The sequence below is a fragment of the Trachurus japonicus genome, chromosome 5 (assembly GCF_045865225.1).
Source record: "Trachurus japonicus isolate A0001 chromosome 5, Traja_1.0".
NCBI classification, from domain to species: Eukaryota; Metazoa; Chordata; class Actinopteri; order Carangiformes; family Carangidae; genus Trachurus; species Trachurus japonicus.
Genome location: NC_140911.1, coordinates 25,244,910 through 25,316,998, shown reverse-complemented (window position 1 = coordinate 25,316,998; position 72,089 = coordinate 25,244,910). Strand labels below are relative to the sequence as shown.

Genomic DNA, 72,089 nt, shown 5'->3' with positions numbered 1-72,089 from the left:
AGCAGAAGTAAGTGATATATTTGTGTTAATATAAGTCTTAAATAGTTATATCTTCCGACAGCAATCACTTACATAGAGTGTTTGGACCGAAACACGGGTCTGTCAGTCACTCTGCTCTGCTCTGAGCCGAAGAGAAAACATTTATCGTATCCTACAGTTTTTATCCAATGAGGAGAGAGAACGGCATGCAGGGCTGTGTGTGCAGCCAAGGAACGCCGTGAATGTGGTGACGTAGGGACGAGGACTGTTATGGTGCGTTCAAGGAAACTCGTATTTTTCCGACCGTGAAGTGGTACCAGTTTGATCTGGTACGAGTTCACCGGTCGGGTGACTTTCACCGGTAAAACAGGTCGGAAAAACACGAGTGGGTTGCCTGAAACGCTACAAAGTCGTAAGTTGTGACTTGAAGCTGTAATTTACGATTTCAAAAGCCTGCCTGGAACGCAGCATTAGCGAAAACGACCGGACCACTTACTTCTGCTTTAAGTTAAGTTACGTCCATAGACTGTAGCTGTAGACTACACAGCGGTGTGTCTTGGTACAGGTAGAGCGGTCGGGTTATGACATCATCGTTTCAGAAAAGATCCGTTTTGGGTGTTTTCGGACCACAGATGTGCACTGCTTCATAAAAGAAAAGTCCAGGGGCCTCATTTATCATTGTGGATACACGCTTTTTTACACGCTCTTTCCCCCATTTTGTGCGTACGCACTTTTCTCCGCCTAATTTGGGATCTATCAAACCAAAACCTGTCGGGAGTAAGAGCAAAAATTTACGACCAGTCCGACCATGGCGTACCGGCATTTACACGCTTTTTGAAGAACAGGAGGAATTGGCGACACCGCTGCAGAGTCAGAGAACTGCAGTATGCGAGGGAGAGAGGAGCGCGGACACTGTTTGAAGTGGTGGTGATGATGACCACCACCCCCCCCCCCCCCACCACCACCGCACACGTGTTGACGTCGGCACTTTACATGAAAAGCACAGCGACTCAGATTTTTCCCCTGTGCATTTACACTAGTTTGCTCCTAAATACTGGCTTTATAAAACGAATTTCGTTTTCTTTTGATATCATATTGATATTTTTCCCCTGCATGTAGGCTACAACTCTTCCACAACCCGTCTGTCCAGTCTGGAAAATAATTTCTGCGACGTGCGTGTGTTACGTAGCCAGACTGGACACACACAAGCAAGCAGCAAGCACAATAATGTCGGCGCAAATCAAAGCAAATGAGAAAACATGATTTTAAATATATAGCTATGCACAAAAATATATAGCTATGCACAAATGAAAATCAAAGTCTTCCAGTGAACGGAAGTTGGGGGTTAGTGGAAAGGGGTGCAAAGTACTGACTGGCAGTGGAAACCCTGCTTTAAATTATTATGACATAATCTAAAATAAGGGGCAGAATAAATATGATTCTTCTTCTTTCTGTTCTGTTTCATTTAGATTTGGGAGTTTTTTGTATTTATTGAAGCCTTTCAATGCAAGATGATGTTTCTGACTGATATTGCCGTGTTACCGTGTATCTCGCTTTCAGAGAAATTCCGCTTCTTCCTCCGCTCTCCGTCCGTCTGTTGTCTTCACCGTCTTCCACTGACGTCATTCCACACGTTTCCAGAGTGCACATGGCTACTTAATATGCACGTAACTGATTTGCATTGACCACATATGGTTGCGTGGGGCCGTTTAGGGGGCTGGGTATGAGGCGTGTTCTCATCCACGCTTTTCTCAGGTCCGGTGTGATCTATCAAGGGAAATACCGTGCAGCCGTGTGTACGCGGAGTTTGATAGATCTGAAAAGAGTGTATATTTTTTGGTCGTACGCACATTTTGCCTTTCCGTCGTACTGAAAATTTAAGAGGACTTTTACACGCTCTTTGATAAATGAGGCCCCAGGTGCTTCAGCTGGCCTTTGAGAGAGACTGGACCCGAAAATGTCCAACCCAGTGGAAAGACGCTGTTCTTTAATGGCCACACCGCCGCATACAACTCTTCCAAAGGTAACGCTGAGCCTCTTTTAATGTGTTTTGCCCGCCGTGGCATTGTTTATAACACTTAAAGCTGAGTGGGGTTTAGTCCTGTCTGAATGTATGCTGCATCTGGCAGTGTGGTCTATAGCTTCAGTTGTTTCAGTGATGCGCAATGGCTGCGTGCGTGCGTAAAGAGATGGCACACTGTGTGTGTGTGTGTGTGTGTGTGTGTGAGAGAGAGAGAGAGAAGGGGGGGGGGGTTTGTCTCCCAACAAAAATCCCGCCCCCCCTCTCAGAAAATAGTTCCGACGTCCATGGTTCGTACCCTCCACGACCCGCCTCGTCCCTACCCCCCTCCGCTTAGAAACTACAAGTAGTTGTAACCACTCTCGCTCTGAGCTGCTGAGACACATGAACCCACCAATTCAGCGCCTGCTGGACCCCCTACCCCGGTCGGTCTGCCGAAAAAAAGCCCCACTAGGATTCAGAGAAGCACAGTACAGAAGCACAGAATGTGTTGCTGCCCTTAATACCGGTACCGGTGCCGCGTCGAGTCTCCCTGATCCTCTCCCTGACACACAGCCGCTTCCAGCCGCTGCCGCAGCCTGACCGGGGTGCTCTGCACCAATTAGAACGTCTCTGTCTGCACAGGGGCGGCAGTGGCTCAGGCGGTAGAGCGGGTCGTCCAATAATCAGAGGGTTGGCGGTTCGAATCCCGCTCTCTCCCAGTCTCTGTCGTAGTGTCCTTGGGCAAGACACCTTACCCAACTTGCCTCGTGTGAATGCGTATGAATGATCATGGTGGTGGTCGGAGGGGCCGTTTGGCGCGAAATGGCAGCCACGCTTCCGTCAGTCTGCTACACACGTAGTTTACCACCACCGGTGTGAATGTGTATGAATGAATAATGGTTACTGTACGTGCTTTGGGTATCGGGTAACGGTAGAAAAGCGCTATATAAATGTAATCCATTATTATTCCAGCCATACTTGCCAACATTGGGTTGTGAAAAATAGGGAGATTTTTTTTTTTCATCGGTGTATTGGCCCCGGTGTAATTATTTGTCATTTCTTGCCTTGTATTTTAAACCTGATGAAGGAATCTTGTTCTGAAAATGTTGTTTCTTTGACATTCAATAAATGATTTTTAAGGACAATGAAAAATAAAATAGCGGTTTTAATTGTTCAAATGAGTACCAGAAGGCTAAATAATAAGGCACTGCAATGCATTTAGTAAGCAGTATTGCACATCAAATTAAAAAATTGTGTACCACTGACTGCTGGAAACATGGCACCAACACTTCTGCTGAATTCGTCACTGAATGCCACAGGCAAATTATTCTTTGCTATCAGCATCGCCATCTTGCACTCTGCTCTTGTCACTAGATCGGCCGTCGGTCCTCTAATGAGGAACGACTCCATCCTCGGCATCCCCCTCAGTCCTTCTATGCTGGCTTTATGTTTTGCAGTGCCGGCATGTTTAACCAGATAATTTTTTCCGCCGCACTGAACACAAACATCAACATTACACGCCTTACAAAAGGCATGGTGGGCACCACACCGGCTGGCTTTAACCCAGGGAAACGTCTCGGTCCAACATGTGTTGAACTTCGTAGCATATTTTCTTTTTACTTCACTTTTTCTTTTCTTTTTCGGTGTCTCAGGTGTCACTTCATCCATCTCTATCCTGTGTAGTCCGAACGGCAAACGCTGAACCGGAAGCCAGAAAGCGCCAACGACTTCTTGTGTTTTGGCAGACTGTACGTAGCGTAAGGGTTGCCAGATAATGTGACAAATATCCCCCACAAGCTTACTTGTTTCCTTCACCGTAAAATCGGGAGATTAGCGGGATAAATTACTTAAATAAATGATTAATGATAAATGAGGTTAAAAATCGGGAGTCTCCCGCGTGATTCGGGAGAGTTGGCATGTCTGTTCCAGCACCAATTAGAACGTCTCTGTCTGCACCCTGCACACCGCGGCCCTGCTGACCTCCCCTGGTCTTTCTCCTCTCCCCGACACACAGCTGCTTCCAGCCGCAGCCTGAGCGGGTCTCTCTGCACTGCGGCGCCGCGGAGCTCCAGGCCCCGGTCTTTCTGCTCATCTCCCCCAGACACAGCACCCTGTGGCCGGTCACCCAGCGCGAGGAGTCTCCCTGTAGCATGAGGCTGTGCTAACGGCTGCTAATGGCGGCGCTGCTCGTACCAGCGGTCGCCCGGGACTGGCGCCGCCGCTATTAGCAGGCTAGCGCCGAGCACAGCCGAGCTACAGGGAGACTCTTCGCGCTGGGTGACCCAGGACAGGGTCCTGTGTGTGGGGAAGAGGAGCAGGAAGAGTCGGGGCCTGGAGCTCCGCGGCGCAGACCCGCTCAGGCTGCTGCAGTGGTGCTGAGTTTATGTTGAACAGGTAATCTTTGGTTTTATTGTGGAAGTTGTGACTGTGAATATGACATTTTACTCCGCATTCAAAGCCTTGTTTGGTTTCTGCAGGCTTGTTGCTTGCTCCGCTCTGCTCTGCTCTGTGAGGGGGGGGGGGGCGTGTCGCGAGGAGGCCCCGAGGGGCGGGCCATACGAGCTCGGAGGGGAGGGGTGTGAGAGGTGCTTTTTCCAAAATTTTCTCATCTTCTTTCAAATCGTAGGCCATAGCTTTAAATCTAATTTCCACTTAACAATGCAAAATAAGTCAGTAAAGGTCCAGTGTGTAATAATTGGCAAGGTTTATTGGCAAATATTTGTCAAAGTGTATAATCGCTATAAAATAAAATTTGTTCGGTTTTTGTAGCCTTATAGTTATTCTTTTAAATAATTACATATCGCAAGGGTCTTGCTTTAGAGAGTGTCGCCATCTTGCGCAGCCATGTTTGTAGAGCAGCCCGAACTGAAAATCCAGCCAGTCAGAGCGCACGTTTTCTGTTCATAAATAAACCAATGAAGAAGGCGAAAGGGAGGAAGGAGGAGGAAACAGCAGACATATCTTAAAATGGTTTAGATCTTCACCTCATCGCTCCATGCTCCTGAAATACTCGTCCCAGTCGTACTAAACAAGTTTTTTTGTCCTCGGAGGCCACCGTGGCTTTGTCAACGGGAGGGGTGAGTGTGAGCGAGCGAGTGCTGCAAACTAGAATCTGAACCATAGACTGTAAAAAAAAATGGACGTAGACTTCCGGTCTGAAAAGTGAAGCCAACGCGGAAGTGACTTTACGTGCAATCCCAGCCGCATCCTGTAGGGGGTGGCTGCAGAAAGCCCTGGTTCCAATCCACTTCCATTCATTTTCAATCATGAAATACTCGCTCAATAATTTTTTTTCTCAACTGATAACGGTCTAAACAGCTAAAGTTCATCATCCTTAAATATGACCTGGTGGTCCTTCTGAAAAGACACAGTGGATCAGACACCGAGGATTAACACCGGAGGGGACCTCCCGTCATTTGCGTATTGTGTTCAGTCAGTTTTAATTTAATTTCTGATATTTTGTCGATATGTGTGGATGATAGACAGCACAGGTGCAGTGCTGGCAGTTAATTAATTTCAGCCAGTTTTCGTTTCACCTTGTCCGACGGTGCTAACAGACCCGGAGGGAGCTGATATCACGGTTCGGTGAGTATTTTTTTTCTTTTTCTGAACGCATAAAAATTATATTTAGGCTAATTTGTTGTATATTCCAGAAGACCACTGATTACTTTCCCGTGTGTTCTCCGGTGTGTTCTGACCGGAGAACATGAGACTGTCACCGTCCAAGACAAGTTAATTTATAGTTAAAGGTGTACAGAAATGGCCGTTTGTCCCGTTTGTCGCGCCGAGTTGTCACGAGCTGCAACACGAGTTTACCCGAGTAAGGAAAATGAATTTGATTGGTCGTTATCGAGCGGGCGGGATATTCAAAGTTTGGGGCGAGCCCGAGCTCCGTGTGTGTGTGCGTGTCTCAGACGTTTGAATGACGGATTACGGATCCAATATCAGTGGCTAGTGAATCGTGTACAGGCTGACGTATAATCCGTGCGCCTGCATTATCCAATACGAAAAAAAAAAACTACACTAAAATACACACTTTCATCACGGATTTACTCAAAAATAGAATTTTGCACAAAGTTTGGCCTACATCGTCTGATAGATGAGTTATTACACTAATTTTATGACCCAGAGTGGGCTCAAATTCATTTTTCTTTTCTGTACACCTTTAATGTGAATAATCGAGTCACGCGGCTAACGTTAGCTGGCCGTTAGTTCCGTGTTAGCCATGCTAACCGTTAGCTCGTCTCCGACTTTTACCGTACCGGGATAAATACGGTTTAACATTTAACGACCACGGCGTCATGTTGGCAGAACAGTGATCGGTAGGATCGGTCTACAAGCTGCAAAGCCCCCAGGTTTATCCATCAACTTGCTATCTTGCTGGTGTCATACTGTACTGATAAATACAACATATAGAGGTGGGGGTTTGTCATTTACTGCTGTAAATTCACACACAAAAGTCTTTAATTGAAGCAGACAGTCATGCACCTGCCATGTTTTAATTTAAGTTCTTGTGTTTTACTGTGATTCTAAAGGAGCCACTGTGAGAGCTGAGTGACCGGTGCCAACAGAAGGAGGACATCATGTGAAGTTATGGAGCTGTGATGATGAGGAAACCAGAAAACCTCTGATGAGAGAACAGACCAACTGTTAGTTTATTATTCCATGTCCACATTTGACCTCACACTTTTTAGGGTGAACTTAAAATTGACAGTGAAGAATTTGAAGCAGCTATTTTCATAGTCCAGTTAATACAAATGCTTTATTCAGTCGATGATTGTTACCATTGAAAATGTAATAATAAAGAAAGTTACTGTGATTAAATTGTAGTATTTCTTTTACATATTTACCATAACCTCATGGTCAATGTAATGTGACACTTTGGTGAATTATTGTTTTCAGTATCATAGATTTGTTGAAAAGAAACATCAGGAAAGCACAAGCTCTGATATTCATCTCTGGATGCTTTATTATTTCAAGGAACAAGATTAAACATTTGTATTTTTCTTGTGTGTAGTGAAAGCATACATAGAAACAGTCCTGGAAAGTTCTTCCTGAATTTATCATTGATTACAGCAGTGTGTCGTGGTGTTAATGTTACTGTAAAGATCTGGCCCATTAAAAATCAGTAAAGCAAATCTTAGTAAATAAATTAATTTCATGTTTAAACTGCACTAGTAATTTTAGCATTTTACAGCATTGAAAACGTTTTATAAGCTGTGGATGATGTAAAGGTGAGCCATACTGTCAAAAGACAAGCTTGTATTGTATTAGCTGAATTTTCAGTACATCATCATGTTGGTAACCTGCAAAAAATATGTGCATATATATAATAGGAATGTAAAATAATAGCTAATAGCTGGGTGAATGCTGTAACGTGGTCGACAGGTCGGAGCTCCAGCAGCCGATCATCGGTGATGCAGGTGAGGTAACATCAAGTCCAGCAGCCGTAACCCACCAGTCTCAGTCCATGACAGTTTATGTGTTGCAGCTTCACAGTTTGAGACAGAAACTATAGTCTCTGGGCTCTGTAAAACAATTTAAAATACGTTTCACAGCTTTACATTGTAACGCGCAGCCTTTTTCTGGACTGGACATTAACTCTCCAAGGGGTTCATGGAAAAATAGATTTCATATAAAACAACCATTAAACAAACGAAACGCCACCGTGGTGCTGTTAAACGTAAAGATCCACGTCTCTTTTAATTTAGACGGACTTTCCCAGCTTGGCCACTCTGAGCGCAAAATTAATCACCAAAATAAATTAATTACATACAAGCCACGCAAAAAAACCCAACCTTTACACTTTATAAATTAAGTAAATAACCCCCCCCAAACGAAATATCACTTATTGAACCGAATGGTTCACGATAAATATGTCTACAAGTCATAAACTTTCCGATACTCGGGAACAATACAACGCTGAGCGGCTCATGCGCCGGAGGAGAAAACAAACAAACAAAAGGAGTCACTAGCTGCGTTTCCATTACAGATTTTCGCAAAATAAAAGCGATATTTCTGAAACTTCGAAAAAGTGCAATTGCTATTTGCGGGTGTTTCCATTGAAAGGTATTTTGCGAATGAGCCGCAATGCGTCTTGCGTTTCTATGGTGACGGCACAGCGATAACAAAGACAAAAACAGTGCTTGATTGCTGAAAGGCAAAGCAGCGGCCACAAATAAGGGGGAACTGCCCATTGGTCCGACCTCCCATTGGTTCGACCTCCCGTTACTCCGACAAAATACCCACTGGTCCGACCTCCCATTGGTTCGACCTCCCGTTACTCCGACAAAATCAACCACAAGTCGGACCAATAGGAGGTCGAACCAATGGGTGGTCCCGTTAGTTCGAACTGTCATCGCTACTTTGTGACAAGCTCTTCCATTGATAGGAGCATGCAGCTTTCTCTCTCTCTCTCTCTCTACGCACATCACACACATACACGCGCAGCCCAGAATATCACCATATTCAGTCAGAGAGCCAGCCAGATCATGTCAGATCGCGCACAACCATCATAAATGCTGATCAAGATGTGTAAACTGATAATCAAAGCCCCCCCTCTCAGAGTACAGAGTAAAAGAAACACACTTTTTTTTCTCTCCCCCCCTCCGCTCGAGCACGGCTGAATCTGGCCGGCTTGAGCTCACTTCACGGGCGCGAGCCTGCTGCAGCCGCCGCTGCTGCTGACAGCAGACTGAGAGAGAGAGAGAAAAAAAAGTAAATTTCGCTTTGGTTAGGTTCAGGCAATGAAGAAAGGAGTTGGTTAAGTTTACTAAAAACACCAGGTAGAGGCTAGACAGGCTGGAAGCATAATGAGCCTTATATGTTATTAATATGAAGTGCTTGTTTTGCAGTTAATTATGCACATGATCCGTTTGATCCCAGAAAGGAAAAAAGGATCAATGCGCAGCCTCTGTTTCCTTTCTGATTGCGTCCGTCTGTCTGTTCGGAGTGGGAGAAAGAGACAGAGAACCCAATCCACCTGTCTGTAATGTAAGTTTGATTTGATATGAGTGTCAAGGTTTAATTACGGACACTAATGAGCGCGCAGCAGTGCGTAAAAGTCGTGCATAATGACAGCTCCTCGTTGGTGAAACACAATAAACTGCACCTCTTCACGTGTGTCTTATTGACAGGTGGAGCCTATATGAATAATTATATAACTAGTCCAGTTCGATCTAATGAGGACCTCCCATTAGTTCGAACTCTCATTACTCCGATTGTGGGACCAATGGGAGGTCGAACTAATGGGAGGTCGGACTAATGGGAGGTCGGACCAATGGGAGGTCGGACCAGTGCCATGGACCCCAAATAAGGACGCACTCACACGAGGGCCAGTTGTTCTGTACCGTGCTGAAGCCCGAATGTCCCCTCCCCTGTCCCCGCTAGCTCGCACTCACACCACCTCCAACCCAAGCTGCTCAAGCATGGTTGCCTCCGTTGATATAAAGGGATTATTTGTTTACCAACACGGCGGATGTGCGCTTTACTGCAGAAAGAACGGAGCCTTTTAACACCAGCGGTGATGAGGCGCTGACAATATAGGTGGTTGTGTCCACACACCCGTACTGGTTTATGTGACTTAAGGTGACATTTCGGCGCAGGAGGGAGTGGGAGTGTGGAATGCGAGCCAATCTCCTTCAACCATGCACGGAAAAGGGGAATGATAGAAAAGGTTTTTCTAATTTAATGAGAAACATGCCCAGTTCAGCAATGCATGACAATAAACATGTGGTTCATTTGTCCCCTCAAGTTACATAAACCAACACAGCGTGGACACACACAACTCCGGTGACGCCGGTGACGTGTAGAAAAGCGAAAAAAGTGTTTCCATTACACTTTTGCGATACACGTTTGTATCGATACGTCTCAAAAACCACCTCATGAGAGCGTAAAAACTTTTTTGCGATATTTGAGAGTTTTTTCGAAATGTAGGTGTTTCCATTACCAGTTTTTAATTTTGATATTTAGGTTTTGCGCATTTCAAGGGGTAATGGAAACGCACCTAGTCTCACCCCGTTTACCCGCGGTCCTTTGTGTCAGTCCACCGGGAACAGAGTCAACCAGGAGGGAAACTCGACTGGCTTCCGCCAGACCAGGAGGGAAACTCGACTGGACTCCGCCGGACCAGGAGGGAAACTCAACTGGCGGCTCCGTTTGCTTAGTCCGTGTGTCGGCTCCGTCCGATACAACGCAGTCTAAGTTACACCGCTCTCCCTCGTCTACCGCCAGCCGTCCACCATCTCCTCCGACCCTCACCAGGTGTCCTCCTTTTTCCCCCCGGCCCACGTCACATCCTCCCTTTATCCCCTCGGCCCATCAATTTTGCTATTATTATTTCTAATAATTTCAAGGCACCCACACTACCCATTTAGTTTACAGACTACATCACACATCCGGCAACCAAGTGCACTTTTCTTTTAAACTTTTGTTTGCACACTGTACATTTTATTTCATGTCAAGGTGACGCTGTCACAACATTAGCTCATTAATGCTAACATCGGCTACAATAACGTGACACATTACTCCTCATGGGATCTATGTAGGCTAGTTCAAACATGGACATGTATTTAATAAGCTTCTGAGATTACTTAAACCGTTAAATATAAAGTTTACCTCGAGTTGTAGATGCTAACGGTGCTAGCAGCGTAGCCGCACGGCAGTTAGCCGGTGTTGCTGGGTAAATTAGCAGCCTCGGAGACACGGGTCCGACCCGCCCCTCGACCCTCCTTAGCTCCGCCCCCTCGTCCAAATATGGTTTCTTCTGGCTCAAAAAATCAAAAATGGCGGCGCCCTGAAAGCCAATCTCCGGGCTTCACAAACGGCCCTTCACAAACCAATGGGTGACGTCACGGAGGGTTGCCACTTGATCTGAACGTTGGATACGGTTTTCTCCCCATTTTACACACTTGACCTTTAAGGCAGTTCTGGTTAAAATGTAAAAGATTTAAATTCAGTTTCTAGTGACATCTACAAACATTCTTACATGTGAATTTGAACAATGAATCACACATGGTGACCACAGCTTTAAAATATCAAAATATAAGGAACCATGAACTGAAGTGCTCAGGGAAAGTAGAAGTAGTCATATTCCCTTCTCTGGCTCGTTGTTAGAGCTGCATGTAGCTAGACAGACATGTAATTTAAATTTAAAAAAATGAAGTTTTGATATAAAAAAATGAATGATAAATGTTTGAAGTGTCAAAATGTTTTAGATGAGAAAAAAAAGTATTTTAGCATCAAGACAAAAGAATAAAAACCTTAACGATGTAAATGTAAAAAAAAACAAAACAACCAAAAAACATAAACTCTTATTTTAATGTCCGTGTGTGAGTCTGAGTGTAAGTGTCCGTGGTTTTATTGCTCTCCTGTGCAGCCATCAAATGCAACTTCAGGCAATACCCTACACACTAACATACACACACACTCACACTCACTCTCACACACGCTCACCCATCGCTGACTGAAAAAAACAAAACAAACAAACACACACTCCCTCCTTCGCCATCCGGCTGCTTTCTGCCGTAACGAGGTGCAATCAACACGCAACGCTGACCAACACACACACACACACACACACACACACACACATACTCTGAAAGGCTGGTTGAAGGATGAAGTCAGCCTCTGATTGCAGAAGTGTTACAGGGTGTTGACTTTTTCGTGTGTGTGTGTGTCTGTGTGCATGCACCAAGTGTGTTGACCTCATACTGCCATGATGTCATATCTATTACAGTTACATTAACAGCAGCAGCCTTCATGTCCACATACATTTAACTTTTTTACATCTATGTGAAAAGGAAAAGGAACAATTAAATATTCCCATATGTATTTCTTATTTTTTTATTTTGACTATTTTATTTCGTTACATCGAGGATAAAATCAGAAATACTTCTTCACACTGCTAAATATATATTCCCAGATATACATACACTGGGTCATGTCCGCTGTGTCCTTTTTCTTTTCTTTTTTTTCAGAAGTCAAACAAAAGTTTTATAAGGTAGTTCCTAAATATGCTCAAAGGGGTAGTCCAGCTTTTTTGAAGTGGGGTTGTATGAGGTACAAATGTAGCCTGGTCGCGCCCACACTAGTGACGTCACGCCTCGCAAAAGCGCTGCTCACTGCTAGTCTGGCCAACCGTGCTATTAACTGGATTTCTGTCTCCCGAATTTTCGGGAACTCCACCCTCTTTTTCGAGAGCCAATCAACGTCGAGCCTCTCCAACGGCTCTGGGTAGAGGCATGTTCAAGTAATTTTCATTCTCTCGCGTCAGTGTTCAGTTTTCGTCGCATCACATACGTCAGAGGAAAGAGCAGTGTGATTGGTTTAAGCTTCGACACCGCCTATTCTGGCTTCGACCAATAGCAGACTGAGGCATTTGAGGGGGGCGGGTAAACCAGGTTTGAAGGATGCGCTTTGAGAAATGGATTCTCTTAACGTCTTGGCCAGAGTATCAACATTGGAAAGTCGTGCCAACCAGGCTAGTACAAATGGCCATGGCCATTGTACAATCATGGTGAATTTGAGCCTTTGGTTATATAAATAAAATGTTTTATAGATGTTCCCAGGGCTTGAAATTAGCGGTCGCCACTCGCCATTTGCGACCCAGATTTCTCTGTGGCGAGACAGATTTTTAACCGTCTCGCCACTTGGCGAGCTGGAAAAAATGAGACTCCCAATCTGTTTCCAGGGTTTCCCCCAGTGTATTATAAACTTATAGTCACCTGACAACGTCACAACTTAATCGCGCATAACGGGACACGTCACGGACATCATGCTCATCAGACCGCTGCTGCTTCACAGCTGACCGAGAGGAACGCACCGAGCCCAGTTAACGCGAGCCCAGCCGCGGCTCCAAAAGGCTCAGTCAGCTGCTGTAGCACAGCTGTTAGCTGTTAGCTGGTAGCTGTTAGCTGTTAGCTGGTAGCTGTTAGCACGCCGGAGTCGGTGGTCGGACTATCCGACGGACGGGGGGGTGGGGGGTGGTATTTGAACACTGTACAATCAGCGCGATATAGCGCATTTACGAGCGGCAAAGTGCCAACTGTCCATGCGCCCGTGTCTGTGTGTGTATGTGCACGCCCGTGTCTGTGTGTGTATGTGCACGCACGCGTGTGTGTGCGTGCGTGCGAGAGAGACGGCAGGTGGACTGACTGTCAGAGATGAGAGTTGGTGAAGCGCTGTTTAAAAATTATTATTATACTGTTCTTCTTTGAGTGGGGTGGGATTGTGGGAGGGATAAAAAACTGGGGAAAAAACGGAAGAATGGAAGTCTCTATGTCACGTTGTACTGTCATGTTGCTACCTGTGAAATTGCTTCCATTAAAGAAAGTCATCAAATAAATAAATAAATAAAAAAAAATAATATATATATATATATATATATATATATATATATATATATATATATATATATTATTTTTCTTTTTTTTTCTTTTCTGTGAGAGCCTGTGGCAGGCCGCCACACAAACTACTGTTATTCCAGAAAAGTTGAAAGGTCATCGTCTACAGAGCACAATTGATTGAGAAGAACAGGATGACTGTTATATGGTACTACTATGACTGCTATATAACTTGACGTCGAAATACAATAGTGAAGCAACTTGTTGGTTTTGGCTACTAAAAAATCTGTCTGGCGAGTAACTTTTTTGACTTACTAGCCACTTGGCTAGTAGGTCAAAAAGTTAATTTCAAACCCTGGATGTTCCTAATGACTAATGAAGTACATGAATAAAATAAACATTTCTTTCTTTTCACAGTTTATGCATTAATCTAATGGCGCTTTTCCACTGGCACGGCGCGGCACGGCACGGCACGGCCCGCTTTTTTTGCTTTTCCACTAGCCCTAGTACCTGGTACCAGGTACTATTTTGGTACTTCCTCGGCCCTAGTTCCAAGTGAGCTGAAGCGATACTATAACGTGACGTCAGCCGACTGCCTTCCACTGATTGGGCAGAGCGTCCTCGCTGGAAGTCACTGGAAGAGTCGCGAGCGTGACGTCCGACATGAGAATCAAACCGATAAATTTCAAAAACAGAGCGGCAACTGTGCCAGCTGATCTGTATCAAAACTGTTGTTATTCCTTCACCTGAGTCAAATGTTGCTGTGTGTAAAACCACACTGTGGTCTGTTAACGAGGTGCAGACGAGTGAGTTTGGAGCTGACAAGCAGATCGAAAAAAGAGACACGGACAATGCGGCCCCGCGATCGCCTCTGCGATCACCCCCGTGCCGCCCCCGCCCCCGCTGAGAAGGTACTAGAGAACTCAGCTGTAGTGGAAAAGCACCTTTACCGAGCCGAGCCGTTCCGTGCTGTGAAAGTGTAGTGGAAAAGCGCCATTAATCAGTGGCTTCCAAACTTTTTAGGCCTGTGCCCCCTTCTACTTTCCGACTTAGCTGACGCGCCCCCAGTGCCTGACACACATAGTGTATATATAAAAAAATTTGCATTTTGGGTACACTTATTTTTTTTAAATCAAAATGATTTATTAAAACGTTTTTAATTCTGGTCAACAAATTATTTTCTTAAAACTTTCTATTTACATTGTGAAAACCTCATTTAATATAATGTCTGAGTTATTTAATTATTGATAAAAACATAACACCATAGCGTCACCATTAACCTTTTCGGGGACAGCTCTCCATTCCGACACCCCTCCACTTCGACACCCCGCTGTTCCGAAATACCCCCACTTCGAAACACCGCTGTTCCGACACAGTCCCCCCCCGCAGCTGTCCAATGTCCAAGGTGCTGAACCGCGTGACGTTGTTTATACTCTGTGTTGCGGCTTGTCTGTGAAACGTGCGCTGCTCAGGGACTGGGCAGATCTGTCCCACTTGCTTTCTCCCCGACTCCGTTGTTAGAGACCTCCACACAGTAATAAAAATACACCCCCCCCCGCGCCGCTCGAGCGCGGCTGAACCCTACTTGAGCTCACAGGGGCGCGAGGCTGTTGCAGCCGCCGCTCGTGCTGACAGCTGACTGAGGGAGATGCTTTGGTTGGGCTTAGGCAATGAAGAAAGGAGTTGGTTAAAGGGATAGTTCAACATTTTGGCAAACTGGCCCATTGCCATAATCGCTATAGTCATAGCAGTAGGTTCGTTACCTTTATTTGTTGGTGTAAGCTATTTTTAGAACGGAGGAGCGGAGCGGCAGGCTGCTCAGAGCTACACTATGGAGGCTAAAGGAATTTCTTGGTTTCCCTCATCAAACTCATCAAATACAAAATCCCCAAACTCCAAAACGCTGTCGTCGACAAGTTGTGAGCTGCACAATCACCACGCTATGACATAATAATAGAACGTTACGAAACAAAGCCGTTTTAGAGGTAAATACAGGGTAAATACAGAGTCTGCTTGCTGAAAAACTGTCCCTGAACGCAACGCGCATCAGCGGTTTTGCATGAATTTACCTCTAAAACAACTCTGTCTGGTAACGTTCTGTTATTATCTCATAGCGTGGTGATTGTGCAGCTCACAACTTGTCCACGACAGCCTTTTGGAGTTGTTGGATTGTGTATTTGATGAGTTTGATGAGGAAAACCAAGAAATTCCCTCAGCCTCCATAGCATAGCCCTGAGCAGCCTGCCGCTCCGCTCCTCCGTTCTAAAAATAGCTTACACCGACAATTAAAGGTAACGAACCTACTGCTATGACTATAGCGATTATGGCAATGGGCCAATTTGCCAAAATGTTGAACTATCCCTTTAAGTTTAGTAAAAAGACCAGGTAGAGGCTAGACAGGCTAGAAGCATAATGAACGTTATATGTCATTAATATGAAGTATTTGCTTGTTTTGCAGTTAATTATGCACATGATCCGTTTGACCCCAAAAAGGAAAAAAGGATCAATGTGCACTGCGCACTGGGGGTTTCCCCCAGTAGCCTTTTCGGAATAGCGGGGTCTTTAGAAAAAATAGAAAACCCCGCTATTACGATGAATGGAAGTCTATTGTCGGAAAGGCAGGGTGTAACCACCCTTTTCATGTCACGCATCCCCTAGCAGCAATTTGTGCACCACAGACTAGTCCATGCACCACAGTTTGGGAACCCCTGATTTAAATCATAGCTGCACGTAGAGAGATTTTTATAGCAGGAAGATGATATTATTTAACACTTGTAACATCCACAGGAAACATCTTGAAAATATCTTGGGTATCTTGAAACCAGATCCATGTGTAAAACAACCACTCTCTCTAACATAAAATCTTATTAACTTTTAAATCAACATTAATCTGACAACATATAAAAGATTAAAGTCTGTTCTCCTTACAGTAATAGCAGCAGACATGTCAAATAAACATTTACATGTATTTTGTACACTCACATTTCTTTACATAACAAATGTAGGGCCATGAGAAAGTACAATTTTGACAGGAAGCTGCATAAAAACATTTCCAATTAATATAGTGCACTGATCAGGCACCACATTAAACTGGTTAGTGGCTGACTGGTGCAGTTATAAATTATATAGTCTCATACAGTACTTTGATGTTAATTTAAAATGAAGTTGCATGTGGTGAAATAAACAGGAGATTGCGTTGCATGAAAACATTTCAGCTGCATTTGTTGAAGGTTTCAGGAGTCAGGAAGTTTGAGCACTGAATTATTGATGAATAGCTGTTAATTAAAGCTAGGGTCTGTAATCCTGGAAAACTAGCAAGAGAGCGAGCAAGATTTGAAAAAAGCACCTCCTAAAGTTCCTCCCCCCTGCTCCCCCTCCCGTCAGTGAGTCCGTCCAAGCCACGCCCCCACACACTAGCACGCGCACAGAAGCAGCACGGAGGAGAGGACAGCTACGAGCTAAGGGCTACGAGCTACGAGCTAACGAGCTAGGAGTAGTTTTGGACGACAACAAACAGTCATGTCTCACTCACCGTACCTATAAGTAAACTATATTATTGGTTACTTTGTTACGCGTGCGTGCATTGTTACGCGCAGGTTGTATTTAACGCGTGACAAAAGCTGAGTACGTATGAAGCAGCGTGTGCACGTCTGTCAGTCACTGTTTGGCAAATTATGTTACACGTTCACACGTACGTGCGGTCGCAGATGTTGTTGCTGCGCAGCTATGGCGAGTGGATAGTGCCACGGTTACCCAGCCAAAGGAGACTGTAGTGACTTGTTCTTAAAATAAAACAACAAAACGAACCTAAGCCACTGAGGGGCTGCTGACTGGAACTTAGTAATTGACGCGCCCGTCGTCTTCCGGGTCCAATGAATCCAACACGTTTTTGCTTTGCAATCATCATCAACATTTATTCAGCCTTGCGCTCTTGACATGATACGCGCCCTTACCGCACTGTGCATACGAATAACACGAAGGCTCACATATTTGCCACAACACAAAACAAAAAAGGCGACAAAAGACGACGACGGTGGTGGTCGAAAAACTGTGTGCTCTTCCCGTCAACAGCACACCTGCTGAGTGATTACCTGTGGCCTGTATTTCACACTTTCCACACACGCAGTACAGAGCGCCACCTACTGTGGACTGCAGGCAATTAACAAAAAACAAACAAAACACAAATAACCCCAAAATGGCTCTAACACGCCGGCCCCTAATTGTAAATGGCGGCTGACATTACAATTACCTTCAAAATTAAATTAAAGAGCCATTACACCAAAAATACATAGAACTTGTATCAAACAATACCCAATATTTGTAGTACCAATACCCAATATTTTGTACGAACAATACCCAATATTTTGTACCAGCAATACCCAATATTTGTACTAATGACCTGGGTTCACTCAGAGGTCACCATAAAGTCAACCCTAACAACTTGCAGCTTCTTGTAATAGACATAGCTTTGTGACAGGTCTTTCCAAGATGTTTGTCTTCGTCTGGAGACGCACAGAGCGTACCAAACCTTTCTTGTCGGGGAAAGTTTGCCAAGATTCCCATGGAGCAGCGGAATCCATCCCAACAACAATGTCTCCAGTAACAACGTTTCTCCTTTCTTGATTCCATTTATCTGAATGCATAGAAGACACTTGTCCTCTTCGGCTGATGAACCTTCGTAACGCAGTAATACATGATGTGTCAGTATCCAAGGATGGCGGTACTTCCAAATGAACAACTCTGCTTGCAAAACAGGTAAAGACAACACCATAAGGCTTGCACAAACTTCGAACTCTCTTCACCATCACTTTGAACTTGAATGCATCCGACTCCACACACCACTGTACTCCAAGGGCTCTCTTAACTGGAAGCTCATCTTTATCCAAATCCAATTCTTTCCAGTCTTTAGTTCTGTGCTCCTCTTCAATTGTTTGCAGCACTGTCAGGTTCGGGCCTTGAAGAAGCTGGTTGCTGAGTGAGGCTCCTTTAAACTCAGCTGAACAGTCAAACACAACACACAAAGCAGCTTTTCTGGGCTGATGCACACGATGATGGGGAATACACCAAACCTTTCCATTTTCTCCATCCAATTGATGTTGAGGCACTTTCTCTTCATAGCCTTTCCTTGTAACATCATTGAAGAAATGGGTGTATTCTTGGTGGGACAGCTCATCCCTTTTGAACTTCCCCTTTAATCCCAGGAGCCTTTGCTTGACCATTGTTGACCACTGTTCTTTCCTGAACGGCATTTTCATGCTGTAATGGCCGTCCTGAAGCTGTGCCATCTCATCCATAGTCTTTAGGAATCCGATGTCTTCTCTTGCCATCCCTTCTTCCTCTGTACTTCTTTTATTTAAGTCATGCTTGTACTGATTGTTTGACACCTCCAGCTTACACACAGAAATCCTATTGACAGCAGCCACTGAGATCCCCTTGTTAGGTTTGCTGTCCTCTTCGCCTCGAAGGAGACCATTAACAACCCAACCAAGTACAGTTCTTACTGCATATGGGCCATTCCCCTTGGCTGTTGACAACTTCCCAGGGTTCCAATACCTTAGGGACGTTGGTACCAATCAACATGTCAACACTGCCATTAATGCAGGGGATCCGGACGTCAGAGAGGTACGGCCACTTTGTCAGCTCTTCCTGTGTGATGATGTTGTTAGGAGTCACAGGCATTTTTCTTTGTGTGAGGACTTTTGGAAGCTTGTAAAAGTGATTACTTTCGAGACCAGCCACCTCCAAACCATTCAAAACATGAGTGTAAACAACCTTTTCTTGTCCCATGGTGCGTAACAGGAAATTGGTTCTTCTACCATCAATGTTCAATCTTTTCATCAGGTGCTCTGAACAGAACGTAGCCGTACTGCCGGGATCCAGGAATGCGTAGGTTTGTATTATTTTGTCTCCTTTGACAGATTTAACCTGGATTGGCAGAATGGACAAAATGCCATCGTCCTTTCCGGCCCCTGTATGACCACATGTTTCTGAAGAAGATGGTCTGACATGTTCTGTTTCCTCAGAGTGTTCACCTTCAATGCTGGTTCTTGGCCTTTCAGGAATATGAAGCACTGTAGGATGGTTCTGACCACATTCCTTACAAGTTAGGCGCCTGTCGCAATCCCTGCTCATGTGTCCACTACACAAGCAGCCAAAACACATCCTCTTTTCCTTTAGAAAGATGATTTTGTCCTGATATTTCTTTCTTTTCAGCTTTGGACATTCCTCCAATGTGTGGGACTGGGAGCAACAGACACATGCCCTTTTTGGCTTTTCCATTGAGTCCTGTGTCTCGGCGATTGAGCATGCCCTTTCGGTTGAGTCGACAACAGTAGCAAAGCTGTCTCCTCTGACTCTGCTGAACTTGGACTGAGAATTGAACTTGTTAACACTCTTAAAAGCAGGTGAACCTGATGTGTCTTGGATGTCCCCAAAGAGTGGGTCTGAAATGATCTTGACTTGGCGTTCAATGAATGAAACAAGATCTTTGAAACAAGTTCTGCGATTGTGTCTCTCCAAGACTTTGTGTGCCTTTGTCCTCCATTTCTCTCTGTATTTAAATGGCAGCTTTGTCATGATTGCTCTCATGTTGGTTGGCATGTCTAGTTCTTGCATATAGTGAAGCTCCTCCATCACGTTGCAACAACCACGCAAAAACAGAGAAAAGGCTTGTAGTGATGTCACATCTTCTGATTTCACTGCAGGCCAAGCCAGGGCCTTCTCTATGTAAGCTGCAGCAATTCTGTATTCATTTCCAAAGTGTTCATGCAAAAGTTCTTTAGCCAGTTGATAGCCTCTGTCCGGCATCATGTGCTGACAGCTCCTCACCAATTCTCTGGGTTGACCTTTTGTAAACTGTTCCAGAAAATAAAGACAGTCGACTTTATTGGCCTTTGATTCCACTCCATGCTCAAAGGCTCTGATGAAGTTTCTGTACTGGAGAGGATCACCGTCGAATACGGGAATCTCTCGAGATGGTAAAGACAGTAGGCGTTGTTGTTGAACAAGAGCTGCTGTTATTTCATTCTGTTTATGCATTATGGTGCATAGATCTCCTTGCATTTGTGCAGAATGTAGATGTGGTTGCTTGATTGATGCAGGCTGCTCATTACTTACTGGCAAATAAAGTGTTTGATGTTGTGTATCTCCATATTTTGTTGTTCCATATGGCTCTGTTGTTTTCCTGTGTGTGTCCTGTCTTGATTCCAGGAGGTGCTGTTGCCCCTTTTCCACAGTGTGTGTGTTCTGTGCACTTGAGTCCTTATGACATACTGGGAAATTGGTTTGTGGCACTGCACTCCATGTCCAGGGTTCATATGACTTTGCTGCTGGGTTGAGTCCATTGGAAGTTGTTTTTTGTTCTTTTGACCTTTGTAGATATGAATTCATTCCATTGAATGCTTGGGATTTACATGAACATTCTGAAGCAGTTTGCAGCACTGCTAATTTTGCTGTGGACGCAGCAATTTCAGCATCAAGCTCAAGTTGCTCTCTTTGTCTCCTTAGTTCTGCTTCTTGCTTCTCCAGAGCATGTTTTCCCTTTAACGCTGCAGATCGAGCAAGAAGGGCAGCCTTTTCTGCCTCAACTTTAATGCGAGCAGATGTTGTTGTTTGACCACTTTTATTGCTGCTTTTACCACTGCATATGCTTTTTTGGTGAGAACGTTTGCTGGCAACATTTGATATACTATCATCAGGATGAACATCATCAACCACATCACCACCATTTTCATTATTTCTCAACCATTGTTTAACATCATCAATGAAACCATTTTCAACCAACATTTTTGCAGCAAACCATGTATTTTGTTTCCCACTTTCTTCAGCGGACATTAAAGGCACCAAAGAATCATGAGCGTTTTTTGCTTCTTCACACAACACAATAATTTTTTGCAGTGCACCTTTTACTTCTGCAACACTGATGTCATGCATACTCTTCAGTTACCTTTCTTAGATTTTTAACTTGTTTAGTTTATCTTTTCTTACATTTTGTAACCATTCACATTTTTCAACAAACGCCTTGTGTGTCAATATAACAGTTCTTTTACCTCTACCCAAGTGTGTTCATTTGCATTTCCCACTTCACTGAAGGCAGTGGCAGCGGTCTTTTCCGCGACCAGATTATCAGAATTACCGTCCATAATGTCCTCTTTTTGTTACAATGTTCCACAATGAAATCCAATATGCACTCGATGAGAAAAGTTTTTGTTCTTATGACGCGATCATCATTGTCATTTTAGCGACCAATGCATTGGGATTACGCTCGCAAGATAGTGTGCACACTTTTAGTTTATTTTATTATGGCCATGAAGCTGTAGCGCTACTGCTCATACCTGCATGCAAGCGGTGGGCGCCGTGAGATGGTCCGGTGGTACCACTACCTCGTTGGATGAATCAGCTGGTGATCGGTGTGACTCCGTGTAGCACGGCTGATGTGTCGATCTCCTCCCTGCGGCTCGGCAGAGCTGGGACACCCGTGGCTCGCTCCCGCATTGGCACCGGCTCCGGCGACGGCTCCAGCGTTGAGTCTGCCTCCGTGCGGTGGCCTCCAGTGGCCCCGAGGCTGTGGCTGACTCCGCCGACGGCTGCAGCGTTGCTCCGGCTGGCTGGCTGGCTGACTCCGGCTGGCTGGCTGGCTGGCTGCAGCAGCGTTGCTCCGGTGTCGCTCTTCCTCCGTGCGGTTGCCTTTCCGCGACTTACTAAGACTAATTGAAGCGAAGTTTTTCGACTAAATGTAGTGACTTGTTCTTAAAATAAAACAACAAAACGAACCTAAGCCACTGAGGGGCTGCTGACCGGAACTTAGTAATTGACGCGCCCGTCGTCTTCTGGGTCCAATGAATCCAACACGTTTTTGCTTTGCAATCATCAACATTTATTCAGCCTTGCGCTCTTGACATGATACGCGCCCTTACCGCACTGTGCATACGAATAACACGAAGGCTCACATATTTGCCACAACACAAAACAAAAAAGGCGACAAAAGACGACGACGGTGACGGTCGAAAAACTGTGTGCTCTTCCCGTCAACAGCACACCTGCTGAGTGATTACCTGTGGCCTGTATTTCACACTTTCCACACACACACAGTACAGAGCGCCACCTACTGTGGACTGCAGGCAATTAACAAAAAACAAACAAAACACAAATAACCCCAAAATGGCTCTAACAGAGACTGTCGTGTGGAATTGACGTCTGAACTACGTCGCCTCACCTACAGTTAAGGTCAAAATTATTAGCCCCCTCATGAAATAAAATAAAATCCTCATCCTTACAATGACATGGGCCATAACCTTAAGTATTTATAGTTTGTGTGCGTCCACAAGAACAAAGACAACATCTGTATAAGGTCAAATGAACATTTTTATTGGTTTGCTGAACCAAAACAAGAAAAAAACAAAAAAATGCCATGGTCAAAATTATTAGCCCCCTGACAACTAATAGTCAATAGTGTAACCTTTCTGATCCAAAACTGACAACAACCTCTTCTGGTAGTTTGTAACCAAGTTGGCACATGTCTCCTGAGGGATTTTAGCCCATTCTTCCTTGGCAAATTGTTCAAGATCCTGCAAATTACTTGGTCTCCGAGCATGGACCCGAACCTTGAGCACCCTCCACAGATTCTCAATAGGATTGAGATCAGGGCTCTGAGAGGGCCACTCCAGAACCTTGATTTTGGTGTTTTTCAAAAAGTCCTTGACTAATTTTGATGTATGCTTCGGGTCATTGTCTTGTTGGAAGACCCAGCGCCGACCTAACCCTAGACTGGCAGCACATGTCTTGATGTTGTTCTTCAAAATATCCACATAATCCTCTTTTTTCATGGTCCCATGCACCCGGACAAGGTTTCCTGTGCCTGAAGCAGCAAAACAGCCCCACAGCATTATGCTTCCACCACCATGCTTCACTGTGGGGACAGTATTTTTAGGGTTGAAGGCCTCGCCCTTCCTTCGCCAAACGAAAGCAGCATCCATATGCCCAAACAGCTCAAGTTTGGTTTCATCAGACCAAAGTACGGACTTCCAAAACTGACCCTCATGTTTCAAATTGTCTCTGGCAAAGTTCAGTCGGGCTTTGACGTGCCGCCGTGAGAGCAAAGGGGTCTTTCTTGGTCGATGACCTTTAAGACCACCACGATGAAGGGCCCTCACAACAGTCTTGCGTGAAACATCAAGTCCAGACGGAGCCAGTTCAGCAACAATCGTCTTTGCAGAGGTCCGGGGATTCTTGTTGACATCTCTGATTATTTTGCGCTCCAAAGTTTTGGAAATCTTGCGTTTTCGGCCACGGCCAGGTTTGTTTTTAACAGACTTTGTTTCTTTGTATTTTGCAATGATGCAACGGACAGCTGTTCTAGACACCATGAAACGCTTGGAAATGGCAGTATATCCTTCCCCCTGATGATGAAGATCCACTATCTTCTGTCTGAGGTCCAGGCTGATTTCTTTGCTTTTTGGCATGGTGATATTGCTTCTTACAAAGATGTCAGAGTATCCCTTTCATTCAAGTGGTCAAGTGATACTAACTCTGCTTCTTGGAGTCACTTAAATAAGGTTCAGTGCTAATTGATTGCTCAGGTGTGTTTTCAGACCTAATTGACTGCTCAGGTATGGTTTTAACTGAGTGCATTTGTTTTGAAATCAAAAAATCCCATGGGGGCTAATAATTTTGACCATCTCAATTTTGACCAGATTTGTCATAAAGAAATCTTGAATATTTATTTTACATTCCAAAGTGTACCAAAAAGGGGTCATGTCATTGATGAATGATTTACTGAATTAAATTGTATGAATATTGCAAACATTGGGCATTATTTTAGAGAATTATCAAAAAGTTCCAAGGGGGTATGTGTTGATAAGTACGTCGCCTAACCTACGTGTTGATAAGTACGTCGCCTCACCTACGTCGCCTCACCTACGTGTTGATAAGTACGTCGCCTCACCTACGCCGCCGCCGCCCCCACCCCCCATCCCTCCTCCCATCAATTCAATTCAATTCAATTTATTTTTAAAATGGGACAATGCGAGTTCATGAACGAAACAATCGTAAGCACGCCGGATTGTAGCCACAGGCTAATTTACATCCGCTGTCCCATACATAGATGTTCCCTGGTACACACAAATTACAATAAATAAAAACAAAGGCATGTTATAAAAATAGCAGCAGTACAATAGATAAATAATACAGATTCAGACAGTACAAAAGTGCAACCGTGTCATGATAAAGTGCTTACAGTCATCAAAAGTGCGTAGAAGGTCCTAGGAATAATATCTAGTTGAGCTGTGTTATAAGGTAGGTCTAAGGATATAATTCAATCACTTTCACTGCTATGAATAACTAAAGGTTTATATAATAATGTAAGTAATAATACTATTAAATATATATGCATACACGCTCACACATATACACACACACGCATATATATATATACACATGCATACATATATACATACATATATATGTACACATACATCCATACACACATATACATATCGACCTATAACTAGTGATGGCATTATTCATATTGCTATTTTGTCTATGTTAGTTATTATAATAATAGTAATGATAATAATAATAGTACTGGTAGTAGTAGTAATGGTAGCAACACAGCAAAATTACAGTAATGGCAACATCAACACAGTCATATAACAGTAATACAACAGTCAGAAATAGGTATACACTTCTAATAGTGGGTGCAGGTCTGGGTTGATAGCAACCAGTTTTTTAAATGCTTTTTGAAAGTAATATGTGTGGTGCATTCTCTGACTGTGAGCGGCAGGCTATTCCATGTCCTGCAACCCATGACGGATAGAGCAGCCTGACCGAAGGTGGTACGTCTGTAGGGGATAGTGCAGTCCCCTCTAGCTACTGATCTTGTGACCTTTGCAGATGGTTGGCTATCAGTGCGTTTTATAAAATCTTTCAAGGGTGGGGGGGCCAGGTTGTGCAGGGTTTTGTGTACCAGGCAGGCTCGTTTAAAATCAACTAAGTTGTTGAAACTCAGTAATTCGTGTCTGTTAAGGACGTTGCAAATGTGGTGTCTTGTTTGTTTTTTATCGAATACCTTTAGAGCTTTATTGTAAAGTGACTCAGCTGACTTGAGGTTGGTTACACCTGTAAGGGACCAGCTTGTAAGACAGTATTCGATACGGGAAAGAATTACAGAAAATAAAAACATTCGGGCTGCTGTATCCGTCAGGTTGTGTCTGATCTGCTTGAAGTTCTGCAGGTGAAATTTGGTGGTTTTAGATAGTATACTGACATGTTTTTTGAATGTTAGGGTCGAATCTAGGGTAACACCCAGGTATTTAAAATGCTCGACCATGTCAAGTTCCACACCATTTACAAACACGTTAGAGTTGGTTATTTTCGTTTGTCGTTTGCTGAACATCATACAAGCAGATTTCTTGGTGTTAAGCAAGAGACAAGATGCAGTAAGCCATTTCTCGATACATGATAAAGCTGATGTGAGAGAGGATGAGGCCTCTGTGATGGATTTTGCTTCCTTGAAGATCACTACATCGTCTGCATACATTATAGTGTGGACATTCTGATCAAGGCTAGGCAGGTTGTTAATGAATAGTGAGAACAGAATTGGTCCAAGGACCGATCCCTGAGGGACCCCGATACTGCACTCGAGACTGGCTGAGTTAACCCCATTTACCACCACATGTTGTTTTCTCCCCGAGAGGTAGGAGGCAAACCATTTTAAGGACTGTTCTGAGAGGTTAAAATGGGTCAGTCTGGACAGCAGTACGTGATGGTTCACAGAGTCGAAGGCTTTTTTTAAGTCAAGGAAGGTCGCCCCCACAATTGCATTTCTGTCCAGCAGGCCTTTGACCTTTTCTAAAAACACACACATGGCAGTCTCAGTGGAATGGTGGGTGCGGAAGCCAAATTGCATGGGGTGTAGTGGCGTGTGACCAAGGTTAAGGTGCTCCATTAATTGTCTGTTGATCCATTTCTCAGCTATTTTTGATATTACTGGTAAAATACTTATTGGTCGGTAATTGGATGGTTCAGTCTTTTTACCAGATTTGAAGATGGGTGTTATAGCTGCCACTTTCCAGACTGGTGGTACATGTGCGTGTTTAATAGAAAGGTTAATAAGGTGGGTGATAGGGCGAACCAGAGCATCTTTCTGTTGTTTCAGAAAGGTGCTGCTGAGGCCAAAAGCGTCCTTTGCACTGCTGCTTTTAAGACCCGAGATTAGGCTGGCTACATCATAGTCAGTTATCTCAATGATTGAGAAGATGGGTTTGTTATTGTCCAGAGTGCTGGCTGTGCATTTGGGAGAGGGGAATAGTTTGGCAATCTGAGCTACAGACTCTGAGAAAAAGTTGTTAAGACAATTTGCTAGGTTGATAGGTTCTATGACTAGGTTATTATTTATAATAAGTTCTAAGTTATTATTATTGTTTTCTGGCTTGTAATGTTGGCCTGTCAATTTGTTAATACTTTGCCAGATTAGTTTACCGTTGCCATGACTGTGCATTTGCAATAATTTTCATGAAGAAATCTGCTTTTAACTTCCTCAGGGTTTGGGTTACCTTGTTTCGCATGGAAGTAAATCTCAGGCGGTCCGTAGCTAGACCAGTTTTTAATGATTGCTTCCACAGTTCATCCCTCGTGCACATCAGTCTTCTGCAGTCCTCGTTTAACCATGGTAAAAAATGCTTTCTTTTTTTCTTGCCCCTCCCTCTAGAGGTGAAAAGGCCCGTGACCTCCTTGACTGACCTGTTAAAGAGATCACATGCATGAGTGACATCTTCACAGGATATAACATCAGACCAGTTGTTGTTGTGGAGGGCTACAGTTAAATTTTGCTGTTGACTCCTGGGTATAAAGTCATAGAGGGAGGTGGAGTTTACAGGTTTAACATGGAAACAGTGCCGTTTCTTTGTGAGTTTTCTGGTAGAGGATGGCATTATGGTCAGAGAGCCCGGTAAGGAGGTTGTAGGTTTTTACAACTCTGTCAGGGCATGTAGTAAATAGCAAGTCAATTCTTGTTCTAGAGTGCTGTGTTAGTCTGGTGGGCTGTTCAATCAACTGGGAGAAATTATGGTGATCCATAATTTCTTTCTTTCATGTTTTACATCCCAGTTGATGTTCAGATCCCCTACCAGGATAACTTCATTATTTGAGCTGAAATGGTCTAATAAAAGTTTGAGCTGGTCGTAGAAATCTGTCTTGGCAGATGGTGGTCGGTACACACATATCATTACAAAGGACATTTCAGGAGATAGTGATACTTTAACACTGACATATTCAATTTTCATCTCACTGGGTGCAGTTAGCCGAATGCACTTAAGTGAGTTTTTAATGTATAATAGGACCCCTCCACCTCTGCCATTTCTGTCTTGCCTAAATACTGAATAACCTGGCTGAAATACAGCAGCTTCTGGCGAGGAACTGGAGAGCCATGTTTCAGACATGCCTAGTATGTCAATGTTTGAGTCACACAGTAAATGTTCGATTTGTTCTCGTTTGGGAGTTAGGCTCCTGATGTTTATGTGACCACAGAGTAGCCCTTTGGGTTTGAGATGGTGGTCCCAGACTAACCTGGCATGATTGAGTGTCCTGAAGATTTTGATGGACCGGTGCTTCTTGAGGATGGGGTTCCTGGTCCTCTTTGCTGCTGGGTTAGCGGTGGCCGCTGGTGGTGGGGGAAGCCTCGGTTTAGCTGGGCTAGCCTTAGCCGATGGTCTGGCCCCGGTGATAGCCGCCGATGGTGAAGGCGGCCTCACAGCTGCTAGGCTATTGCTAGCCGTCGGCGCGACCCCGCTCAGTGTTTCCCCCAGAAAATTTGTTAGTTAAGGTGGTGTCTGACCTGTCGACGGGGGGGGGGGGGGGGGTGGTAGCGCGGAGATCTGTTGACGGGGGGGGGGGGGGTAGCGCGGAGATCTGTTGACTAACTTCACTGCAGTGTCAGACTGCAGTGAAGTTAGTTTTAAGTTGGATATTTGACAGACATTCGCTCCTTCTCAATACATTAAAAATTCATAGAAAATATAAGATGTGTTCAAATACAATAAAAACAGGTGGGTGTCATAGAGGAGGCTTAGCTCTACCATCCTGTGTTGATTTTGAGTCAACAGGTCATATGACCTGGGAGTTATTGAGCTATAATGCTCATATTTACAGTATAAAATAAATCAAAAATCCATATAAAATATTAAATGTGTTTAAATACAATAAAAACAGATGTGTCTCATAGAGGAGGCTTAGCTCTACCATCCTGTGTCGATTTTGAGTCAACAGGTCACATGACCTAGGAGTTATTGAGCTCTAATGCTCATATTTACAGTATAAAATAAATCAAAAATCCATATAAAATATTACATTTGTTTAAATACAATAAAAACAGGTGTGTGTCATAGAGGAGGCTTAGCACTACCATCCTGTGTTGATTTTGAGTCAACAACAGGTCACATTATTCATTATACAGTAAATATGAGCATTATAGCTCAATAACTCCCAGGTCATGTGACCTGTTGGCTCAAAATCAACACAGGATGGTAGAGCTAAGCCTCCTCTATGACACACACCTGTTTTTATTGCATTTAAACAAATGTAATATTTTATATGGATTTTTGATTTATTTTATACTGTAAATATGAGCATTAGAGCTCAATAACTCCCAGGTCATGTGACCTGTTGTTGACTCAAAATCAACACAGGATGGTAGAGCTAAGCCTCCTCTATGACACACACCTGTTTTTATTGCATCTGATATTTTATATGGATTTTTAATGTATTGAGAAGCGAGTGAGTGAGCGAATGTCTGTCAAATATCCAACTTCAAACTAACTTCACTCCAGTCGTCGTCAGTAGGAATTATAGGACAATATTATAGGGCCTGGACTTGATTTAATCTAATTAATTAGAGGCTTTGTAATTAGGCTAATTAATCGAAATTAAGCATATTTGACCTGAGAACAGTGAGAATAGAAATGGTTTTTCGTGCCAGTAGCCTACACTATTATGATGATTAACCTAGGCTACTGTATTTAAAGCAGAAGTAAGGGATCCGGTCGTTTTGGCTAATGCTGCGTTCCAGGTAGGCTTTTGAAACCGTAAATTACAGCTTCAAGTCACAACTTACGACTTTGTAGCGTTTCAGGCAACCCACTCGTGTTTTTCCGACCTGTTTTACCTGTGAAAGTCACTATAACGGCCACTCGTAACTTCCGACCCGTGAACTCGTACCAGATTGAACTGGTATGACTTCACAGGTCGGAAAAACACGAGTTACGAGTTTCCTTGAACACACCATAACAGTCCTCGTCCCTACGTCACCACATTCACGGCGTCCCTTGGCTGCACACACAGCCCTGCATGCCGTTCTCTCTCCTCATTGGATAAAAACTGTAGGATAATTAATTAATTAATTCCGATGTGTCGTCTGTTATATTTCAGTGTTGCCCAAACTCAAATCTTGAATAAGTTTCCGCTGTTTTCACATTTAAAAAGGTCTTTGTTTATGAGATTTGCTTGTACCTAGCTGCAGCAGCACCTAAAAAAAAACTCACTGTAACCTATCCAGCCTCGCTTCCAATAAAACACACACTCGTGTTATAATTGCGATCAGTGAAATATTTAACAATATAAAACACAATTTAAAATGACAGTTGATGTTGCTCCTAGTTTAAATGGATAAAGCTTCATATTTAAAAGTAGCGCAAGAGCTGTCAGAAAAATTAAAAGCAGCCTCCTCTCGTCGTATTTGCAGCAACACTGTTGCTTCAGGCTGCGATCGTGCTTTTTTTTTTATATCGCTCATACTCTCTCCATTAAAGGACAATTCCAGGCGAATTCAACTCAGGGGTGTATTTTCATATCATTTTAGGTCTAAAAGAATGAATCTGAAGATTTTCAGTTTAATTGCTCCTGTTTTGCGGTAGTTGCGTCTGTCCGTGCATCGCCACGGCAGCAATGAATGGGAGTGGATGTAAGTTCCGCTGTTTAGGCTGTTTCCAGCCCTCAAAGCCGCAATTTTTTTCCACAGACAGCATCAGATGGCTACTCAAACATGCACCGAGAAGTTTATTTACTTCAAGCAAGCCGACATGTTTGTAAAAGTCGATCTAATTCAAAGTCTCCCGGAGTCTCGCGCGAGCCCGAAGTTGCAGTGCTGGTGTGTTCAGGTGCAGTGGGAGCTACCGCTTGTGTCATAAACACAGGAATATCAACTCTTTACTTGCTTGAAGTGTACATTTTTTTCCACAGACAGCGTCAGGTGGCTACTCAAAGATGCGCCGAGAAGTTTTTTTTACTTGAAGCAAGTAAAGAGTTGATATTCCTGTGTTTATGACACAAACGGTAGCTTTTCCCACTGCACCTGAACACACCGAGCACGGCAACTGGGTCTCGCGCGAGACTCCGGGAGACTTTGAATTAGATCTAGTTTTACAAACATGTCGGCTTGCTTGAAGTAAATAAACTTCTCGGTGCATGTTTGAGTAGCCATCTGACGCTGTCTGTGGAAAACAATTGCGGCTTTGAGGGCTGGAAACAGCCTAAACAGCGGAACTTACATCCACTCCCATTCATTGCTGCCGTGGCGATGCGTGGACAGACGCAACTACCGCAAAACAGGAGCGATTAAACTGAAAATCTTCAGATTCATTCTTTTAGACCTAAAATTATATGAAAATACACCCCTGAGTTGAATTCGCCTGGAATTGTCCTTTAAAACAATTGCACTCCTCTGGGCTGAAATCATAGAACTTAAACATCATAACAAGAACATTATTGATTACAAGCTCTGTCACCAAGAAATGTATTTTTTTTTATTGTTAATTCTATTGTTCTCTCTTTAGTTAACTCTTATGCTGTCATGTGTAAATCTAGCTATTGTACTGACACGTGAGCTGGAATGTCTGAATTGTCTGTTGTTCAATAAAGTTGGAAGAAAAAAAAGTAGGCTACGTCGATCCCCTCATCGTCACTTTCCCCAATTTACAGTAATTGAGTGAATTCCAGTCTTTCAATATTGGATTCACTTTTTGTTTTTCTTAGGCCTAAGCTGTGTTTTATATGCACTGACGGTGCTTTGTGCAGCTTAGGCAGTAGTAGCTACTTTTTACAAACTGCAGGTGTGTGTGTGTGTGGTGGGGAGGAGGGGAGGAGGGGAGGAGGGATGGGAGGAGGGATGGGGGGTGGGGGTGGGGGTGGGGGCGGCGGCGTAGGTGAGGCAAAGATATTCAATAAATGGAAAGATACTCCATGAGCGGCTGCTCCAATGATATGAAATGGTTTCACTTCCTGTCTCTCTAAATGGGCGTGGCCAACCGTCACCCCACCTCGTCTGTGATCGTGTGTGTGGATTTATACAATTTTTAGGTAGATGAAAGTGAGATATTTATATTTTCTTATGATAACATTAAATATTTACACTACTAACAGTAATATTTAGCATGCCAAAAATAATTTAAATCATTTTCACGGGAGTTCGCGGCCGTTTGTTTGACGTTGCCTAGGAGATCGGTGCCAAATCTCACGAGAGTGTGTCGTAGAGACAGAGACAGGTCTGGAACAAAGTGGATTTTCTCCGGATCTCTCCGTCTGAAAATTACCATTTTGGTGTCAAACTGTTCAGAAGAGATGTGGCTTGTGAAAAATGAGTCCAAAATTTGCTTCAGTGACCGTGGAGAGAAAGACCCGACAATAATCGGTGTTCACATTAAATTGTCCCATAGGAATCAATACACTCCAAGCTGCCTCTGGTCTCTCTAAAGGGGCGTGGCCGTGCAGAAGCCCACGTGACATGCATACAGGAAGCTGACTCGTCATGAAAGGTCTTGGTTTATAAACCGTCTTTGGGTGAGGCGACGTACTTATCAACACGTAGGTGAGGCGACGTAGGTGAGGCGACGTACTTATCAACACGTAGGTTAGGCGACGTACTTATCAACACATAGGTGAGGCGACGTAGTTCAGACGTCAATTCCACACGACAGTCTCCTTTGGCTGGGTAACCGTGGCACTATCCACTCGCCATATAGTGTGATTACAGGCGTGCAGCAGCCATCACGCGTGAACGTGCGCGTGAACAGGGGGCCATTATAAGTCAATGAGGAAACTACATTACACGTCAGGCGCTGTCTGCTACTGAAGTCAAGCCAGCCCACACTTTGAAATCCTTGGTCAAGCCAGCCCACACGTTGTTTTAAGGTGCGTGCATATACGGCACATTACGGCAAGAGCGAGAAAGTGCCCGTAAAATGAAAGCAACGCCCCCGAAAAGTCTGATGTTGCATTTCAAAATAAAAGCCAGCCTTTCAAAATAAAGGCCTTTAACACTGCATTTGTGTACATTTACAGTATTATTTTAAGAAAAACTGCTAGTTATTACTGTACCATTCCACTTCAGACTGATAGTACTCGACCTGAAGGTGACACCCAGAAAAAATCAGACCAATCTGATGTGGAATTTCAGAATAAAAGCCCTCTGAACTTTGATATTTTTGTGTACATTTACAGTATCATTAAAAAAAAACAAAAAAACTGCTAGTTATTACTGTACCATTCCACTTCAGACTGATAGTACTCGACCTGAAGATGACACCCAGAAAAAATCTGACCAATCTGATGTGGAATTTCAGAATAAAAGCCCTCTGAACTTGCATATTTTGAAGTATTTGTGTACATTTACAGTATCATTTTTTAAAAACTACTAGTTATTACTGTACCATTCCACTTCAGACTGATAGTACACGACCTGAAGATGATACCCAGAAAAAATCAGACCAATCTGATGTGGAATTTCAGAATAAAAGCCCTCTGAACTTTAATATTTTGAAGTATTTTGTTTATATTTACAGTATAAATTAAAAAAAAACGCGGGTGTGGCACGTCCAGTTGATAGGTGCGCACGTAATATGAAACGATTGTACCGGCATAGTGTGTGTGTGTGTGTGTGTGTGTGTGTGTGTGCGTGTGCGCGTGTGTGTGTGTGTCACCCTGTGTCTCGACTCTGTGTTTTACAAGCCTTTCCCAAGCATTAAGTGAGTACCGGTAGGTTATATTCTGGCTGTATTTTTACCCTTGTTGACCTTGTTGACCGATAGTTGGCACCATCTGGCTGAGTTTAACCCTGTTTGTTCCTACCCAGTTTGATTAAGCCCAGCTCTGCACGCCTCTTTAAGGCTTGGTCTTAGTACGTTGGCTGTTGTGTTGCATCTTTGTTGTAAAAACACTTTTAGCTGTTGTTGTAGTTTATTCAATCTTGTGCACAAATTGTTACAGTCAGGCATCAATCAACAATCAATCAACATTCAATAATGCATTAATTAATTCAAACTTAATTCATAAATGTTAAGGTGGAGGCTGAATCTATTCAGCGTGTAAGTGCCTACACTTGAATTCTTCATTTCAGTTAAACCTTTGGAGCTCTTATAGTTTCAGTGTAACAGAAGAGAAGAGTCACTTGTTCAGTCTGCAGAAAGGTAAACATGTAGGAGGACGAGATATTGAAATGTTGTGACAGGCCACAGAGAACAAATATCCTACATTCTATCGTATTACAGAAAGGCATGACCTTTTTTACTTTAAATAAATATCAACAGATTACAATATAATCATCATCATAACTATGTGATTATTAATCACAGACTGTGTGTTGTGTCAATGGGACCAAGTGACATGTCAAGCAGAGCAGCTTTCTGCCACCAGAGGGAGACACACACTAGATTTTTTTTGAGTTGTTAGGATGGTTGAGATATGACAGATAATGTTGGAGAGAATGAGAGAACAAACACACAGATGAACATCCTGGTCAGGATTCGAACCCACAATCTCCTGCACAAGGGCCAGGTCCATATGGACCACAAGGCCCGAATTCTTAACAATAGCTACTATTAACTGTCCGTGTAGCACTGTTTTTTTTTATAAATGGTAAATATAAATGTGAAAAGAAGTTCAATAATGTTTCAAATGTGTTTCAATGATCCCAAATCTGAATGATGAAACACATATTTAGCTAGTTAGCCTATACGTTGGAACTTATTGGACAACAAAGTTACCTAAACATAGTTTTTTTTTCAATCTTCTAATATAGTGGTGCCCAAATTCTTCTCAGTGGCTAAAAGTGAATCGGGGGAAATTCCGTCCACAGGAGCAAATGTGGCAAGGTGAAGAGGGCCCGGGTGGGAGTCATGCGCGCTTGCCAGTCACCCAAAGGGACATCCCCTTGGCCAAGTAGCCAGGGCGCATGATCAATTGGAGACATAGTGACAGGACCACCACTGTCACACGTACATAGTCAGTCAAAGCTCACCAGAGTCACGTTTAAAAGATTTTACCTTAACCAGTAGTTTTTACCACTTGAAGGGCAATTGCAACATGTAATTTGACCAAAATTTGATTCCAGCTCCTGGTATTGCAGTGAAAGGGGGTTTCTGCCTCAAAATGACATTACAGTATATCACTCACGAGAGTTATATTTAGAAAACATATAGATATTGCAGTTTTGCACTTGCCCGAAATTGATTCCAGCTCCTGGTGTTGCAGTGAAAGGGGTTTTCTGACTTTCATTCAACAGAGGTATATTTACAAGATGTGACCTTAACCAACAATTTTTACCACTTGAGTTAAGAGAGTGAAGGGTATTCACGTTGCCTCTGGCCAGTCAGTGGAAGGCAGTCGGTTGATGTCATGTTTTAGTATCACCTGGGCTCGCTTGGAACCCGGGCTGAGGAGTTCCCAAAAAAGTGCAGGTACCAGGTACTAGTGGAAAAGCAAAAAAAAGGTGTACTGTAGAACTGTGACAAGTCGAGCCGAGTTGCCCTAGTGGAAAAGGGCTATTAGTTTCCACAATATCATCGTCATCACAATATCAAAATGCATGATAAACACATCGCAAAAGGTTGCCTAAAACACAGTTTATTTACAGGCGCCATGCCTTCACACTCATACACCTCATACAGTAACCGGAGCCACATTGCCAGACATTTAGTAACGTAACAACAACAATGGCGGATATCCGTTGGGTCCCTCAGATACCATGCCTGAATCGGTCCATGTGGGATCATTCGGGATATTTGTACTCGCACAACTTCTCAGGTTTAGTCAACTTCTAATCAAAGATAGGCTACTCTATGACAAGATGGCTCATTGGTACACTTCCTGCCTCCTGAGTGGGCGTGGTCACCCATGCCCCCACCTCTTGTTGTGAACGTGTCTGTGGATGGATAAAAGTTGTTGGTAGAGTAAAGTGAGCTATTTATATTTTCTTATGATAACATTAAATATTTACATATGTAGCTAACAGTCATATTTAGCATTATGAAAATAGGTTAGCGAGGGCGTTCACGAACATTAGTTCACATTACGTAGGAGATCTGTGCCGAATCTCGAAAGAGTCTGTTTTTGAGACAGAGACGGGTCAAGAGACAAAGCTAATTTTCCCCCTGATTTGTCCATCTGAAATTAGCCATTTTTGTGTCAAAATGTTCAGAAGAGATGTGGCTGAAAAATTACTCCAAAATTTTCTTTAGTGACTATGGGGCGAAAGAATCGACTATAATCTGTGCTCACGTTCACTTCTCCCATTGGAATCAATACAAGAGCTGCTGCTAGTCTCCTAAAGGGACAGAGTAGTGGTGAAACCCACGTGGCACAGATACAGGAAACTGACTCGTCATGGGGCATCTTGTTTCTTAACCGTCTTTGTTATAATGTTACGAGTTTGTGCAAGCTTTCCACTCTTGTTCTCTTTTTTTGGTGTATTTGTGTGGCAGCGTTACAACGCCACTACAGGCCTGACATATATGTACCACAGCGTATCGAGGTTGAACAGTGTCTGCGCACATTGCACTTTTTGCTGATTACGTGCAGACCTATCTCAGAGTGGTCTTGTTGAAAGATTTAGTGAAACTCTGTGGTGTTAAGAGCAGCACACTCACAGCCAGGCTGGCATCCAGACTTGTGGCTGTGAGCTGATGGTCACAAGTCAGATGAAACTGCGTGTGTGACTCTTGTAAGAAGCTGTAGGCACCTCTGTGGCTGTGTGAATAAAGTGAGTGCACACTAGTGTTGTTGTCAAATTGTTTCTCTTCTCAGTTCAGTTAAGCTCAGCGTGTAGGCCGGCAGTGGAAATGCCGCGTGGTTAGCTGTGTTCGCAATTGTCCACTCATTCACTCACTCCCTATTCCCTACATCGTGTATATGATATAGTGCACTACACCGGAGTTTTATGAACATTGCTCTGTTAAACTGCAATCAACTTTAATCTGTTACTTAAGTAATTTGGCTCCCAGGTGTATTATCTGGGTAGTCAAATTTTGGAGTAACATGTTTACATATATTTTGAAACTCTGGTTTTGGCTGGACCAACGCAATGTCAGGAAAAGGTATGGACTGTCTGTGTGACACACAGTTCAGGAATGACCTATTGGGCCATTTAGTTTGGCATACTTGCTGGACTGTCTGTGTGGTTTGGGTTGCCATGTCTGTGTCTGTCTACCTCTCTCAGCGACCAGTCTCTGAGCTGTCTCTAACCACTCACTCACCAGAGCTCCCCGGACAGAATGATTTTATATATCTCTGGGTCTCTTCAAATCAAATCAGTGACAACCAGCTTCTCATTAACAAACACACGTGAGGAATGAAAACACAATTGGAGACATGTGAACTTTGAATTACACAACTTGTTGTGCAGATTTTTTGTGCAGATGACAAGCACTGTTCTTGTAAAACTTTTTTTTTTTCGATGTGACCCAATTTTGCACACTTTTACATTTGTTATTAAATCAAGATTGATTTTTACGATGTTATTATTTGAAATGATAGTAGTAGTAATATCCTATATCAAGTTGATTGAAGATTTATTTCAACTCTGTGACACGACTATCAGATGTTTAGCCTCTCTGTTCCCACTGTGTCATTAAGATGCCACACTGAAGAAGAGAATACAAACTTTCGTATCGTGACGCTTGGCAGAGACACAAACTCAGAGTCATAATAAAACCTTCCTTCTTCCACTGGTTTGCAGACAGTCTGAGTCAGCTCCCAGAGAATCTGAAGTATTCTCTGACGTGTTCAGGATTTTACACACTCGTTTTGTTTTTAGAGACACACGTCATTTTGACTGTTTGTCCTACTTACCACTGACACAAAATCTAGTGAATTAAAACACAGCTTTAAATCTATAAAATAATACTGTTACTAACGTAATAAAAACAGAGCTCCATCAAGAAGCCTTTAGATTACATGTTTTGGGCTAGAGATTGTTGTTATAATAATATTCTGAGGAGAGAGTCTAGATCTTCTCTATTTGTAAAGTGCATTGGTGTTATATAAATCAAATTGACTAGATTTTTGGCAGCATATCTACAGGCAGCCGTGAAAAGTCTTATAGAAACCACTGAATTCACATCCCTCAAGATAAGGCCTTAACTCTTGATTGTTTTATCTTGCCAACTGAGGGGCTGTAACATTATCTTTATATTTTTTTCCGCGCCTAGACAGTTGCTTGAAAACTTTCACTCATCATGTCCATTTTTACAATTTATTTAATTTTGCACTTGTTGTATTGTACAATGCATTGTACAATACAATGTTTTTTTCAGTGCATTGAGCCCTCAGAGCCACATTAGCCTTTGACCCTATTTCTGGAAATATCTTCATGCAAACATTTCTCAAAAATCAGTGTTTTCCAGAATTTCACACCATTACGGCGCAGTGAAGTCTTCTCCTATTGATGTCACGCAGACAACGCTGGAGAAATGAACTGCGCCCAAAGACAAAACTCATGTCTTCTATCAAATCATGATAATTTCTCTCACACTCTGTTCTGGATGCTGCTGCTGCCTCTTTGTGTTTAATGCCCAGCTGAACGTTCAGCATTACTGCCGTCCTTCACCTCAGTCAAAATGTGAAAAATGTGACTGGGTCCATTTAAATATCTTCCACATAGTTGTCATTCTTGGACCTATGTGACCTATACGCAGTCAGCCTGTCTTGCTCTTCCTCTGTTCCTACTGCTTCACCTCCATGAGGCCAGAAAAACATGAAGACTCTGAGGTTTTAAGAAGGTTTTTACAACCAGATAATGAGATCAGATCACCAGCAATAATGGCTGTTCAGGCGTCAGTGGGTCATGTGTCATAGCTGAGGTTAAGTGACATCAGACCGGTATCGTCCATGTGACTCTGCATAAACGACAATATCCGTCACACACCCACCAGCCGTGACCAGAAAATCTCAACTTATTATTACATCTCATTCACCATGTTGGTGTTTGTGGTTACAGTAAGTGGGAAATATCTCAAAACCTACCGGATCGATCAAATTTTGTGATCCTCTGACTTTTCATCCAGAATCATCATCACATCAAAATATCATCTGCTTCTGCACATTATATTTTGTGCTAATTTGCAGCTATTAGCACAAACACAATGAACTAAGTTGGGAACAACAATGACAGGAATAATGAAGATGTTCAAAGAATACTGTAAATTAATATTTTTTCTCACACAATAATAAACTAGGAAAGGTTCTCTGTCTTTCTTAATTAGTCTTAGAACAAGAGTCAAATGCCCTTGTCCGAAGGCTATTAGTAATTAGAGTGGGAATACCTGTGTTCTGCACTTACACATTAAACTAAAATGAACGAGCATTTTTAACTGACTTCACCTATGGGGTTAAGACATCCCTCTTCACTCATTTAGATAAGAGAACATAGCACAGCTGAAGAAACTAAAAGAGAAATATATCAGTGAATTCACCATGTGACAGTAAAAATCTAAAGTCAAATGACCCAAATTTATCTGTTAAAGACTTGGACAGGCTGAGAAGATTATCACTGATAAGATTTCTGTTGGAGATTTAAGCTACAGTAGTACAGCACTAATTTAAACTGAACTCAGTGAGCAGCATGTTAGCACTTAGCAAAACTAACCCTTGACCTGATGGTGGCACTTCACCGCATGGGAATATGGATTTTTGTAAAATATTTTATGCCTTTCCATCCAATGGCCGTGAAGACACAAACTGTAACCGCAGACCAGAGGATAAATCAGGCTTCACTCTATTACAACTACGTTTACATACACAGTAATGCTCACATGAAGTTTTTGACCACCTTTATTGGAATAAAGTCATATTCTACATAAGCAATAATTGTATTTAGACAGGGTGTATTCTGATCCTAGTCACATTTATTGACACATGTACACCTTAATCTCACTAAGTTCGCTCCTTTTTCAGCAGTTGTGAGTGGAGCTGCTTCTTTGATACTGCTCACTGGGAATCCAAAAATATGATGATGAAGATAATTAATTGTCATAGGTCATGCATGTGTGTGCATGTGATCTTTTTTCTTTTGAACACTGGCTTTCTTATGTATATTACAAAGTGATGGATCAGTATCTAACAACCAGACAGTCCCAGAGCCTTAAACTGTCCCCGCCAACATGGCTAAAACAAACGTCCCTCAGAGTCGGGTCATGTCCAGTGTTCTTATGTAATTCACTAATGGATAACAACTGATTCCTGATTTAGTCATAGCTACAGTATGAGGTGTGTGTGTGTGTGTGTGTGTGTGTGTGTGTGTGTGTGTGTGTGTGTGTGTGTGTGTGTGTGTGTGTGTGTGTGTGTGTGTGTGTGTGTGTTCAGTGATCTTTTTGTGTTTTAATTTGTGGTGGAAATTTGCTGTGATTAGTATTCTCCTTGTAATGAGTAGTCTTTTAAGTAGTTGTAGTATAACCTTGTAGCAATCCTGTTAACTCCATTAGTGGAAACATTAGTGAAGGACACTAGGATGACCCACGTACAACCTTGTTTACCAACTGATCTAGGTTGTAAATTCCTATAGGTAAAACAACAACTGGGGTAGACATTCGTTAACACATCTGTTGAATTGTTTTATTGCCTGTGAAAGCTAGAAGTGCTTGTAGTAATGAAGTAACCAGAGTCATAAAGTGGCGTATAAGAAGGGTGCATGCTACCTCTCCAGTCTTGTTCTTTGACTCTCCACCTGTGTGTGTGTGTGTGTGTGTGTGTGTGTGTATGAGGTGAAATCAAAGTCAAAACAACTGGAAAGACGCGCAGCGACGTGTGTGTGCACGCATGGTTACTTTGTTACGCGTGCGTGCGTGCGTTGTTACGCGCAGGTTGTATTTCACGCGTGACAAAAACTGCGTACGTATGAAGCAGCGTGTGCAAAATTAAAGCTATGGTCTACGTTTTGAAAGAGGATGAGAAAAATTTGAAAAAAGCACCTCTCACACACCCCCGCCCCTCCCCTCTGAGCTCGTATGGCCCGCCCCTGGGGACCTCCTCGCGACACGCCTCCCCCCCCTCCCCTCCCCTCACAGAGCAGAGCGGAGCAAGCAACAAGCCTGCTGCCTGCAGAAACCAAACGCGGCTTTGAATGCGGAGTAAAATGTCATATTCACAGTCACAACTTCCCCAATAAAACCAAAGATTACCTGTTCAACATAAACTCAGCACCGCCGCTGCAGCCTGGGTCTCTCTGCACCGCGGCGCCGCGGAGCTCCAGGCCCGACTCTTCCTGCTCCTCTCCCCCAGACACAGGACCCTGTCCTGGGTCACCCAGCGCCAAGAGTCTCCCTGTAGCATGAGGCTGTGCTCGGCGCTAGCCCACTAATACCGCCTCGTTACCGGCAGCTGGTGCACAGCGGCGGCATCGGGGCTGGCGCCGCCGCTGTGCACCAGCTGCCGGTAACGAGGCGGTGCCAGTACCGTCGTCGCCGTCCCCGGCAACGGGACCGCGGCGACCGCTGGTACGAGCAGCGCCGCCATTAGCAACCATTAGCACAGCCTCATGCTACAGGGAGACTCCTCGCGCTGGGTGACCGGCCACAGGGTGCTGTGTCTGGGGAAGAGGAGCAGGAAGACCGGGGCCTGGAGCTCCGCGACACCGCAGTGCAGAGAGACCCGCTCAGGCTGCGGCTGGAAGCGGCTGTGTGTCGGGGAGAGGAGGAAGACCAGTAGCTCAGCAGGGCCGCGGTGTGCAGGGTGCAGAGCACCCCGGTCAGGCTGCGGCTGGAAGCGGCTGTGTGTCGGGGAGAGGAGGAAGACCAGGAGCTCAGCAGGGCCGCGGTGTGCAGGGTGCAGAGCACCTCGGTCAGCTGCAGCTGGAAGCAGCTGTGTGTCGGGGAGAGGATCAGGGAGACTCGACGCGGCACCGGTACTAGTAATACGGGCAGCAACACATTCTGTGCTTCTGTACTGTTCCTCTCTGAATCCTAGTGGGGCTTTTTTTCGGCAGACTGACCGGGGGTGGGGGGCAGCAGGTGCTGAATTGGTGGGTTCATGTGTCTGTGGTTGAGCAGCTCAGAGCGGTTACAACTACTTGTAGTTTCTAAGCGGAGGGGGTGGGGACGAGGCGGGTCGAGGAAGAGCCGGCGAGACGAGGGGATAGGATGGAGGGTACGAGCCAATGGGAGCCGGACGGGGCGCGCGGCGCCCATTGGTCAATTTCTATGCAGGCCCACGGCTGATAGACTGAATGGATTTTTTTGGTTCTTTTTGCTATTTATATTGTGTATATCGGACCACAGGACCATAATCGCTGTATAAACTATGTTAATAATAATTACCAACAGTGACGGCTGGTATCAATGGGCTAGTGGGGCTAAGCCCTCCCTGCATTACACAACAAAAGATGAGGAAAAAATATTATATATAGCCTATATTATATTCTCTAAATAACATACAAAAGATTGTTCTAAGTCTTAGTAAAATCGGAACTGGCAACAATATTAAATAGTTTCAAGAATAACACAGGATATCTCTAAATGGGCTAATTTTAATCAGCCCCAGCTCACCGAGTCTGCTCTCATTCATTTTCCGACTGTGGATGATTGACAGGTGCCATGTCCCGCCCTCGCCATTGACCGACTGTTGGGGCTAATTTCATTCAGCCCACAGGCCGAGCGGTTCTGACCAATCAGCAGCGGGCTGACGCAGGGTCAGTGATTGACAGGCGTCATGTCCCGCCCCCTTGGTTAACTTGTCATTGGGGCTAATTTCATTTAGGCCGCGTTCAGACTGCAGGCAAATCTGATTCATATCTGATTCCTTCTCATATCCGATTTTTAGGGCTGACTGTCCACACTGATTTTAGCAAGTGTCCAAATCGCATTTGGCTCTGTTCAGACTGGGCCACATTATTGACCCATCTGACAGGTTGCTGTAGCAACGACGTCGGAGCGAGGCTCCGCCGTATGTGACAGACGATGCCTCGCGGACGCAGCGGCTGCAGCACCGGGCAGATCAGCTGCAGCACAGTGATCTGCCCGGTGCTGCAGCCGCACTGCCCCGCTAGTTTCAACCTCAGCCCGCCTGGTGTGTCTGTGTGTGTGTGTACGTGAGGACGTGTGTACGTGTACCAGAGACTGGTGTGTATGTGTGTGTACGTGTACGTGTACCAGAGACTGGTGTGCGTGTGTGTGCAGCCACAGAGACGGGAAACTCCAGCACCCCAGAGCTGGGAGCGCGACGGCAGTCGGCTCCCAGGCAGTTTGCATAAAATAAAAGTAACAAGGAGGAAATTGATATTTAACTGGAGCTCACGGGACCGTACGGGACCTGTAACACAGTGACAGCGCCGCAGAGAGTGACGTCACGGACAGTCAGAACCGATCTGAGTGTTTGGAGCTGTTCAGACTGAGACGCATCTGTCCAAATGCGATATGAAACTACCTCCTGGAGGTGGTTTCGATCCGTTTTGCAAAAATCGGATTTCATGTGATTTGGGACTGTTCAGACTTCAAAAGAGCCATCCAGTTCCAATCTGGATGGGATAAAAATCGGATTTTTGCTGGCAGTCTGAACGCGGCCTTAGCCCAACACCGCTGTTTTCAGACCAATGACAGGAACCGGAGGAAAAGTTGTGTTGTTGTGGGAGGGAGAAGACAGAAACAGCGGCGCTAGGCGCTAGCATCACAGGTAGCATTACTTTACTGCTCCAAACTGTCTTTGCTAACATGAACGAAGTGGAGAATCTAGTTTCTAAACTCACCGGGAGCACCAGACTTAAATGACATGGCGATAACAGACCAGAAAGGCCGTCGATATGAGCTGCATCGTCTTTTTTATTTATTTATTTATTTTTTAATTGAGCAATATCGTCGGGTGTGTGTGCGTGCGTGCGTGCGTGCGTGTGTGTGTGTGTGTGTGTGTGTGTGTGCGTGCGCGTGCGTACGTGTGTGTGTGTGTGTGTGTGTGTGTGTGTGTGTGCGCGTGCGTGCGTGAGAGAGGGAGAGAGAGAGAGAGAGACTGTGTGTGTATGTGTGAGATAACCAGGTGAAGTTTTTTTTTTTGGACTAGACCCTTACTTAATGCAGTGTGTAGGCCTAGTTAGTTGCTATACTTTTGTGAGATGGGATAACCCTAACTTTTAGCTGTGTTAACCATTTAATGGGTATAATTTATTTATTAGCCCACCCAACTAATTTGACCACCAGCCGCCACTGATTACCAATGCTCCAAATCGTAGACCATAGCTTTAAGTCTTTGACTTTTCTATTGTTTTGTTATTATGATATTTGGAAACTTCGCTCCACAGCGGCCAGGTCCCGGAGCAACTCTCTCCACACCCCCCGCTTGCGTCCGCCCCCCGCACCCCCCACCCCCCGGCCGGAGCTCCATGGTCCATATGCCATCCCTGCACCAGAGTTCCCCGGGTCACGCTGCTGATCCGCCCCGCGGAGCAGGCAGCTCGCAGCGGCCTCTTCCTACAGCGGATCGCTCCGTCCCGGACCAGGGAGCGACGTCGCCGCAGCCGCCACTGCCGCTGTGAGCTGCCTGGTCTGCGGGGCGGAGCAGCAGCTTGACCCGGGGATGGCATATGGACCACGGTCCACAGCGGCTCAGACGCAAGGTGTGGAGAGAGTGGCTCCGGCCGGCCGCTGTGGCCAGCTGGGACACGGATTATTCTCTCTGTCTTCATTGAACAAATAAATCATGTCATGCAACAGCCTATATATCTGTATCTCGTATTGGATCGACTGCACCATCTACTGGATGAAAATGAAAATGCAACACAGAACAACTAAGTTACACTACGCGTCACGTTACGCGTAGTGGTGCACACCGGGCAGATCAACTTCCGGCTGCGCAGCAATAGATTCTGCGACCGCACGCGCGTGTGAACGCGTAACAACATTAGTTAAACAGTGACAGACAGACGTGCACAATCTGCTTCATACGAACGCAGCTTCTTGTCACGTGTGACACAGTTTGCGCACGTCGTTTCCGCGTACGCGTGAGCGCCTGACAAAAATGTTCAATCAGCTTCACGCGAGCGTTAATGCGTGCGTTCGCTGAAAAACGCATGAATGTTACACGTGGTCACTACGCGTATGGCGAGTGTATTGTGCCAAATCTATGGCGAGTTTATTGTGCCAAATCATGGATTACCAGGAGAAGGAGAAAGAGCAACCTCCCCTCCCGTCGCCGTCTGAACGTGTGGATTTTTGAATGGGAGTGGATAGGACAGCAGATGAGAGACCGGCGGCGACGTCACGGCGAGTGCACTGAAGGAACGTGTGACGGCGGCGACGTGACGGCGGCGTATGTTAGAATTACCAACAAATTTACGCCTGCTCTGGACGTCTGAACTAAGTACGTCGTCACCACAAACGTGTGAAACGACGTGTGAAACTAACGTCGCCACCATTGACGTGTGAAACACACGTCGTCGCTACTACGCCGTCGTCAGACTGCAGTGAAGTTAGTTTTAAGTTGGATATTTGACAGACATTCGCTCCTTCTCAATACATTAAAAATCCATAGAAAATATAAGATGTGTTCAAATACAATAAAAACAGGTGTGTGTCATAGAGGAGGCTTAGCTCTACCATCCTGTGTTGATTTTGAGTCAACAGGTCACATGACCTGGGAGTTATTGTGCTATAATGCTCATATTTACTGTATAAAATACATACAAAATTCATATAAAATATTATTTGTGTTTAAATGCTATTAAAACAGGTGAGTGTCATAGAGGAGACTTGGATCTTCTGTCCTGTGTTGATTTTGAGTCAACAGGTCACATGACCTAGGAGTTATTGAGCTCTAACGCCCATATTTACTGTATAAAATAGGCCTATATAAAAAATTCATGTGACCTGTTGGCTCAAAATCAACACAGAATGGCAGAGGTGAGCCTCCTCTATGACACACACCTGTTTTTATTGCATTTAAACACATTTACTATTTTAAATGAATTTTTAATATATTTTATACAGTAAATATGAGCATTAGAGCTCAATAACTCCAGGTCATGTGACCTGTTGACTCAAAATCAACACAGGATGGTAGAGCTAAGCCTCATCTATGACACACACCTGTTTTTATTGCATTTGAACACATCTTATATTTTATATGGATTTTTGATTTATTTTATACTGTAAATATGAGCATTAGAGCTCAATAACTCCAGGTCATGTGACCTGTTGACTCAAAATCAACACAGGATGGTAGAGCTAAGCCTCATCTATGACACACACCTGTTTTTATTGCATTTGAACACATCTTATATTTTATATGGATTTTTAATGTATTGAGAAGCGAGTGAGTGAGCGAATGTCTGTCAAATATCCAACTTCAAACTAACTTCACTGCAGTCGTCGTCAGTAGGAATTATAGGACAATATTATAGGGCCTGGACTCGATTTAATCTAATTAATTAGAGGCTTTGTAATTAGGCTAATTAATCGAAATTAAGATTAGCCTAGGCTACTGTATTTAATAGCCTACTTAAATCACAGCATAAAGTGATTTGTCCCTGTGTGATGTCGAGGGACAGGTCAGGACAGTCTGAAGACAGAAAGCTCTGAGTTTGAAGTCCTGGACAAGTCTGTGTCTTGACCACATGTCAGCTGATCAGCTGCAGCAGTGCAACTCCGCTCTTCTCAGCTCCACCGTGACCAGCGCTTTTTTTTTTTTCTTTTTTTTTTAATGATGCTCCTAAAGACTGGAGGATAGGCTATTGTAACCCCCCCATCTGGTCAGACAGAGCTTCTTTAGATCAAGTATCATTTGAACCACGAGCCTTCTCATCCCCCTACAGTAGGCTAGCGCACAGCGTCTCCCAGACCATCATATGTAGCCTACTGTAAATTCTCAAAAAGGAGGGGGAAAAAAAGGCGAAAAGGGAGATGCCGGTTGCACTGGGTCAGGTCTGTCTCCAGGTTTCAGCAAATAAAAGCCGGTCTCAATTAGAAGCCGGGTCTGTTTTGTATAAGTTCTAGTGAATGAACAAAACCTCTGAAAGTGCTTAATTCCTGCTACAGTTCTTAAAGACCTGATGGTCCGATCTGATCCGCTATTGCGGCCAGACTCACGTGCATTAATTCTCGTCCATTCTCGAATTAATTATGATTAGATATTATTTCCCATCTTTGCTGAGCTGATGTTTTAAATGAAATAGCTAAAAGCGTCCCATAGATGCTTGTCTATTAACATAACCTACTGTGTGACTATAAACTACAGGTAACTTATGCTTAGCTCATAACCTGTTATGTTCAGAGTTTAATCATAAAATCGGATATAAGGGCGCCGCTCTTTCACCATTTAACTCATTTACAGCTGCGTCACCTTTACTTTGAAAGTCCAGTGGAGCTGGATCAGAACGGAGCGTTTGTACGGAGGGAGAGATCAGCTGATCCGCTGCTGTTGACTTTCTCTCTGAGCGTCTCCGCCGAGAGTTGTCTCCGCCTACAGATGTTCTCCTCACCCGTTGAGCTGAGCGTCAGGAGGTCATTAGCTATAGCCTATATTTTACTTTTATATACAGTCACCACTGATAGAAGTTGTTCGCTCGCAGCAGGACGGATAATCAGATGGATAATCGGTAAAGTTAATAATTTCACTTAATGTGGCCGTGAATAAATTAATTCCGATGTGTCGCCTGTTATATTTCAGTGTTGCCCAAACTCAAATCTTGAATAAGTTTCCACTGTTTTCACATTTAAAAAGGTCTTTGTTTATGAGATTTGCTTGTACCTAGCTGCAGCACCTAAAAAAAACCTCACTGTAACCTATCCAGCCTCGCTTCCAATAAAACACACACTCGTGTTATAATTGCGATCAGTGAAATATTTAACAATATAAAACACAATTTAAAATGACAGTTGATGTTGCTCCTAGTTTAAATGGATAAAGCTTCATATTTAAAAGTAGCGCAAGAGCTGTCAGAAAAATTAAAAGCAGCCTCCTCTCGCAGCAACACTGTTGCTTCAGGCTGCGATCGTGCTTTTTTTTTATATCGCTCATACTCTCTCCATTAAAACAATTGCACTCCTCTGGGCTGAAATCATAGAACTTAAACATCATAACAAGAACATTATTGATTACAAGCTCTGTCACCAAGAAATGTATTTTTTTTTATTGTTAATTCTATTGTTCTCTCTTTAGTTAACTCTTATGCTGTCATGTGTAAATCTAGCTATTGTACTGACACCTGGAATGTCTGAATTGTCTGTTGTTCAATAAAGTTGGAAGAAAAAAAAAGTAGGCTACGTCGATCCCCTCATTGTCACTTTCCCCAATTTACAGTAGGCTAATTGAGTGAATTCCAGTCTTTCAATATTGGATTCACTTTTTGTTTTTCTTACTGTACGTTCAGACCGAAAGCGTCGAGAGCGTCGCGGTGGCCGGAAGTCATTCATTTTCAATGAGAACCAGCGTCGAGGAGCGTTGAAGAGCGTCAAAGGCGTTGGCGTCGCGTTTTGGCGGCGAGAGCGTCAGGAGAAAGTTGAAATCTCCTGAACTTTATGCTAATGAGCGATGATGCGGAGCAGCGGCAACCAATCAGAGTGTAGATGTCGCGGCCCCTTTAAATGGATGACCAACCACAACCGACGTCAACTTCTTTGACGCGCATCAAAACGCCAGGGTGTTCAGACCACCAGCGTCGCGGAAAAGCGTCAAGAGCGTCTTTTGACGGTTTTGACGCTTTTGGTCTGAACGACCCATTAGGCCTAAGCTGTGTTTTATATGTACTGACGGTGCTTTGTGCAGCTTAGGCAGTAGTAGCTACTTTTTACAAACTGCAGGTGTGTGTGTGTGGTGGGGAGGAGGGATGGGAGGAGGGATGGGGGGTGGGGGTGGGGGCGGCGGCGTAGGTGAGGCGACGTACTTATCAACACGTAGGTGAGGCGACGTAGTTCAGACGTCAATTCCACACGACAGTCTCCTTTGGCTGGGTAACCGTGGCACTATCCACCCCTCATACCAAATCAAGGATTACCAGGAGAAGGAGAAGGAGCAACCTCCCCTCCCGTCGCCGTCAGAACGTGTGGATTTTTGAATGGGAGTGGATGGGACAGCAGATGAGAGACCGGCGGCGACGTCACGGCGAGTGCACTGAAGGAACGTGTGACGGCGGCGACGTGACGGCGGCGTATGTTAGAATTACCAACAAATTTACGCCTGCTCTGGACGTCTGAACTAAGTAGGGGAGAGCGGGGCACAACCTAACGGATTTTGTTTTGGGTAAATATCTACAGATATATTTGAGTTAGATAATTTTTTTTTTTTACACAAGCAACATACACATCTCTACTACAAATGAGCACTGGAAGTTTGTTTCTAGAACTTACCATTCTTTTACAATTTCACCACAGATGGAGGAAGTGAAACGTTACAACCTACCCCACTGGTGGGGTAGGTTGTAACAGGGAGGGTGTTAGTTGTAACGCATGCTGGAAAGGTTTGTTTAAACAATTGATTCAGTACAATTTTATCTGAAGACTGATTGTTTGTCCATCTATGATACTAATAGATACTCTGTAAGAAAAACATTGCTATTTTTAGAAAATAAAAGATGAAGAGCACTTTCAAAAAAGCTTTAATATAATTGGAATTAATCAGGCTGTCATTAGAACAAAAAAAACGCTCTCCAAAATGGAACATGAAATTATTATTTTAAGTTTAACTGATATAATGTATTTTAATAATAATAATAATGATAATATTAATATTAATAATAATAATGCTCACTCTCCCTTTTCTTTCTAGACCTCATTCGGGAGATTAATTGCTTTTATCAAGGGTGCAAACCTGTCACACACTGTTTCGTTTTTTATTTCTATTTAATTTTCATCTTAATTTTTATTTCTGTTTTGTGTAATTTATTTATTTATTTATTTATGTTATGATTGTGCTTGATCAGTTTTTTGACGAGGTGACAAAATCATGGAAGGAAAAAAAAATAGGCCAATATATATATTATTTTTTAATTATCAATAATTCAAATTATTATTGACACTAATGACCTGTTTTGCATTTAAAACGGCTATTTTCGCTGAAAGGTTAAGTTTGCACCCCTGTTTTATATCGAAGACTACATGAGGGGTTAGTTGTAACACAGTGTTACAACTAACCCCTCATGTAGTTTCCTTACTCTTGCCTAGCTAGCACTGGCTACGAGCTAGCTACAAGCTTTAGCATGGTACCATTTTTTAGCTAAGAAAACGCTGAAAAAGATGATATAAGAATGGTTTTGGGGACTTGCACACATGCTTCAGCAACCAAAAAACTAGCGATATGGAAAAATATACTTTCATGGCGCTAAAACACACTTTCGCGCCTAACTCTGTGAAATCGCAGCGGGATCTTCTGAATCTCCTCCACATAAAAGTGCTAACTAATACGGACCTGTGGCCGGAAGTTGGCGGAAGTTGACTTGTGCGTCTGGATAAAAAGTCCGTGTTTCAACTTGCCCCGCGTTAGGTTGTGCCCCGCGCTCCCCTACGTCGTCACCACAAACGTGTGAAACGACGTGTGAAACTAACGTCGCCACCATTGACGTGTGAAACACACGTCGTCGCTACTACGCCGTCGTCAGACTGCAGTGAAGTTAGTTTTAAGTTGGATATTTGACAGACATTCGCCCTTTCTCAATACATTAAAAATTCATAGAAAATATAAGATGTGTTCAAATACAATAAAAACAGGTGTGTGTCATAGAGGAGGCTTAGCTCTACCATCCTGTGTTGATTTTGAGTCAACAGGTCATATGACCTAGGAGTTATTGTGCTATAATGCTCATATTTACTGTATAAAATACATACAAAATTCATATAAAATATTATTTGTGTTTAAATGCTATTAAAACAGGTGAGTGTCATAGAGGAGACTTGGATCTTCTGTCCTGTGTTGATTTTGAGTCAACAGGTCACATGACCTAGGAGTTATTGAGCTCTAACGCCCATATTTACTAGGGGTGTGCATTGGCACTGCCCTCACGATTCGATTCGATTACGATTCAGCAGGTAACGATTCGATTCGACTCGATTCTACGATGCATTGCGATGCATTGCAATGCATCAAAATTCTACTGCACACAACACGGCAAATTTTTCATCAGTCATGAAATATTGAACAACAGATTTTATCGGCTGCTATGTATTATCACTCTCCTGTATCTTTGACATAAATGTCATAAAATAAAATAAAATTGAATGGTACAGGTATTGGATATGGGATTTTCAAACCTGAAAAAGAAAACATAAATCACTTCTAGGGCTGCCCCCAAAAATTAGCCGACCAAAATTTCATTGGTCGATTGGTCGCAGGAAAAAACAAACAAACCTTTGGAGCTGTGTCTTTAACTCAAAATCAATGACTTAACTCTATGAAAGACTACGGGGCTTTTATTTTGAAGGGCCCGATACAGGAAGTCGTGACACTTTCTGTTGTGGTTGTTTTTACCAAGGGGGCAGTTGTCGGTCTGAGAAGTGAAGCTCACTTCCGCGTTCAAAAAGCTGCAATCCCCTCGGCTGTCGCTGGGGGCTGGCTCCAGAAGGGAGCAACTCCAACTGAGCCCCATGTTAAAATAGCCGATTTTACAGCTTAAAAAAACATATTTACAGCCTGGTACATTTCATTTTTTTGGTCTCAACCGATAGTTTCTACCCCCGCACACACTCTGAGGGGGGTGAATTTTTTTTAAACTCTACCGTTTTACTATTATTAGGTTTAAAGTTCTGGCCAATTAGGGCGCAGAACCGTTGAGTGACAGGTCCGGAGGCCGCTGCTTCGAGGCCAGTGGGCGGGCTCTCGGCCGGCCAACGGCCGCACCGCTCCAAATATGGCAAGTAGAATCCAACATGGCGCGGTTCAAACCCCCGTAGTAGCGGCACAAAACAGACTCCCCCAAACCAATGGGTGACGTCACGGATGCTACGTCCATTCTTTTTACAGTCTATGGTTTTTACACGGCACGGCAGGTCTCTCTCTCTCTGCATCAGAGACCCCCCCACCCAGCCTGAGCTCAGTCACTCCCCCTCCTCTACTGTGTTAATTGGTGATAAACGGGCATACTACCTATAGTAACGGTAAAACCCGACCGGCTTGTTGAATCTCGGACCCAACACGGCCGGACTCACGAGCGTTAATTAATTAATTCTCAACCCGACCGCGGGTGAAAAAAAAAAAAGGAAAAAGAAAGCCAGCGGCAACACTTACTGCTGGTGCTGCCGCTTAGCATGTAGCTACCATGGATGTATTATGGTAGCTACAGGCTGCGCATGTCGTTGCTCCGGAAACGCCCCCGGAGGTAATTGAAACTTCACAACTTTATTTGAGGCCAGAAAATAAACAGTGACATAATCGATTATGGCACGTTGCCGCATCGATGCTGAATCGTGCATGTCCCGCATTGCAATGCATCGCCGAATCGATTATTGTTGACACCCCTAATATTTACTGTATAAAATATATAAAAAATTCATGTGACCTGTTGGCTCAAAATCAACACAGAATGGCAGAGGTGAGCCTCCTCTATGACACACACCTGTTTTTATTGCATTTAAACATATTTACTATTTTAAATGAATTTTTAATATATTTTATACAGTAAATATGAGCATTAGAGCTCAATAACTCCCAGGTCATGTGACCTGTTGGCTCAAAATCAACACAGGATGGTAGAGCTAAGCCTCCTCTATGACACACACCTGTTTTTATTGCATTTAAACAAATGTAATATTTTATATGGATTTTTGATTTATTTTATACTGTAAATATGAGCATTAGAGCTCAATAACTCCAGGTCATGTGACCTGTTGACTCAAAATCAACACAGGATGGTAGAGCTAAGCCTCCTCTATGACACACTTTGCATTTGAACACATCTTATATTTTATATGGATTTGTAATGTATTGAGAAGCGAGTGAGTGAGCGAATGTCTGTCAAATATCCAACTTCAAACTAACTTCACTGCAGTCGTCGTCAGTAGGAATTATAGGACAATATTATAGGGCCTGGACTCGATTTAATCTAATTAATTAGAGGCTTTGTAATTAGGCTAATTAATCGAAATTAAGCATATTTGACCTGAGAACAGTGAGAATAGAAATGGTTTTTCGTGCCAGTAGCCTGCACTATTATGATGATTAGCCTAGGCTACTGTATTTAATAGCCTACTTAAATCACAGCATAAAGTGATTTGTCCCTGTGTGATGTCGAGGGACAGGTCAGGACAGTCTGAAGACAGAAAGCTCTGAGTTTGAAGTCCTGGACAAGTCTGTGTCTTGACCACATGTCAGCTGATCAGCTGCAGCAGTGCAACTCCGCTCTTCTCAGCTCCACCGTGACCAGCGCTTTTTTTTTTTCTTTTTTTTTTAATGATGCTCCGCAGCGACCGGCTAAAGACTGGAGGATAGGCTATTGTAACCCCCCCCCATCTGGTCAGACAGAGCTTCTTTAGATCAAGTATCATTTGAACCACGAGCCTTCTCATCCCCCTACAGTAGCCTAGCGCACAGCGTCTCCCAGACCATCATATGTAGCCTACTGTAAATTGTCAAAAAGAAGGAGAAAAAAAAAAAGGCGAAAAGGGAGATGCCGGTTGCACTGGGTCAGGTCTGTCTCCAGGTTTCAGCAAATAAAAGCCGGTCTCAATTAGAAGCCGGGTCTGTTTTCTACAAGTTCTAGTGAATGAACAAAACCTCTGAAAGAGCTTAATTCCTGCTACAGTTCTTAACCTGGTCCCGACCAGGTTATGTTCAGAGTTTAATCATAAAATCGGATATAAAGGCGCCGCTGTTTCACCATTTAACTCATTTACAGCTGCGTCACCTTTACTTTGAAAGTCCAGTGGATCTGGATCAGAACGGAGCGTTTGTACGGAGGGAGAGATCAGCTGATCCGCTGCTGTTGACTTTCTCTCTGAGCGTCTCCGCCGAGAGTTGTCTCCGCCTACAGATGTTCTCCTCACCCGTTGACCTGAGCGTCAGGAGGTCATTAGCTATAGCCTATATTTTACTTTTATATACAGTCACCACTGATAGAAGTTGTTCGCTCGCAGCAGGACGGATAATCAGATGGATAATCGGTAAAGTTAATAATTTCACTTAACGTGGCCGTGAATAAATTAATTCCGATGTGTCGCCTGTTATATTTCAGTGTTGCCCAAACTCAAATCTTGAATAAGTTTCCGCTGTTTTCACATTTAAAAAGGTCTTTGTTTATGAGATTTGCTTGTACCTAGCTGCAGCAGCACCTAAAAAAAACCTCACTGTAACCTATCCAGCCTCGCTTCCAATAAAACACACACTCGTGTTATAATTGCGATCAGTGAAATATTTAACAATATAAAACACAATTTAAAATGACAGTTGATGTTGCTCCTAGTTTAAATGGATAAAGCTTCATATTTAAAAGTAGCGCAAGAGCTGTCAGAAAAATTAAAAGCAGCCTCCTCTCGTCCTATTTGCAGCAACACTGTTGCTTCAGGCTGCGATCGTGCTTTTTTTTTTATATCGCTCATACTCTCTCCATTAAAACAGTTGCACTCCTCTGGGCTGAAATCATAGAACTTAAACATCATAACAAGAACATTATTGATTACAAGCTCTGTCACCAAGAAATGTATTTTTTTTATTGTTAATTCTATTGTTCTCTCTTTAGTTAACTCGTCATGTGTAAATCTAGCTATTGTACTGACACGTGAGCTGGAATGTCTGAATTGTCTGTTGTTCAATAAAGTTGGAAGTAGAAAAAGTAGGCTACGTCGATCCCCTCATCGTCACTTTCCCCAATTTACAGTAATTGAGTGAATTCCAGTCTTTCAATATTAGATTCACTTTTTGTTTTTCTTAGGCCTAAGCTGTGTTTTATATGCACTGACGGTGCTTTGTGCAGCTTAGGCAGTAGTAGCTACTTTTTACGAACTGCAGGTGTGTGTGTGTGTGGTGGGGAGGAGGGGAGGAGGGGTGGGGGTGGGGGCGGCGGCGTAGGTGAGGCGACGTACTTATCAACACGTAGGTGAGGCGACGTAGGTGAGGCGACGTACTTATCAACACGTAGGTTAGGCGACGTACTTATCAACACATAGGTGAGGCGACGTAGTTCAGACGTCAATTCCACACGACAGTCTCCTTTGGCTGGGTAACCGTGGCACTATCCACTCGCCATACTACGCGTAGTGTGATTACAGGCGTGCAGCAGTCATCACGCGTGAACGTGCGCGTGAACGGGGGGCCATTATAAGTCAATGAGGAAACTACATTACACGTCAGGCGCTGTCTGCTGCACAGGCGTCAAAGCACGCAGGTGTGACACGTCCAGTTGATAGGTGCGCACGTAATATGACACGATTGTACCGGCATAGTGTGTGTGCGCGTGTGTGTGTGTACAGTATGTTTCACTGTTATGTGAAATATTTCTTCAATATAACTTAACATCAGTCTGTGTGTCTCTAACCACCAGCTCTGCTCTCTTCATTAATCTGCTAACCAGCTTCCACATGGCTCCTGTTAACACACACATGCATGCACGCACGCACGCACGCACGCACGCACACACACACACACACACACACACACACACACACACACACACACACACACACACACACACACACAACACACAGTGGCACGTGTCAAACTAAAAGACAAGAAACTGGATGAGGAGCACACACAGATTAATTAGTTTTATTTTCAGACAGAAGAACATGGTTGTCATATGAAACCTAGTACAATACTTCCCTGAATGTCACCTGTTCATTTTTTGATTTGGATCGACACTAACTGACACTTCCTGTCAGTCTGTCCAGATCCAGTCCAGGTCCTGTCCCAGTCCAGGACAGGTCCCTTTGGTTTCAGTCCAGCGCTGGTCCTCTTCCATCAGACCCACATGAGCTTCATTAGCGGCAGCTGATCAGAGCAGCAGCAGTTGAACATGTGAAGTGTGTTAGTGGTCATGAGACACAACGTGGCTGCTCATCCAACTGCCAAATCTGGTTCTGATAGGTTAAATCAGTTCTGACTTAAGAATAAGTTTAATAAATAAAATATTAAAACATTTTTAATGCTGCAGTTTGTCTGAATAACAATAACAATATTTGTTAATTTTAAGCTATTTTCACTAAACACACACAAAAAACAGAGAATCAATAACTTGCAGTAGCTGAATGCTGCTATAAGCTAACTATGATCAATTAATTCACTAAAACAAATATAGATAATGTCTTCTCTGTTTCAGATCTAAAATTAGACACATAAAACAGCAAATTGTTGTTTTTACACTTGTGTTTTTGGTATGTGTTAAACAGAGATCTTGTGGTGGTCGTCAGCAGCAGTGCAGGTTTAAATGTATTGAACACTGCAGCCTGGGTGTGTGTAAATATTTGTCATTGTTTTCGGTCATCCATATTCATACATCTACTGTCTTACTGTATTTGTGGATGGTCACAACACAGCTGACTGTGTGTGTCCATGTGTGTGTGTGTGTGTGTCTGGCCTCAGGATCAGAGTTGGAGTGAATTAACACTGAAGTAAAATCACGTTACTGTCAGCGGGGGCGTGATGCAAAACCAGACCCTGATTACACAACCAAAAAAAAAAAAAAAAAAAACTCCCAGAGTCCTGTTTAGATAGAAATATCCAACACACATGGCCACACACAGTGTTGCCATTGGCTGCTTCTGCTGAATGGATGGGTTGTTGACCAATCAGGACCATGTGACCAGTGAATATCTAGACCGATCAGCATCAGCTGGCCACACTCTGACTGTTCCCCCATTACACATATATGCACTAATACACACACACAGTTTGTGGCTGTTCTCTGCATCCATTCTTCTTTATATTCATCGTCATCGCCAGTCTTCTGTCATCCATCCATCATGCATAGCAAAGAACAGATCAGGTAAGAAAACTTGTTTTTTTTAAACAAATACATGATTTTAAGTTGTGCTGTTGTGTTGTTTCTTTTTTTTTTACGTAGTAGATTTTTTTGTGGGAAATTGATTTAATTCTAATAATCATTTTCTGCTTTCCTGTCTTGTGAATCCCCTCATTATGATAATGGACATTTCTGACCATCTTTAACACCTCATAAAACAAAATTAGTGTATGAGATGTTCCCACTGGTATTTGCATGTGGGAAAAAATGAGACAACAGCTGCATTTTGCAGAAAAGGGGGAATGAAATATACAGAAGTATTTTTAAATTATTTTTGTACTCCTTTTGCCTCTGGGCTATCCTTCATGATTCAAGTGTTTTTGTCCAAAACTCCAAAGCTGTCTTTTACCAGTATCTGCTGTGGGCCTGAGAGATCAATATACGTAACTTAAGAAAACTCATGCAATTACACAAATATACTGCAAATTCAGTCCAAGAACCCGCTGAAGTGTTTCATTTTTTGCTTGTGTCGAGTTGTGACTATTGAAGTTAAAATTTTTAATAACTAGTGCGTTTCTAGTAGCTACATTCATCGTTTTTATTTTTAATTAAGTTATTTTTTTTGCTGTAGGCTAGTTAAAAATAGAGGGAGTGACAGAAAAAGGATGTTATGTTGCAAAGGACTGGTCTCAAACTTGGGATGAGGCCTTCATGGGACCAGCACCTCTTCACACCATGCTTGTGTCCGCTGGAGACACTTTGTGTTGTCACATTGATGTTTTCTAAAGTTGCAGTGAGCTCACCTCTCAGTGTCATCGCAGATTTGTCTACAGAAACGCAGGAGTCTCCCAGTTTGTTTCTGATAAACACACATATTCACTTTAGTGAATAGCTGTATAAACTACGGTACCCATAACCCTCATCTGTTGTTGCTATCGAGACAACATAGAGCTGTAGTCACTTAAGCATGAGTTAGTGGAAAAACAGAAAAATACATGTCACTTAATACAAAGTAATTTCTTCCTCACTTGTTTGCAGTCATGACGAATACCAGAAGACAGCTGATTGGCTGATGTCTCAGACAAAGCACCGCCCCCAGGTGGCTATCATCTGCGGGTCTGGTCTGGGCATGCTCGCTGACACCCTTAAGTGTCAGGACTCCTTCGCCTACTCTGACATCCCGGGCTTCCCTCAGAGCACAGGTACAGAAAGTCACAGAGCGTCTGATTGAAGCACAAAGATTATATTTTCTATGACATCGTCCGGGGGAGGAGCTTTCGAACACATGAAAACACATCCAATGGTTTTTGGGACAAACCTTTACTAGTTTCATGAAAAAGAATCACAATTAGCCTACTGTTCCTACTCTTTCATCGCTATCATTCTCCCTAAGTGATACTTTTATAGGTTACTACTGGTGAAATCATACGGCTGCTGCCTTAAACTAATCTGTTCAGTATTTTAGCAGCAGCTTTGAAATAGCTTGGTTAACATGTGGCTTGTTTCATTAACACTGTACAATGCTGTACTGTATGTGAGCACAGAGACATGAACAGATAATCAGTTAAAGCAATAAGGATAAGGTAACATAATTAATAATTTAATTAGTGTGTTACATCATGTAGCTTACTAACATTTAGCCCCTTCTCCAACAGGCTTTAGTTGATTTCGATTGACAGCAGTTGTTTGCAGCGTAATATATCCATATGATTGTTTACATATAGTAAATTAACCTTTTTACTGCCGTGACAAAAACAACTACTGAAAATCCCAGTCAAATTCACAATGAATTATCTGTGTTTTATTAACAAACTGGTTTATCTTGATTGTTTTAGGGAACAAATGTCACTTTCCAACAACTCAAGAGTTATGATTGTAAATACCATCAATACACCTGAATCTCTCTCTATAATTCTGACTGTGTCTGTGTGTGTGTTGCAGTGCAGGGTCATGCTGGTCGACTGGTTTTTGGGGAACTGAAGGGGAAGACCTGTGTGTGCATGCAGGGTCGCTTCCACATGTATGAAGGACACTCACTGTGCAAGGTACACACATATACTGTACACACACAAAATAGGTCTGTATTGTTCTTACCTACTGTACCATCACTGATTAAATCCATTAGTTGTGGTTATGTGCTGCCAAACAAAACTATAAAGTTGTGTAACATTCACATTTTCCCACAGACCACAGCGTCATCTTTGCACACTGTAAGACTTCAATGACAACACCTATTATTGGATGGCAAATACAAACAGAACAACAACGTATAGGCACAAATAATACATTTTTGATATGGGAATAATAGACATGTGCGTGCACAGAGACTTAAACACACACATTCAAAAACGCTGATAGAGTACACATGACTGTAATCAGCAGCACAGCAGCATGAAACTGCTCCTGTAACATTGTGTTCATGCATGCGCATGTGTGTGTGTGAGAACCCAGTTCAGGTCATGCATGGGTTCGGTCACATGCAGCCTTTTAGTCCACAGTTCAATGCTGCTATTGTTTACTTCCATATAACACACGCACACACACGTTCACACACACAGGTGGTGCTGTATAGAAGCCCCTTCACAACAAAACTGCTGAACAAGCACAAAACACATTTGAATAAAATGTAAAATCACTGCTGCTCATGTAGCGACAGGTGACTGTGATTCTGTTGTTTAATGTTACTGGGTTTGAGAAAATATACAAATAGAAAGGCTCAGTAATTTCATCAATCAGCTGAACTCTTAAGCTGTGTATTCTATTGACGGAGGCAAAACAAACTACACTGTGTGTTTGAGTCTCACTGATGTGTTTTTATTCATCAATGGAGCACTATGCTATAAAAGGGGGAAACAAGATAAACTTTGAGGTGAATCTGTGGCATCTGACACAGTTTCCCAAATTTGCCCGTCGCTAACCCTGAAATTTGATTACAAGAGTAAAGCAGAGTTACAAAGGTTGTGACCAAGCCTCTCTGTCTGTCAGACGACGTTTCCAGTTCGAGTCTTCAAGCTGATGGGGGTGGAGACTCTGATAGTGACAAACGCTGCTGGCTCATTGGCCGACGGGCTCCAGCCTGGTGACATCATGGTCATCAAAGACCACGTCAACTTCCCCGGTTTGGTCGGTCTGAACCCACTGAGTGGACCCAACGACGACAAGTAATTCATTTGATTTTCTTCTTCTGTTGTTGAAATCATAATCATACTGGTGTTTTAACTCAGTTGTCATGGAAACAAAGCATCAATACTGCTGTTTTATTGTAGCTGACCATGTTGATCATGTTGTTTATTTGTTTGTTTGTTGTTTACAGATTTGGTCCTCGTTTCCCAGCCATGTCAGGGTGCTACGACAAAGGTCTGCGTTGCCTAGCGATGGAGATTGCCAAGCAGCTGGGTGTGCCCAGCCTTATGCAGGAAGGCGTGTACGCCATGGTGGGCGGGCCCAACTTTGAGACCATAGCTGAGGCCAGACTGCTGCATCGACTGGGGGTGGACGCCGTTGGTATGACACACACACACAGACACACATAGAAACAAAACAGCATAACATTATAATGTGCTGGTGGTGCCCCCTAGAGGCTACTTAATTTAGTGAAGCACAACAATTTTAATTAGGCAGAAAACCAGAAACTTTCACAGTTTCACAATTTGATATCAGCCACAATTTCACATTTTCCAAACAGTTACATTTAATGCAGCTGGTTAAGATGCTTAGTTCCAGCTTGTGCACATCTTGGCCCAACTTGAATCAAACTGTACCTGGGATAATGACAGCCTGGTGTTGACTGGGAAACAAAGGGAGCAACATAAATCGTTTTTGATAAGAGCCCAGTCTGTGTCTCTCAGTAGATGATGGACTTTGATGTGTCATCGTGTCATTGTCAGTAATGTCAGTGCTGTTGTGGTCCTTGTGACTGACCAAAGTTGTGGTGTGTTCACAGGTATGAGTACCGCTCCTGAGGTCGTTATAGCGACTCACTGTGGCCTTAGAGTCTTTGGCCTGTCTCTGATCACCAACAAGGTAAGCATACAGTTTAACACAAAGATCAATAAATCAATCGGTAAAACTGAAAGCTATTGAAAGGACATGGAGCAACTACTCATAATAATAGTAATTGATTGACATGTGGTGAAGAGTTCTCAGGACTTTTGATTGTATGATTAATTGATTGATTAATTATGTATGGATTGATCTGTGTCAGGTGGTGAAGAGTTATGAGGACTCTGAAAGCGTAAACCACGAGGGAGTCCTGGAAGTCGGCCGGCTGCGTTCTCAAACTGTGCAGCAGCTGGTGACTGAACTGATCAGCAGAATGGAGATCAATAATAACAATGCCATCAACAATGCTGTCTAAACACACACACACACACACACACACACACACACACACACACACACACACACATGCATTGTGTATATATTTGATAACTGTATTTTAGAGCTTCCTACTGTTTTTGTTTATCATATTTTTTATCTCTGCTGTTATAAAAAAAACTTTATTTATATCACCATGGTGCCTAATAATGCTCTATCAGGGTAAATCTGAATGTAAGTATTCATTTGTGAGATTTTATTAATCCTAAGATTAAGATTAATATAATGTGCACAGTGTTTGACGGTGCTTTAATATAAAAAGATACAACAAAGATGTTTTTGTCTTCTATTGTGTATTGTTTATGGTTAATTATTGAATTATTGAACTTCATTTTGTAAAAATAATGATAATAAAAAAAATACACTTACTTCTTTATCTATATTACTCTAATTAAAATATTCTACAAACATCTAGTTTCCTGTTTGTGTTGATCCAACCAATTAAAATAAACTCTTGAAATGGCAAAATAAAATGACGCTTGCAGCTCTGTGGTGTAATCCTGCTAACCATCTCATGTTAGGGTGCTGATATTGTCAAGATAAAAAAAAATGGGAACCTTGTGGTGTCTCTGAAATTTCAAAAGGTTCACTAAAGTACTGTAGAATTGATTGTCTATTGGTCAAAGTCCAGTGGATTTCACACTTCAGGGCAACTAGTATTCACACAGTAGTTGAGTTGTTAAAGAGTCTCTCAGTCTTTCTATAAAGTCTATGGTCCAGACCAAAGAGGTGGACCACATGCTACCATGGCTGACATCACATAACTGTGGGTCACCCTCATCAGTAACACTGATTTAAGTTCTGTGAATAGTTGATGGCCAGAGAAAAGAAAATACAATGAAGCAGAATCAGCTGATAATTCACTACAATTAGTGTACAGTGCAGGGTATTGTGCTTTCACCTTACCCCTTCACACTGTTCACTGCGGATTTTACATCTAAATCTGAATCTTGTCATGTTCAGAAGTACTCTGACGACACGGCCATCGTGGCATGTGTGAAGGAGATGAATACAGGGACCTGGTGGGGGCATTCACAGACTGGTGCAACAAGAACAACTTGTTGCTTAATACATCAAAGACCAAAGAAATGGTTATTGACTTTGGCAGGTCCAAGAGATCTGACAGTGAATGGGAATGAGTGAGTGCAGTCATACCTTGCATCTGCAGTAACATGCTCATCTCCCTGACCTGCAGAGCAGAAAGATTAAGGAAATCCTTCATTCCTGCTGCCATCAAAATGCACAATGCCTTTTGTTAGGTTATACATGTTTACTTTTTATATCATTTATATCATATCATTGCTATGTAAGCTGCTGGACGATGTAAATTTCCCTCTTAGGGATTAATAAAGTATCTTCTTTTCTATTCTATTCTAAATGTTAAACACAACGGACAAACTCCTGATTGTAAAATAATCACTATACAGTAATGTATAATAATCACTTCGTCAAAACCAATTATACCCGCTGACACAAGCCACAAGTCATCAGACAGTCTGAGCGTCTATAAAGCTATCTGGACACTTTAGATACTTGTGGCTGGTTTAAGAAACAGAGCAACAGAGCAGAATGTTTTCTTTCAATTTTCCCAGAATGACTTCAAACCTTTCAGCTTAATTTCTGAATAGACACAAAACTACACATTCCTAGCAGGACAGCAGGTAAGTTAAACTTACGGATCAATATCTGTTTAAACAAGAATGTTTTCAGTGACTGTTTGCTGTTGAATGTATCACAATAGCTTTGTGTTAGACCAAATCTAAACGAGTGCTGATTGTGTCCTCTACAGGACACAGTGTTCATCACAAATAACATCCTGCTGATTGAACTTTACTATAACTGAATTTGTCAATGAAGGCTGTGGTGGTACAGGAGGGAAGATCATGGGGTCATTAAAATCAAAAAGATTCAGGAGGAACAGCAACTGTCTCCCAGAATCTGGGTTTTCAAAGAGCTCTAATTCACAGTGGCTTAATGGTTGAGGAGGCGTACAGTTGATACCAAGCATGGTTGTTTCTGAGTTTTATGTTTACCTCTTCTGAATTTCCTAAAAACAGGTGAGTGACCATGACCCAGGACGTGGCCTTTGACCTCTTCTCCGTGTCCCTGGTGGTTCTCCTGTTGGTTCTGATGATTCTGTTGGTTTTCTGCTGGATCCTCAGACACAGTAGAAGCAGGTGAGCATAAACATAATCCTCTGTTGGTGAGACGTTTGCAAACCTGTGTTTGACCATCTTTTTATGATTTGACTGGACAGACGTGAACACATCAGTCAAACTCAGGTGTGGGACAAAACAACCTCAAGTCCCTTTATAGTGAGTGGTCTCAGTTGGTCAGACATTAATTCTGTTTTTTCGTTTTTTAACGTAAACACTGTCGTATCATATTGACGTATACACTATCCACCTCCAAACTGAACAGTGCAGAGCTGAGCTCAATCCTGTAGCCAGGTACACTTATGGGATGTGGCCGAACAGAATCATAAGCTAAACAGACAAGAAGACCTGCATCCTGTCAAGAGACAATTACCAGCACAGAGAAAACATATTGTTTATCTCAATATGACCCCCTCCCAATATTCATATAATTGAAGTGGATGGAAATATGCATTAATTTGCAGTTTGTCTTGCAGATTCAATTAAAGTTGTATCACATTTGAATGAAAACTCACCCAACACATGTTGTAGTTTTGAGTTTTGAAGCATCTCTGTGGATTCTGGCTCCTCAGAAACTTCACCGAGCTGAAGATCTCAACTGGACAACCTGCTCGTATCTTGATCGTCAGAACAGAGCCACAACACGCACAGCAGATGCTGGACCACCTGCTGGACCGGGTCTTTCTCCCGGTGGAACCTCGACCAGGGACTGGAAGAGAACCTAGAGCTGAATCTGGGGGGGAACCTGATGAGGAAAACTGGGCAGGAGAATTTGGTTTGAATTGTGAATCTGAACCAGATGTTTCAACAGCAGCTTCTTTCCCCTGCAGAGGTCAGTGTTACTGAATTAAATAGAGAGTCTAAACACAGCTCAGTATGGTGATAATTCCCACATGGGTCAAAAATGAACTGAATAACACGAAGGGTAGTGGTGACAGTCTTCTGAGGGAGAGGTACACTTTGTGTTTCTTTCTGTCTTGCAGCAGTAAGTGTTGTTCACAACAAACTGAGGAAATGGATCACAGGTGTAATTCCTTCAACAGGTAAGAAAAAATGTTATATCAACTCCCAAAACATTTTCTGTCTCCAGAAACAGTTTTAGTCTTTCAAAAATTAAAATTAAAATGTTTTACTTATGCACCCTAAATTATTTACTTGATTGATAGAATGATTAGGGTCCGGGCAGCGCAGCTGCCAGGACACTATTGTATTCCTAGGAATTCTTCTTCTTCTTCTTCTTTCTTTCTTCTTCCAAGGAAGTCATACTTCCCATGGGCGAAAACTCACCAAACTTTGCACAAAGGTTCAGTCCCATGCCAGATTCACTCAACTCCAAGGACATGTGCCCCCCCCCTCCTAGGGGGGGCACAATAAGCGTTTAAATTTAAAAACTTTAAAAATTCCTACCAAACCAACGGCAGATGCTACAGTGTTGAAACTTCACCACAATGTAGCCTCAATACTGCTGAAACTTTTGTCCACTTAAACTTATTACAAATTATGAAGTCCATCACTCTGTTTTTTTCAATAACTGTAAAACTTTTAAAATGTATCTCCTCCCACAATTTTTGCTCAATTGACACCAAACTTGCTACAGAGCATCTCCAGACTGTCCTCCACAAAACTTGTTTCTCGGATTTTTGATTAAGCAAAAATTGAGCCTACAGTGCATGAAAACGTTTGACTGTAAACAGTACTGTAAACATATACCATCAAATTCTTGCTAAATACATTTTCAAACTTCCTGAAAAAAAATGACAATATTCTGGAGTCATGGTTGATGAAGTTTGGCAAATATCAGAATTTTAATTCAAAAACTGAATTTTCTAGAACATTTTGAATTCTGCTCTCATGGGAACAACTGCAGCCAATGTGAGTGTGGAATTTTTAAACATCATATTTTCTCTTATGAAGCAAAACACTTATCATTAAAAACAAATCACCAACATTTCCATGCTGTCAAGATGCAATTTATGTATTATCAGATTTTTGTTTAGATGACTGAATTATTGACATTTTGACCATTTCATCACAACAGCTGCCCGGGCACTGGCTCACCTGAGTGGATAAATGAGGCTACACAGCAGGTTTCACTACCAGCTAATTAGCTCAGCGAGTTAGGAGCTGGTTCTTGCTGTCAGAGATTGTGAGTTCGAGACCCAGCGTGGGTGATGATGATCAAAATGTCAAATGTCCTTGTTGTGCTCTAGCACAACTAAAGAGAAAGTGTAATTATGTCTCGCACGGGGAAACCATTTAATGTTGTGCTCTAACACAACTTATAGGTAATTTATTAAGATTATTTAGATGCCTCACAACGGAAGCACCATTTATGTTGGGTTATACCAACTATAAGTAAAGTTATTATTAAGAGGGTTATTGGCTATCAAATTAGTAAAATATCAATACCAAAATATTAATAATTACTATAAAAAATATTAATGGGATTTAATTTTATTAAATCCACCTCGGGGCACCAGACAGCCAATGTACCAAAGTCAGTCTCATAAGGGTGTGCTAACTATTAATATAGAACCTTGTTTAATGATTAAATTAATAATTATAAACAAATTAACATTATCAATAGCTGCAAAGTTGAAGGATTTAGAAGTTCTACTGCGTAGAGGTTGGCATACTCACTATTGTACAACATTAACAGACAAGTAAAGTTTCAAGGAAGTTTATTGGACACATCTAGAAAATGGAATAACAAAACATGAAACTAAGACAAGCTACATACACTATGTACACGTGTGTGTGTGTGTGTGTGTGTGTGTGTGTGTGTGTGTGTGTGTGTGTGTGTGTGTTGGTGAGAGTGTGACTAAGTGTGGATGACCATGTGTCTGTGAGGTGTGAAGTGTGACCTCAGACAATGGAAAAGATGGAGGATGGTTGCCTTGTCCTGAGACAAAGGGGGTTACAACCAAATGGCCTCCAAGATGGCCTCTAAGGCCAACCACATGTGATGTGGGGGAGGTGAACAAAGGTGTGTCCTTTGTTCAACGCTCAAGTTGCATGTTAAACATAGGTTAACTGAATATGAGACTATAGCTGACAACAACAAAGCAACAACAACAAAACTCAAGTATTTTAACTGATTTCAATCAATACATACATTGGCATGGTTGAAGTACTCTATGCTTAGTCAAGGTGCAAGGTAATCCTAACTAGGCCCAGTTACGTTACCAAGTCACATGAAGGTGAGAAGATCCGGTGCTGGTGGGGATTCCTGCGGTTGCAGGGTTTTGCCGGTCCTGTTGCAGTTTGTCAAGTCCAGTGATTGTGTCTTTGTCCAGTGAACTACAGCCGTCCTGGCTGTGTAGTTTGAGTTCCGTTGAGGAGAGTCCTTCTCCTTGCAGAGTTGATTGGTTGTTCTGCTTGGCGTTGTGGCTCCGTTGCTCAACTAGCAGAGCTTGCGTCGTGCTAGCTGGTTCCTTTTCTTTAATCCGTTGGTAGGCACTCGCGGCGCTACCAGTGGAGGCGTCTGCCTCATGGAGATTGGAGAACTGTAGCAGTAGCTCCAGGTGAGGAGCTGAGAGGAGCGGCAGCTCCTTCTGAGAACCACTGAGAAGAGAGCGAAGAGAGAGAAGAGAAGGGCACTTCTCCTTTTATATGGCCTGTGACCTCACAGGTCCTGGGGCCATACCTGACCAATGGTGGGTCAGTAGTGGAGGTTTCACACCTAGGTGTGAAGAGGTGAAGGACGCTGGGAGGCTGAGTTCAGAGGGTTTCCTTTGTTTGGGAGACAAAGGAGGCCATGTAGTCTTGTCCTCCATTTTGGACTGGGCTGAGTCCCAACAGTCCTCAAGCTATTTTGCTGTCTAAATGCAATTTATCTATTAACAGATTTTTGTTTAGATAACAGAAATCTGCGTTCACAACTGCTGCCCGGACACTGACTCCCTGAGTCTATTTGAGAAGACACACACCATGTTTCACTTCCAGATAATAGTCCCACTCCCGCGACCCTTTTCGGCCATTTTAAAACCAGCTCATTAGCCATGCACATTAGCAATGTACCTCTGGGGGGTGGGCGGAGACTGCGCTGCTCTGCACCCGCCCAGCCACCTCCTCGCACCCCACCCCCCCGCTTGCTGACAGCTGGACATTGTACAATTACAGATTCAGCGCATTTAGCGTAAAACTCCACACTGGGATTCGATCCCAGACTGGAACATAGTCCTTGCTCATGGTGCAAGTTGCTCTACCAGGTGAGCTATACCTATTATACCTAGACAGCTACACCGAGCTGTGAAGGCTTTCACCTCTGAGCCAGATGCAGAGCGGGGCGGGAGCTTGTAGCACTAGTGCCCTCCCCTGGAGCTGTGACACCCTCAACTCCAGTCTTCCTGAAACTGCCAGTTCGCGTCTGCCATTGGTTCACAGCAGTTTGAAGGCAGAAAAACTCTGAAATGCAATTTTGCACTTCCTTCTCTGCTGATAAGTGCTCTAACACAAGAAAAATGCCACAGGAACACGTGAAAAGCTCAGAAAACACGATTTTCACGGGAGTGGGTCTTTAAGCGCTGGTTCTTGGTGTCAGAGGTTGTGAGTTCGAGACCCAGCCAGGGTGATGATGATGACAGATCAAAATGTCAAATGTCCTCAACACAAAACACAAGACAATTGTCCTAATGGTGGCATCACAGCAAGCCTCTAAATTTAAAAATCCAAATAGCTTGGACTGGACCATGTGCGAAGGCTCCTAACATCTTAGACTCATAGTAGATGTTTGACAAATACATATCATTATTTTACCTCAAAAACTGATTTTTCTTTTTCTGCCTACATGACACTGAATGGCTTACTCAATTTGTGAAGCCACTGTTGAACTGCCACTTGTCAATTAGCTGCGATTAGTGCGATAGACACTGGTCTTTGGTTCCCGAGGTTGTAGGTTCAATCCTCAACTGATGCAAATTGGACATTATAAGGACAACTGTCTTGTCTTCCTATTCTCCTGTTTGTTGCTCAGAATTGCCTAAATTTGCCCAAAAGTTGCCCGGACCCGACCCATCGCTGCGCAGCAGCTATAATTTTCATTGTTATTATTACTGTAGATTCTCTGTATATTATTTACTTTAGCTTGATATACAGTATCACATGAATAGATAGGCTACATTTTATTCTAAATAAATCACCTTCAATCATTACGTTATTTGAACTTCTCTTTTATTTTATGTAAAGAATGAATGAATTATTGTAATTTACTTTCCAATGATTTGTTCCCCATTAGCCCCTACTCCTCCTTCCCCCGACGGAGAAGCCCCTACTCCTCCATCTCCAACTGATGAAAGTGAAAACGATGACCTGCATATGGATATATCCCAGCATGCCTCTGTCTCATCTGAGGGTAATTCCAGCAATGAAGAGGAGCTATATCATGAGTCAGAACTTTAGAACAAAATAAATGAAAAAAAGCATACCTCCTATATGGAAAGAATTTTTTCAGCTCTATTTAATATAAATAGCAACTAAATAGATCACAGACTAACTTTTTGGAGATGAATTTGTCAGGCAATGTTTATAAAATGCTTGTACTCTAAAGGTTTTAATCTATGTATATGAAAGAGACAGTGAAAAGAAAGACTGTTTGCAGGAACTGACAACATGAATTTGAGTTCAAATGAACAAAATCATAAAGTTATTTTAGTTAACAAATGGGTTAAATCATTTCAGCATCATAAAATCTTACATGGTTAAAAATCACTTTACTTTCAAAATAAAGTGAATTATCTTGACTTATCAAGATCAATAGATATAATAAAAACATCTGTAATAACACGTGATTTCCAGGACCAGAGTTTAAAAAACAATAAAACAGCTATCTTTAAAGGCAATGTTAAAAATCCTATATACAACTTCCATAACATCAGTTAAACTAAATAAAGAATATATTATATGTATTCACTACTCACAAGGTTAGGGATATTATATTAAAAATTTAAAAAAAAATCATGCTACAGCGATATTATATCATGGGGCATTTAAGTCCAAGTATGGAATAGTAATTTCTTAATCATGTATTGAGAAAAAAAAAGCTAAAAACAGTTGTAGGTATACCACAACAATCAATTGTCATGGGGCCAAAGCACGTCCACTTCTGTGCCTTTCTGTGATTTGTCAATACAAACTATCATTGTACAGAACGTAGATTGTCAGACACTTGTTGTGATTTTTTCAGTTAATCCCCTCGTTAGATGTGCATGTTATGTTTTTTTTGTTTTTTGGGGGGGTATTTCTTTGCCTTTATTGGATAGTATAGTAGAGAGACAGGAAATGGGAAGGCAGAGAGAGGGGGAATGACATGCAATAAAGGGCCACCCGATGCTGGATTCGAACCGGAGCCAACTGCAGTGAGGAGGACTGTAACCTCTGTATATGGGGCGCCTGCAACTTATTTTATTATTGAAAAAACTAATATTCTGCAATAGCTTCACTTCAGCAGTGCAGTGCTGTTCTTTTAGTGACCATGTGGGGGCAGCAGGAATCAATTACAACAGATATACATGGATCCGTTAGTTCCGACAAATGATTAATTTCAGCACTTCAGCTGTCAGTTCAATAGAAACGTTTAATATTATACAATAATCTCTGGAAAGGGATTCTTTCTTTTTTATTAAGAAAACTTTGAACAATGAAGAGCAGGAGTTTTTACAGACTATCATACAGTAATAACACTATAGATCAAACAACAAAATGTGTGTTCAATAGTTTTATGTTTCACTGTTCTTTGACATCAGTTGAAGATGTTAAAGAACAGTATATAGTATTTCATTTTGTCTGATCAGGTAACATGTTCTATTAGACATTTTATTAAGAACACCTGCTTATTTGTGTAATTATCCACTCGGCCTATCATCTGGCATCTGTTTAACAAACAACCCTCCGCTGAGCAACAATTATCCTGTTGAATAAGACTGGGCAGATCTGCCAGTCTTTGCATCTTTCTACATGTCTCTGTATGAGTGATGTGCATGTAGCAGCGATAAAAGATGCTTTATGTAAGAGCTTGCAGGATGGTGTCTGTTTCAGCCTTTGCAAAAAAAAAACAACAAACAAAAAAAACACAAGGACAAATGTAGATTATTCAGTGTGCTTCAAATATTAGCAAGCTTGGTGTTGGTTTACAACAGTGACTTTACAATCACAAGCAGTTTACTCTCAATTCTCAACAACTTTCGACAAAATTAGTATGTGGGATTACTTGTTTCGTTAAAACACACAACTGGGTGGTCCTGCATGCTATCAGAGCTAAAACTAACACAAGTGTCTCTGCCTCTGTCTCTGTTCTGCTCATTACTGGGTTTATGGCAGTTTAAACTCAGTCCAGTCCACTGCTGCCCAAGATAACTTTGAGCCATTTCTCTTGTTATGTCAAAATGAAGACTAATGATAAGACTAACTAGCTGTAGCTTGCATTATTCAGTATCCTTTTATTTTCACCTGACCTTTAATAGTGACTTCTTGCCTAGTGATGAAGATCAGAAAAATGGGCTAAATAACTAATCTTACATCTCACACCAAAAATAAACTCTGGACTCAAAATAACCCGCTGGAAAGGATGGATCCGACGTAGAGTTGTCTTTTATTTTCTTTAACAAGAAAGCAAACAAAGTTCAACCCGAGCCACTTACAGAAACAAAGTTCAAAAAGAAAAGTAACAAAGTATCAGGCTTCATGCAAAGCAAAACCCCAAGACATGCATCAAGGAGTAGTTAAGTGACTGACTCCTTACCAAAAGTTGAAGGCTTATATAGGCCTAGGTCTATTCCCAAGTCGATTCACCATGACTGTTCTCTGAGAGCTCCAATTCCCCTCATCTCCATCCTCATTGACCCAACACTATCAGATGGGAGACGTGGCAAAGGAGATGGCAACTTCCTTCACAGACCATGCATAATAATGTGAACCTGCTTGCTAGTTGACCTCTTATCTACCCCTCTCTCTCTCTGGCTGCACATAAGCAGTTGGCTGATCTTTAAGTCACAAAACATACTCCTTTCAATTAGATATACAGAACAAAACATTATATAATCATTTGTGATCATTTAAGATGATCAACATTAAATCTTAAACTAATAGATACATAATGAATATATGTCCTTTTTAATAGTAGCATAATATTGTCTTTCAGCATTAACCTATTACAAACTTTCATGTCATTTATGATGAAAAAATACCACAACACTAGCTAAGACCACTAGTTTTAGTCTAAGTTTTTGTAGCATGATTTTATGGATGTGATCATATTCATCTTGTGATGGCTGGAGGAGTCTCCAGGGCCTTAAAATTATATTACAGGAGTCTTCTTTTTTTAAAAAAAAAAAAAATCAACCGATCGGACCTTGTGTTTGTTCAATTTTCTAGCTCCTCGAGCTATTGTTTCAACAAACTCAATGGTTGCAGGTTAGACAACATTTTTCTGTTTGTTTTATCATCACTGTAAACTGTATATTTACTGTAAATCTACAGTACAGTCATAACAGGAACACAGGGCTACAGTGTTTAATGGACAGCCACTTCTTTTAAGCAGACAGAAACAAAACCAACTCATTGTCTATGAAGAAAAACAAAATGAACTCTGTCTCAACTTTGCTGTTTCTCACCATCTGCCCATCAGAAGCAGTGATGGAGCAGCTGATTGGACTGATAAACTTCTCTTCTTGTAACTGAAATAAAGTGTATTTTTGGATCACTGGGTTAGATTAGGTGATGGTGATCCTTAAGGAAACTCCTCCTCTTAAATGTTAAACTTTTAAACTGAGGGGGTGGATACAATCTAAACATCTGTGCAGAGCTGAGTTTCTGTAAGAGGCCTACACAGTCACAAAGGAAGTGATGTGTGTTTCTCCAGTGTAATCCAATTTTCCATGTCAGCTCATATGTAAACTATGGAAACCCATTTCTGCCAGAAAAAAAGTATGCAGATTTAAGCATAGAATAAGGATGTGAATACACTCATGGTAAGTCCAGAGTCATATTTTGTCTCACTGTGTGATTTGGATTTCTATTTTTGGATAATCCATAAATCTTTAATTCCTAAATATAACACTTAATTTGATCATCAGTGTACTTAATAATGACCAAAGTCATTTGTTATAAGGTCCTTTGAAAACGTG

General features: G+C 42.7%; 2 protein-coding genes across 3 annotated transcripts; both read left to right on the top strand.

The window, feature by feature from the left end:
• Window positions 1–56,316: 56,316 nt before the first annotated feature.
• Window positions 56,317–61,091, top strand: pnp4a (purine nucleoside phosphorylase 4a). 2 transcript variants are annotated; one of them, XM_085776970.1, is made up of 8 exons: window positions 56,318–56,458; window positions 57,473–57,636; window positions 58,376–58,479; window positions 59,420–59,595; window positions 59,748–59,938; window positions 60,378–60,457; window positions 60,639–60,787; window positions 60,818–61,091. In XM_085776970.1, exons 1-8 carry the CDS (start codon window positions 56,436–56,438, stop codon window positions 60,975–60,977), a joined length of 1,047 nt encoding a protein of 348 aa, XP_085633096.1. In that variant the 5' UTR covers window positions 56,318–56,435; the 3' UTR covers window positions 60,978–61,091. The 2 variants fall into 2 exon arrangements, with proteins under 2 accessions (XP_085633095.1, XP_085633096.1); XM_085776969.1 differs by having other exon boundaries at window positions 56,317–56,458; window positions 60,639–60,822.
• A 1,751-nt stretch (window positions 61,092–62,842) lies between these two features.
• Window positions 62,843–68,367, top strand: LOC146987678 (uncharacterized). Its single transcript, XM_085777930.1, has 4 exons — window positions 62,843–62,988; window positions 63,540–63,799; window positions 63,951–64,010; window positions 68,204–68,367. Exons 1-4 carry the CDS (start codon window positions 62,879–62,881, stop codon window positions 68,365–68,367), a joined length of 594 nt encoding a protein of 197 aa, XP_085634056.1. The 5' UTR covers window positions 62,843–62,878.
• The last annotated feature ends 3,722 nt before the right edge of the window (window positions 68,368–72,089 follow it).

Bases quoted from the DNA above. Each gene is read 5' to 3' on its own strand.
- LOC146987678 (XM_085777930.1), top strand. From the start codon at position 62,879: ATGACCCAGGACGTGGCCTTTGACCTCTTCTCCGTGTCCCTGGTGGTT. The intron at 63,800-63,950 runs GTCAGTGTTACT...TCTGTCTTGCAG, and splicing joins AGCTTCTTTCCCCTGCAGAG to CAGTAAGTGTTGTTCACAAC. The intron at 64,011-68,203 runs GTAAGAAAAAAT...GTTCCCCATTAG, and splicing joins AGGTGTAATTCCTTCAACAG to CCCCTACTCCTCCTTCCCCC.
- pnp4a (XM_085776970.1), top strand. From the start codon at position 56,436: ATGCATAGCAAAGAACAGATCAG. The intron at 57,637-58,375 runs GTACAGAAAGTC...TGTGTGTTGCAG, and splicing joins GGGCTTCCCTCAGAGCACAG to TGCAGGGTCATGCTGGTCGA. The intron at 59,596-59,747 runs GTAATTCATTTG...TGTTGTTTACAG, and splicing joins AGTGGACCCAACGACGACAA to ATTTGGTCCTCGTTTCCCAG.